Here is a 72,089-nt window from a genome sequence, read left to right as displayed (position 1 = left end):
TAGGAGTGTGCGGGTAACGTGGGGTAACACCAGAGGCCCTGCTGCCAATTGCTGGAACACAACAACACAAGCCTGAAAAATACAACAAAAAGCGCTTTTCTCGCATTTACAGCAGTACAGTACTGTATTTCTTCACAGCGTACATATGAGGCAGTTGTGGGAAACCACAAAACTGAAATTACTAAACTATTACATTAGGGTTACCTGGAAATTTATTTTCAACTTTCTAACTCAGTATTCCTCCCTGGAAACAGACAATTAACACAAGAAACATTTTCACATTAGCCCAACTGCTAACAGGAAGATTAGACGCTCTCAGTATTGACGGCTTGTTCCACTCTTGTCGAGAAGCCACCAGAATTTTTGACTCTTCAAAGCATCTTGAAAAAACCTGGACAGCCTAAGTCGTTTTTTTTTTCCAGAAAACACAATAGAACCGTTCAGTCAATTAAGAATTGAACCCGAAAAGCTCTGTAACGAAAACGCCTACAGATTGCAAGTCTTTGCTGAATACCATAGTCCCCTACAACTGTAGTGCAGAGCCACTCGGCTCAAAAACTGCATTTAATTTTGACTCCTTTTAACTACATTCTCAGTGTTCCAGATGTCAACCTAAGATGTCAAAATTTTAAATATTCTCTGATGTTCAAAGATGCTAAAATTTTAAATATTCTCTTTATAAAATCATAAATACTTTTGTATTTCAAAATTCTGTATTCAGCCTTTCAGGGTGAACGCCCCATGGACTTTGTAACTTTTGCTCATGAGGTCCGCTTCACACCTTAGAATGTAACTCACACTCTTTAGCCAATGGCTGTCACAAGGGTGTCTCCTCAACAGAGAAATAAATCGATAATAATAACTACCCATGTGTATTGTGTTTGTAAATTCCGTGTATTCTCTGTCCGATTTGCCTGCTTTGTTAGAGGAAAACCAGTTTTTCTCAGCGGAAAAATAAAACTTTGCTATCTATGCCTGATTGGAAAAAAGCCCATAAAAGTCCCTCCCGTCATCGACAAGATTCGATCCCGAACCTTTTCCACCCAGGGAGGGTAGGACGGCGTTGGTATTACTGTGCTAACCGCGCAGATGTGGGAAACCACAGGAGGAGCCAGACCTTTACACTATGTAAGCAGTTTAAGGAGACAGGAACCAGTACCAGAAGCGCTGGCTAAGATCGTCCGATTATTACGTCAACCGATCTGCGCGTGTAGCACAGTGGTATCGTCACTGTCCTCCCTACACCGGGTGGGTTCGAATTCCGTCGATGAGGCGAGGAATTCGAAGTGGGCTTTTTTTCACTCCTTGGCTGGGTTAGTCGGTCTCAGGCGTAGATAGCAAGGTTTTTTCCCCCAGAAACTGGGTTTATTTGTCCAGCAAACAGGCATATCGACCAGAGAACACATGAAATTTACAGGCAAACTAAATACATGCGTAGATGTAATCATTTACAGGGGACCCTAATATCATATTTATTTATTTTTTTATTTATTTTTTTTTTTTTTTGTTACGTCAACCGGAATAGAGCGCTATCTGACTCTAACAGCAAGACGAAACCCTACGATGGCTTGACATCAGTTATCTATTGAGGTTGCTGCGGAAACAGGTGTAAACATTTTCAAACAGACTGTGTTAAGAAAGTTCAATTCAAGTGGACTCCACGCAAGGAAGCCAGTGGTTTGTGTCCCATTAACCCGAAACCACCGCAGAGCTCATGGAAACTGGTGCGATGAATATGTGAATTGGAGCCGTCACAAATGGGGTCGGCCGAGTTCTGTTTTCTGTTGAGTTCGGTTTTAGATGTTCCCTGTTCTATGATGAGTCCTACAAATAGATTCTACCCTTCTTTCATGTGGAGACAACTAGGAGTATGGCACCATCCCTTCAACATCAGAGAAAGGACATTAACGGTGTTGCGGTGTTCTCGTGTGGGGAGGAATAATCATTAACTGCTGCACCCCTCTTCGTGTTATTGATAAGGGGTACCGAAGTACTGAGAACAGATCTTTGAATCCTGTGTGAGACTTTTTAGGCGTGCTATTTTCTTTTCACGAAAGACAACGCCACTGCACATAGAGCTCAAGTAGAGGAGGAATATCTTGGAACTAAAGAAATTAACCAGACTTAAATACAATCGAACATGCGAGGAACGGGAAAAGATTAAAAAAAAGCTATTATTTTTAGGCCACCCAAATAATTAAATTCATCTGCTGTTCATCGTGTGCTATGCCCTTAAATTGCGTGTGTTCTATGGTCGATTTGCTAGTTTTGCAGTAAGCTTATTTAGAATTCGCAAAAGGTAAACTGTCCCTGATGTTGCAAACAGTTTGAATGATGACTCGACTGGAAACATGACACGTTCTCAATCATCAAGTGTATAGTTTTTGATTATAAATTGAATATTATTGTGTAATGGATTTAGCACTACTAGTTCTACAAACTACAATTAATCGCATTAATCAGTTTACTTAATCGCCTTATGTCCAGCTTCTAAGGTGACACAGTTTGTGCCCTTACACCATTGCATCTTTTTCTAGCATCGCTATCACTAACGAGTGGTATGGCAATAGGGTTTCTGCCATAAATCACAGCTTTATGAACTCCTCGCCGAACTGATCCGCTTTTATCGTCTTTTCTTCACAGAACTACCAGAAAGAAAATAAAATTGATCACTGCATGTTCATATATCAAAGACACTTTACAAATTCTAGTACTGTACTTTCATATAAGTGATGTCCGTTATTTTATCCACCTAAACCATGACCTCCGGTTAATTACCTTTTGACATATTCGACTCTTGCATTCTACATATTTACTACCCTTTGCTTAATCATCTCTAATAATTACTTTGTAATAGTATGTATTATAGCGTAAATTTTAAAAAAATAACAATAATAAATTTGCATTTCTGTTCCATAGGGTTAGTGGAGTTATAATGAGTCGATCAAACGAAATAAATTCTTCAAAATCTTAAGGAGTTCTGAGGAATTTGAACGAACAAACTCTAGCACACCTAAGGGAACAGCTTTTGTGCGGTATTTTGAAGTACACATTTGTATTGAATCGTTAATATGAAAATAAATTATGCAGACAGAAAAATATTGTACTTGCGTGTTGGAGACCAAACCCTGCATTTTACTCGATAACGATTCACTTTGTTTGTATTAATGTTTTCCAGTTCAATGTTATTATTTCTCTCAGCTGAGATAATAATGTTTTCGTTTATCTAGGTGGTTACTGCTTTTGTCTTTCTCCTCCAGCGAACGGATAAAATGTAATTGGTTTGCAGCCTCGGTGCTTGGTTCCAACTCATAGGAAAGGGAGCAGTTGGTACCTTACTGTAAAATGGGCGTGCTAGCTCTGATTGTTTTGAACAGACATTTCTTGATCTTCTTTACTACTTGTGTTATCTTGTGAAAGCTTGTAAACATTATATCTGTAGTGTGCCTTCGCTGTGACAATATTAAAAATATATTTTGTAGTTAACATTCGGCGCTGCCGCAGAGTTCCATCATTTGTCCATCATCAGCACTAGGTTATGTTATGTTGATGTTATTAATATGACTCAGGCAAATAGAAAACGTGCCCGAGGCTTTCAATCAACAGCAGCACTACTAGTACAGACAGTGTAATATATAAAATCTTACAAGGCAAAATATATATATATATATATATATGAGAGATGAATTAAAAGTGAAACTTCTGGTATAGTGATATGGTGAGGTGAAACATTACAAATTACACATTTTGTTAAAGATAGTGGGTCACACCCTAGGGGATTAAATTAAGAGAAGGTTAAATTTAATGAAGCGACAGGTATAACGTGAGAATAAACTGTAGCAAAAGATAAAGTATCAGCGCCCATCAATATGAAAGAGCAAGCAAGGATAGCGGGACTACGCATTGGGGGTCATGCTGTAGAAAGACAGGAGAAGGGTTGCTCAGGAGCAAACAATAGGTCGGGTGACCGGATTAGTCACAGCGCCTCCCCTGATCTGCGACACCAAAAGTTCCGAACAGGAAGTGAGGGTACGTCAGGTGTTCGAATTTAAATTAAAACAAATGTCTGCTCGTCGGCGATGGGAACCTTCTTATACGCTTTTAACAAAGGGGAGAGTGGGAATAAGTGCAGGTGGCAGTGGTCGGTCAACATAAAAAAGGGATACGGAGAGAAGAAGTGGAAATTAAGTGGCCGATAAACATCAAAAGAGTTACGGTTTGGGAAAGAAAAGGGCAGATATTCAAAAAGCACGTTGGTTCGCGCGAGAAAGTGGATGGCCTTGGGAAATTAACACTAACGAATAACACGGGACGTAATTCCAAGGAGTGATAAGAGATTTTTTAAAGTCCCGAGCGAAGGTGGATCAGCAAAGAGGGTCGGTACGAAATTTCGGGGAACAAAAAAGGAGAGCGCACGACAAAGGGTCAAGTCAGTGAGTTGAGTATGTTTTGACAAAGGTTAAGATGGAATAGTCAGTTGAATAAGTTTAGATAAAGTTTTAAGATAGATGAATCAGTTAAGTAAAGTTCGATAAGTTTAAAGATGAAAGAAGAGAACAGTCGAGTAGTTGTTCTATAAGTTTACTAATTGAAGTAACGGTTGATTAGAGTGCAGATAAGTGAGGCAAGAAGAGAAATGAGGCCTGGTCCGGCATCGGAAGGCAGTAATCGGGTGATCGAAGTCCCTGGCAACATAATCGCAGTTTTGTCTTGTAAGAGACTACACTTGTGTCCAGGATCCGGCCAGTTATGAAGATATATGAGCCGAGAAAGTAAAGAATGCCAGTCCGACATGGAAAGAGAAAAGGCAGTGCCGACAGATTAGGTAGCAGCCCTTAGAGCCAACGGAGCCAAGCCGTCATGAAGAGTAGTAGCCCCTTGAAATGACAAAGCAGAGCCCAGTGCCGAGTTATGTTTTTTCCGAGGGAAAAAAAGCCCAGAAAATAGTCTCCAAGAGAAGCCTAACGGAGAACCAGGTATTCAAAGTATGATTAAGTTTTGAAAGTCTAAATAAAATATAGTGAGGTAGCAGTGAGGCGAACCTGCCCGAAATGAGACGAGGAAGTCCGAAAGTTTCCGAAGAGAAATATAGTTAGGAGGAAGACGGTGAGAAATAGTGCCAAAGTAAGAACACCGGACTGTTAGACAGTCTACGAAGATTAACAAAGTAAGGGAAGGCGACTCCTACAGATGATCAGGTACAACGTGAAGGGTATGACGCCCAGGAAACACCGGAGAAGCAAAAAGCACTCCGATAGAATTTTAGCAGTTCCGGAGCAGGAGGAGAGCGTATTTCAGACAGAGGGTAGCTGAGCAGAACTCATCGGCCAGGCAATAAATTCCGGGAAGACGTAGATGATGCCCGATATAGACGGGAATAGCAGACCAAGTGAAGAAGCGGAAAGCCCTAGCGGAGAGATCCAGTTCACCAATAGAAGTAAGTGGTCAGATAACGTACAAATATAATAGAAATATCTATTTAGCGAGAATAATTCCAGGAAGGACAATGGAAAGTAAGAATTAGCATTAATGCTAAAAGTATAAAGTTAAAGACAGTAAGATTTGATATTTAGTTTTAATGTAAATAAGGTTAAAAAAAGTTTGAAGAAACACTGAATTTGGTGATAAGAAAGTTAGAAAAGTATATGTTAAATAGCGGTTAAAGGGAAACAAGTAATTTCGAGTAATATAAGAGAGCTAGCAGGAACAGCAGTCAGCACTACGGAGGGGTTGTCATTTGCGAACCGGCGAGAAAGGATTGCTGAGGGCAAAAGGAAATCGAGCGTCTTTGAGTAATCAAATTTTTGATCAAAGAGAGCAGAAATGCTAAAGAATTCCATAAACGAATGACCAGAGTGTCCTGGAAGATATCACCCACTTACACTCCTGTTGCAAGATATCCGAGACAAAGATCAAATAAGATGGTAGTCAGTTGAAAATGATCCGAGGTCGGATCGGCCATTTGAAGCAATTTTTCTGAAACGACTGACATAGTTGAAGAAATAAATTTTATAAAACAGAAAAATTATTAAAGTGTCTGAATTTGATAGGTGCATGAAAAGTAGAGGAAAGTTTGGTCGACAGGTATTGCTTCTCCATGATAAAGCACCCATGCAAAAATCCCGAGTTGCACGGGCAAAATACACGAATGTGTGCTTAATAATTAAACAAATCCTCGGACAGGCCATAACAAGCGACTATTATTTGTCCAGAAACGCCATTCCTCATCTTCGCGAGGCTCATTTCTTAGCACAGTTGATAGAATCGCAGTCCTCCCAACACCATCTACAAAAGACCTGAGTTCAACTCCCATCGATGACGTGAGGAAATTTTATGGGCTTTCCACAACGTGGCCGAGTTATTATTACTATTAATGAAGCCATATAGTGCATAGAAGCCACAGACTTTACTTCAAAGGCCAAAAGAAAATCTAATGTAGTACATCACGCTATGTGATCAATCACACTCTTCACAACGCTTAAACATTTTAATAGTTCTATAGTAACGGCTGTCCCAATTATCAACACAACATATGTCCAGTGGCGCATTATAGCCATAGTAGCTTATGCGCCATTAAACTTCCATAACAACAACAACAATATGTCCAGTACTCGATGAATTGTGTCATCTTGTGTCATTCTATCACCCACCGTTCATAGCAAATATCGGGAATCCTTCATGAGAACAGTGCTGTCACTGGACAAATGGCCAACGAAAATATTGCTCGGAATGTTTCCACTTACGTTCGAAGACTCTTATCTGAATCAATGGTTGTGGCCATTCCACAGATAATTCAAACTAAAAATCCCTTAAGGAAGTTTGGCAAATGTATAGCATTCATTCTCTGTATTTCCGGCTTCGTCTATCAGACGTCGCTCTTCCTTGGCTTCTATTTGACTCGTCCAACATCGGTGGACATTCAGATGGGAAAAGCAGAAGACTTTGAATTACCTGCGATCACAATATGTAATGAAAATCCGTAAGTACTCAAAACATTTGTATAAAATTAATTTATAACTGTGTATATTCGATCATTGTTACTCCTAATATACACTAAATGGTCACATTACGTGGGACACCTAACAAAGAGCGAGTGATTACGCATTAAGTTACCAAGAATAGCCGAATTAACTTTGTAAATGACTCAGAGATGTTTCGACAGCTTACAGTGGGTACTACTCCATGTTGTCTCATCTTTTTCTCACAGTTGCTATTAATTGATGGTTGCTGATTTGTATTCCGATGTGCTCGTTCCACCTCAACCTGGAGGTGCTCCGATGTATCGACATGTTATAACTGCAGCTACTATAGTAAGCTGAATACACTTTATGTTCCTGGAACCAGTTCTGCCCCTGTAACATCACCCAAACCCACTGAAAGAACTAATTTCAGAAGGCCGTACTTCATCAATGAACAGATACTTCTGGTTAGAAACAACGTACAGATTACCTTCGGGATCCTAATGCTTCACCACTGGGGCCAAATGGGGAACCCAATGTGCAGAACAAAAATATTCCCCAAACATTGCCACCCACTGCCCTCTGCATTTCTGATACCTAATTGGAAGGGACTTTGGATTCATTCAGATTTCATAATATATTGCTCTTCCCTTTAACATAAAACAGTAGGAACTTGGATTTTTCAGGCTAGGCTACGTGTATCTAGTGCAGTGCTGGAGTTTCTGAGCCCACTGTAATCACGTATTATTTATATTTTGTTGATAATCCCTTTCGATACACAGGAGACGCCGTCAACAGTCTAATGGCAGTAGGTTTGCATTCCGAGATACTCTTATCGCTGTGTCTTGCGTCGACTGTTATGCCATTCAAATTCACTTCTGTGAAGGAGCACCCCAATTAATGAAAAGGCAATTTGCGTAAAATAAAATGGCCATTCGCTGTGCACGAATCAAAACACGTTCAGTGCTGCAACTCCAGGAACAAAACTCATAAATCTCCTTCACAATAGTCGTAACAGAAGTACGACATTTGCAGCGAAAGGAATTATACAGCGGTTAATTCGGACAATTGAGTTAAGTAGTAGAATCAACCAATAATAATAGGAATTCTGCCAGAAAGAGTACATGGAGTTTTCCAGACTTTAAATGGAAATGGGCATGATTGAGATTAGAACTGAGACACGTATATTTGTGAAATGAACGATGAAGGTATAAGTAGGTAAATGAACAATATATGCGAGGTGATTAGTAATTGCTAAAGCTTCAGCATCTCAACAAGCTGGGTCGGTGTGACTAGAAAATGGAAGCCAGCTGGAGTTGTGGACTTAACATCACCAAAGAAAATTACCTCACTGTTAGGAAAGTTGGACTGGAGAAAGTCAAATTTCAAATAGAGAAAGTGAAAGAGTTCCAAGTGAATAGAACGGGGTAAAGAGATTTTAAGCCAGAGAAGATCGATAAGAAGAGATTCGATTTCAAATTGCTAAGTCTCTGAGAGGGAATATCAGAATGGACATATGTACAAGTACCACCTTTGAAGCCAAAGGATTCATACAGCGAATAATTCAGACAACTTAGTTGAGCAGTTGTTTACTGACGAATAAATAGGAATAATGAATTTAGAAAATTTCACCGTGATTGGGGCAGCTTTCAATTGCAGATAAAAAAAAATTACTGTATTAGGAATACCGGTAAATGATTACATTAACCCGTATTCGTGTCTATAAATTGCGTATGTTCTCTGGTCGATTTGCCTGTTTTGCTGGACGAAAAAAACCTCAGTTTCTGATGGACAAAACCTTGCTATCTACGCCTGAGACCGACTAACTCAGCCACGGAGTGAAAAAAACCCATTAAAGTTCCTCGCGTCATCGACGGGATTCGAACCCGGGCCTTTTCCACCCGGTGTGGGGAGGACGGTTACGATACCACTGTGCTACCCACGCAGACTCAATTGGAGATAAGAAAATAAATAAAGTTCTCTCTCCAAAAGGGATTATTCCTGTTGTAGTTTAGGGTTCAATTCGAGGTCCAGTTGTGAGAGAGTCCGCCTATGTAGGGAAGATTTCCGCAGTGCACAACAGAGGCTGCTTTAGCAGCATATGGTTGGGGGGGGGGAGAAAAGTCTCAGTGTAAGGAGAAATAAAAACTATTGAAAAGAGTACAAAACATGGTACCTTTATTGTCCAGTTATTTCTTAAGCAGTAACAGTATTTGGAAACGTTTAACTTTTCGGTTGTCAGGCAGTTTCCTGTGCTAGAAATCGATTCGGAAGTTAAGTAACAGGCCAGTCAGATAGTGCTCCTGGCTTCGACTACTGCTGTGGTAATTTCCTTCACTGTTCCCAGAAAACTGTTCCGGAAACAAGACAGTACTCGAAGAGTTACCATGTAGCATGGTAGAGAGTGAAGTCTCTCTTCTTTCTTGATATCAATCATGTTGCATGGTTGACATGAAGAAAGAAGATCGGAACTTTGTCTCTTATGCCGACGATCTGAAGTTCTACGTGAGCTCAGATCATAGTCATCAGATTCAACATATCAACGAGCAAGCTTCTAGGCAGATATTAAGCTTGGAAAGTTATCTTGCCACAATTGGGCTGCATGTGAGCCCTTCCAAATCAGCGCAACTGACGATAACCAAGAAGAATGTCAAAAATGATATCCAAATCTTTGTTAGTGGGGAACCGGTGCAAAAGGTGATCTCTCATACTGATCTTGGCCTCACCTGGGATGTTGGACTCACTTTTCAGCCTCACTTTGGCAGGATGAGGCAGAAGACGTACGCTGCTCTTTGGGCAGTGCGTCAAGAACTCGTTGGTGTGCATCAGCCAGCGCTGCTTGTTCGGCACATCCTCAGGTGTATTTCGCCGATTCCTCTCTATGCTTCAGAAATTTGGTCATCTGCCCCTGCCTCATACCTTCAGAAGTATCTCAGTTTAGAGTACTGGTTGCTTAGATGGATGAACAGGGTGGTAGGCCACCCCCTAACTATCTCCAGATCTATCCCACAAGCAAATCTGGGCACCACTCCCTGGAGACATATCATCATGACAAAAAATGTCTTCACGCTCGCACGGCTTCTAACGAGGCGAATTTATGCTCCATCGGCATCCACATTAATCTCTGGCCCGAAGAGGGCAAGGGGGAGCACCCCAACTCCTGTCTCCCTCTACGTCTTATGCTGTCAAACATTGATTCCCTGAGGAACATGTTTCCAGCCAACTGTCTTCGGATCTTCAATAAATTTAGGATCCACCCTGATAGTTCTGTGAAGACAAGCTCCACAGGAAGGAAATCCTGAAGAACTGCTACCAGATTATGAAATTATAATACTCACCTGCTCCTGGATATGACAGACTGTTTTTTTTTTTTTTTTTTTATATTACTGTATATCTTGTACATTATTAGTATTAGTATTAGTAACGGCCGTATGGTGCAAGAAAGCCTATGGCTTATGCTGCACCAGCCAAAAAAAAAAAAAAAAAAAAAAAATCCGAACAAAACAATGATAAAAACAAAAATTAAATAAATAAATAAATAATAATAATTAATAAATAAATAAAAATAATAAAATGAAATTAAAAATTAAATAAAAAGGAAATTAATCCTATCATCCTATGCGCTTCCCTTACCCGAAAGTACTATCCAGATGACCTTTGAATTTCCCCAAACTGTCGGCCTCTACCTCCCATGAAGGCAACTTATTCCAGTAATTTATAACTCGCTGGCTAAAATAAAACTTCCTGCAGTCCAATCTAAACATTTCCCCGCGTAACTTGAATTTATGTCCCCTAGTTCTAGCATCATTTTTAATCTTGAAAATTTTGTCCTCATTCATTTTACTGATGCCTCTCAGAGCCTTAAACACCTCAATCAAATATCTCCTAAGGTGTCTAGTTTCCAAACTCTGCAACCCACATATTCGAAGTCTTTCTTCATACGGACGCCCTTTTGCCGATCTCACCAGGCGAGTTACCCTTCTTTGCACCCTTTCAAGAAGCTCCATGTCTTTCTTTAGGTGCGGTCTCCATACTTGAACACAGTATTCCAAGTGTGGTCTAACATAGGCCTTATATAATGGGATTATCACGTCCCTATCTCTACTTGCAAAAGTTCGATAGATCATCGATAGGACACCATGGGCCTTCCTTGCAACCTGTTTACAATGCTCAGAGAATTTCATGTCTGACCGTATCGTAACACCCAAGTCCCTTTCCTCCAGTACTGGGTTTAGTTGAACTCCACCAAGTGAATAAGTTATTTTGGGATTACTGTTTCCCAGGTGTAATACCTTACACTTTGTTGGAATAAAGCACAGCTGCCATTTTTCTGACCATTCTTGAAGTCTATCTAGATCTCTCTGAAGAAGCTCAGCTTGACAGTGATCATTAACTACTCTACCAATTTTAACATCATCTGCAAATTTAGACATCACGCCCTCTATCCCTTCATCAATGTCGTTTATGAAAATTAAAAACAACAGTGGTCCTAATACTGATCCTTGGGGAACCCCACTTCTTACATCAACCCAATCTGAGGAATAGCCATTTATCACAACCCTCTGCCTCCTGCCCTGAAGCCATCCTTCTATCCATCTAAGGATTTTTCCAGTGATTCCAACCTGTTCCAGCTTATAAAGCAACTCATGTGGGACTGAGTCAAAAGCTTTGCTGAAATCTAAATAAACAATGTCGAAATTATTCCCTAAATCCAGCTCCTGAGTGACCCTTTCGAAATAGCGAACCAGATTTGTTAAACATGATTTTCCCTTTACAAAACCATGCTGAGTATCCTTGAGAATTTCAATTCGATCCAAATGATCCTGAATTCCACCCTTGATCAATGCCTCCATGATTTTCCCTACTACTGAAGTCAGACTGACAGGTCGATAATTTCCCACTTCACTTTTAGAGCCACCCTTATGTATGGGAGATACATTTGCACTTTTCCAATCCAAGGGAATCTCCCCAGAGTCTAGTGATGCTCGCATAACCAGCCTCAGTGGTTCAATGCACTCGCTTGCCGCCTCTCTTAAGATTATAGGGTATGTTCCATCAACTCCAGGAGCCTTACTAGTCTGTAGGCTTGAAAGTTTTTTCATTAAATAATCTTGCGAAATTTCAATATCATTAATTACATATTTTTCAACTTCGCTCCCACAATTTCCCATTGCCACAAAAGGCTTTTCATTTGTAAATATCGATGCAAAATAACTGTTGAGTTCATCTGCAACGGCAGCTGGTGTATTTATTACTATCCCCTTTCCCTTACGTAAAGGTCCGATCTGGTTTGTCCTGCTCTTCTTGGCATTTATATATGTGAAGAATTCTTTATCCCCCCTCTTTGCTCTGTTTGCTAGTGATTTCTCATAAACTGCCTTTGCCTGTCGAACCTTTTCTGTGGCTTTATTACACATCACCTTGTAGCTGTTATAGGCTTCAATTCTATTATTGTATATTTAATCCTGTAAATGTCTCGGGTCGAGCACGCATGTACTCTTGTTTATTGTGCATGTGTTCCTCGCACCTTAGTCTGTAAATATTCACACCCTTCTGGCACAGAGCCGTCCCAGGGTGACCCAAGGTTTCTTGTGAAATAAACTGATTTAATAAATAAATAAATAAGAGAGACTTCACCGCACTCCGTGGACAGAATCCGCAGAAAGAAACCCCACCGTAAAACAGAAGGAACGCAAATCCTCTGAACTGTTCTGTATTGGAAAAGGTGCTTAGATAAAATTGTAGATTACTTTAAAGTAAGTTTGAAGATGAAGAAATTACGAGAAACGTAAGAAGATTTTAGAATTGAGTTGGTTTATTGGTTGAAATTATTATTATCTTTATTTCTCCTAGGAGACACTCCATTACAGCCATTGACTAGGGGAGGGGGTTTAGATACATATTCCGTCACGCAACAGAGAATAACATTATATACAATTTTACATTAAAGGTAACACTCGTTACTAACTTATACACTATATGTAGTACTTATTATCAGAATCATACGATACATTAATAAACTTGTAATGTGCTTAAGACTTACACTGCTTAATAAATATAAACGAGTAAAATTTTGTACTGCTGCAAAACATCACCATATTTACATTAGCACGGATATTCGCAGCAGAATGGTATATAGAATACAATACAATACAATACAGATAAAAGTGTATAATGTTCATTTTTTCGTTTTCAGCAGTCTGTTTGTTCTGTGGCAGTAGAGTGGAGTGGAGTGGAGTAGGAGAGGCATATCCAGGAGAGTGTTTCCAGATGAGGTCGGGGTTCCTGTCAGCTACTGTATGGAGATTCTTAGTGTTATTTATTAATTTTTTTCATCTGTATCTGCAGGTAGCAGTTTTCGAGAACTTCTTTTCTGTGTGTTTTGCTTGTGCAGAGTTTTTCAGGGTTGATTTTTAAGGTATTAAACAGCTTTGGAGTGTTTGCTAGAAATAATTCTCACAGACTATCCAACTGCGTAAATGCGGGCTTGAGTTGCTCTTCCTTATATGCAACTCGTCTTTATTTTTCTCCAGGTGTTACTATCCACTCTCGGGCTTTCGGTGAGTACAGTCGTCCCTTTAAGGTCTGAGCAAGTGTCATTATAGTGATCGTTTTTCTCCAGGGGTCGACCTCTAAATTGGAGTATAGTATAGCCTTTGAGATGCTAAAAGGTTTAGCTGAAATTCTGTTTAGCCATCTCAAAAGCCAGTATTCTATTCCTTGGAAAGTCTTGATAGTGCTTTCAGGAGCTAAAGACCAGATTTGTGACGCGTATAGAGAAATAAATTATGATCTTAGAGTCTCCTATAAATGATTACATCTACCCATATTTTTATTTTTTCTGTAAATTGCATGTGTTCCCTGGTCGATTTGCCAGTTTGCAGGACAAAATCAACCTCAGTTTCTGTGGGGAAAAACCTTGCTATCTGTACCTGAGACCGACTAACTCAGCCACGGAGTGAAAAAAGCCCACTATAGTTCCTCGCGTCATCGACAGGATTAGTATTGAGGAATAGGGCTGACACATCTATTAATATACTGCGTCATTAAATTGCGGCTTCTAATACCGGTGAGTCCTGCCTGGTTGTCCAGAGCGCCGCGTAATTGTAAAGAGAATTAATAGTGCAATTCTCTTCCCTGGTCCGGAAATAGACAAGATCCCACACCCACCAGTAGAAGTGCAATACTAATGAGTGCACGAAAATCAGTTTCACCTACACGACATTTGAAGAAAACCACTATAGTGAATAGCCCTTGCCAAGTACGATATCTACAAATATTACTCGGCGTGGATGGCCCAGGTTGGCTGGGACCACCCAATCATAATAAATAAAAAATAAAAAGGGATGCACCTTGTTTTTGTGTTCATCGCTGAAGCTCAGGAGCATTTGATAAAGTCGGCGTCTTTGTTGTTCTTTGTAAAATATGAAGAGTCAGTTGACAACTGCTTTGCTAGTGAAATTGAACAAGCCTCTGTGGCGTAGGGATTTTGGCATCCTAGTCCTCTTTCCTTTTTTTTAATTTTTTTATTTTCAGTCTGCTGTTTAAATTTAACTGATGAGCGCCGCTGTAATAGATAGGAAAGTCAGCTACTGTGGGGATTAAATGGTTGTTTTTGGACAGCTTATGTTTGAAACACTGGGGGTCTGCGTAGAAAATAGGAATATTGCGGGTCTTGGATACTATTGGTATGATAATGCTAGGAGTTCGGATGTATTAGACTAACCTTGGTTAGTATTATCGATAATTCGATATCTGAGTTTCAGCTGGCACGCATTCTTTCTTCCCTCTAGGTCGCTGAGTAGATATAATCATTGCTTCCTCCTCACCAGGTGTAAAAGCCTGGGTTCGAATTTTGTTGACTTAAATCCATGTACCCTCAGGGTTGCACGGTTTTATCTCACTTTATCTCGGCTTTTTTTCACTTAACGAACAGACAAGTTGAGCACAAAATAAAAGCAATTAATGGACTCAACATTATTATTATCCGTTTATTAACCACAACAAACTGTGGGTTAACCCTGGACGGCAGTGTGCCAGGAGGGTAAGAGATTTACAAACTGAGGTGCGAGGAACAACATGTACAATGTACAAAAGTGCATGCGTGCTCGACCCGAGATATTTACATAATTGAACTTACATACGCTTCAAATAAAACAACGTTTATATCAATAGACATCAGAATTTTAAAAATATATATAAAAATAAAAAATAGAAAAATAAATAAATAGAAAAAATAATAATAATAAATAAATAAAAAATGCAGCAGGAAAAAAGCCCAGGTGTAGGTGATCATCACAGGTTCAATAGTTGGTAAGAGTTCTTGAGGCATTACTTTCTGTAGAGCTTCTCCTCACAGAACTTATCAGGGTTGATGCCCACTTTATTGTAGATTTGGAGGAAGCTGGCCGGAAACATGCCCCTAAGAAGAATCAATGTTTGTAAGTAAACCGCAGAGGGTGGCAGGAGTCGCGGCGTTCACCTCTTGTCTTCTTTGGGCCAGAGATTAACGGGGATACGGATGGTGCATATATTCGGCATGTAATAAACCATGCTATTATGAGTGCATTTCTTGTCGTGATGAGAAGTCTCCAAGGAGTGGTCCCTTGATTAACCTGGATTAACCTATTGGTCAGTTACCCTTTTACTATCTGGAGATAGTAAAAGGGTAACTGACCACCAGGTTAATCCATCTGAGCAGCCAATATTCCAGTCTGAGGTACTTTTTTAGGGTGGGAGGCAGGAGCAGATGAACAAATTTCATACAGTCCCCTCAGAGCCTTACTTGCTTTGACACTTAACACACACACACATAGACGTACTGAAATAGGTGGCTATATGGGATGTGTTAGGGTAACTAGGAATAGGAGTAGGAGCATGTATGCTTGCATGTATACCAATGCTAGAAGTATAGTAAATATATTTGATGAATTTGAAGTGTTGGTCAAGACATCAAAGGCGGATATTGTTGGGATAGCAGAGACGTGGTGTCACACTGATATAAGGAATGCTGAACTGGAATTTGGGGAGTACAATGTGTACAGAAAGGATAGACAGCATAAAAAGGGAGGAGGTGTTATGCTGTTAATTAAGAAAATCATAAAACCAAAAGAAGTGCATCCAGTTAACGTGGGTAGATTCTGCAGTGTTGAATCAGCTTGATGTGAGATAAGCACTGCGAAAGGAAAAATGAGAGTAGGAGTGTGCTATAGGCCTAATGACTTGAATGAGTACAATGAACAATTGTACAGAGAAATAGAGTGGGCTAGTAAATCGGAATGTCTTATAATGGGGGATTTTAACTTCCCAGATATTGACTGGAACTTGTGGGTTGGGCACTCACACACTAGTCAGACTTTTGTGGATTTATTGGATGATTGTTTTCTGCAGCAGCATGTTCGAGAGGCAACCAGAGAAAGTAATACCCTTGATCTGGTTATCAACAGTGATCATTCGTGTATTAAGAATTTGCAGATAAAAGAACCACTAGGTGGCAGTGATCACAGTGTACTAACGAGGGATTTACTTAAAGATTTAATTACCATCAGGGGTAGGGAAGGGTTTTTGCTTCCGTAGGGAAGGGTAAAGGGAAGGGTTTTTGCTTCCGTAAAGGTGATTACAGTGGTCTCAGAGAGTTTTTAAATTCTGTACAGTGCGATCAATTGACGACGTTAACAACAGTTAATTCTAAGTGGGAAGCATTCAAGGAATTAATCGTGGAAGCTACTAAAAGGTTCATACCTATTAAGAAATATTGTTCAAGGTTTAGGCCTAAATGGTTATCAAATGAACTAATGAGACTCGTAACAGAGAACAAATAATGCATGGAATGCATATAAATTATCAAGCGACTCAGAAGCATATGACAGGTATAAGCTAGTCTGTAATCGGGTCACAAAGGAGGTTCGCCAGGCGAAGGCAAATTAGAGAAATCCTTGGCAAAAAATGCTAAGGAAAACAGCAAGGATTTCTTTACTTATATAAACTCTAAAAGGAAGGGGATGAATCAGATTGGTCCACTTGACATCGATGGTTCGACTGTTGATGATCCTGCTCAGATAGCAAACAAACTGAATGAGTATTTTGCATCTACATTCACACAAGAGGAGTTATTAAGGTTTGAAAATGGCAGAAGGTTATCAAATTGTAACAGGATACTTAATGATTTTCTAATAACTGAAAGCAAAGTGGAGGAGAAATAGTTGAAGTTAAACATAAGGAAGGCACCTGGGGTGGATGGGATCTATCCAGTTATATTAAAGGAGGCGGCAAAGCAACTAAGCAAACCCTTAGCCATAATTATGAGAGCATCCTTGGACTCAGGGGAGGTTCCCACGGACTGGAGATGTGCAAATGTATCCCCAATTCACAAAGGGGGATCGAAGGCTGACAGGAGTAATTACAGACCAGTTAGTTTAACTTCTGTTCCGGGTAAAATAATGGAGTCACTGGTTAAAGATGCATTGCAGGATCATCTAGACAAGACTGCAGCAATAATTTAGACACAGCATGGGTTTGTTAAGGGAAAGTCTTGTCTGACAAATTTGATGGGATATTATGATGTGGTTACAAAGGAATTGGATGCAAAAAATAATTTTGATATCATATATTTGGATTTCAGGAAAGCTTTTGACACTGTTGCGCATGGAAGACTATTGTATAAATTGGAGCAGAATGGTATTAAGGGTTAGTTGCTACAATGGATAAAAGGATGGTTAAGTGGGAGGAGACAGAGGGTGGTAATCAATGGGTGCTGTTTTTCTTGGACTAATGTTATTAGTGGAGTCCCACAGGGTTCGATGTTAGGTCCACTGTTGTTTTGAATATTTATCAATGATATTGATGAAGGTATATCAGGCTTAATGTTGAAGTTTGCAGGTGATACAAAGGTTGGCAGGGTTGTTAATGTCAGTAATGGCAATGTGCTACTGCAACAGGATCTAGATAATTTGGGTAGATGGGCTAAGAAGTGGCAACTGAAGTTTAACCTTGACAAATGCAAAGTACTGCATATTGGTAGAAGTAACCCCAGAGAAACGTACCAACTGTGTGGTACTACGCTTAAAGTGATAGAAAATGAAAAAGACCTGGGAGTAATTGTGCAGGCAGATATGGAGTTTTCTGAGCAATGCAGACAGGCTGCCAGGGTAGGTCATGGGATTTTGTCAATGATATATAGGAATTTTGTTAGCAGGGAGAAGGAGATGATTGTCCCTCTGTATAAGGCAATGGTCACGCCACGCCTTGAGTACTGCGTACAGGTCTGGAAGCCTCATTTTAGGAAGGATGTAAATTTGCTTGAGCGTGTACAGAGTAGGGCAACAAGATTGGTGAGGGGAATGAAGGGATCCTCTTACCCAGAGAGGCTTAAGTTCTGCAATTTGCAGTGGCTGGAAACTAGGCACCTGCGCGGTGATCTGATTGAGGTATATAAGGCCTTGAATGGGTTGAGCACGCTGAATTCTGATGGGATCCTTCCACTTGTTCAGATTACGAACCTAAGGGGCTATAAATTCAAATTAAGAAAATACAGATGTAGAATAGATGTGCGGAAATTTGCCTTTGGCCAGCGGGTGGTTAATTGCTGGAACAAACTTCCATCTGTCGTTGTGGAAGTTGATAGGTTGAATAAATTTAAGGAGGAACTGGAGAGGCATTTGGAGGGAATGGTGTGATTTTTTTTTTTTTTTTTTTTTTGGCCGATGCTGCATAAGCTCATTCTCTTGCTTTCTTGCATTACATGCCACTACTACTACTACTACTACTACTACACACACAATTTCTTGACTATTGATTTCATGGCATCGATAGTAGGGAATTAATTTGTTTGTTTTGGTTCTTTTAAACAGGATAGTAAGAAGCAAATTCTGTAGAGAACATCCCGAGGACTGTCACACACCAAAGAATTTTACTGAATTCTGTCATCTTTATCCGCATTATTGCGTTGAGAAACCAATTAATGAAACTTTTAAGGTAAGTATTGCAGTTTACTTACCGATTTAATGTTGCGAACAGATTGATTAATATTTATATTTATATACACGGAGTGATCACTGAATTATGACACTTACCTAATACTCCGTAGGTCCTCATTTTGCCCTCAGTACAGCAGCTATCCGACGTGGCATTGATTCAACAAGGTGTCGGAAGGTGTTCGAAAAATATGGCCAACCAAGCAGTGTGTAATGCGGTCAGCAATGCAAGTATGGAGGTGATTGGTGTATCCAAACATCGATAAACCTTTCCATAGTGTCCCTCAAGTGCTCTATAGGATTGATATCTGGGGAAGTTCGGAGGCCAATCGATATGCTGGAAGTCAGAACTGTGTTCCTCAAACCATTCCTGCACATCAAGTGCCGGATATCTCAGCGCATAATCTTATTTATTTATTATTTATTAGATCTGTTTATTGCTCAGCTCAACAGCTACCCCTCTTTACAGCAATAAGCTGGGGTGGGGGGGGTGATATTTACATACAGAGGTTAAGACAGGGACATGTGTCCGGCAGTAACATGGTGCACATGCATGCTTATCCAGAATGGTACAGACCTTACAGTGTTTATTATTTTACATACTTGAAAGTTGTGCAATACCGAAATGTCTCGAATTAGAGGATATTATTTTATTAAAGGTGCTATAAATTACAAAACCATGAGAAATATGTACAAAATATAGTGAATTGAGGCAGTCTTTCACTGGTTGCTGCACGTGGTATCTCTTCAATCTTGACTGTCTAAATGCTCACAGTCAAGCGTCTTTGGAGTAATAGATGTCAAGAGAGGAGACCAGTGACGGCTTCAATTTATTTTATTTTTCGTTCATCTTTCACGGGATGCATTGTCCTGACAATTTTCCTTCTGGTGGCCTCTCATAGGTGTAAGTTTTTATGTGTCCGTTAGCTTCTGACGTCTGTATGCATGCTGCTCGCAGAATTTCTCCAGGTCGATGGGTATATTGTTGATCAAATCCACCGTGTTTCCTGCGAACATGCGTCTCATGTCTTTCAAGTTGTTCAAACCGATTGTGAGTGGGAGCCTTGGGTCCACTTGATTTCTTCCGGCAATGCGGGGAGTTTTTATCAGATCAATGATATCAGGGGCGTCGAGTGGTACTGTGATTAGTCTGACAAGTGTAAGAAGATTTTGCTGCCACAAATTCTTGGAAAACACCATCGCCATTCAGAAAAAGTCTAACATAGCGGGATGTACACAGTCGGAAAGCAGTTGACGATAGCGGAGACCGCTGATACGTTGTTCCCCATGCACCAGGGTCCAAGTTCCTGCCAGTGAAACATGCTCCACACCATACAACCACTTCCACTGGCCTGCACTTTTGATACCAAGCATAATGGATCGAGAGCCTCATGTTGACGCCAAATCCGTACACGACCATCCACGGTGTGGAGGAAATAACGTGACTCACCCGAACAGCTCACCTTCCAGTCTTCTAACGTCTAACTTGCATGCTCTTTGCACCAGGCGAGTAATTTGCGCCGATGATCCTTGGTTAGGAGAGGATGCCGTAGGGGTCGTCTGCTGGTATAACCCATACATGCGACGTATAGTCATGCCAGATATTGTTCCGGGTTTGCTCATGTTGTAGTGGGTAGTCAACTCTTCAACAATGCTGCGTCTGTTCGCCTTTACTAGTCGTTGAACCCGGCGCACACCTCTAACATCAATCTTTCGCTGACCTTTTCAGTTTTTCCGTCGGGTGGTTGTTTGACCATTTTGATGCCAGTCCTGGTACACTTTTACTACTTTGAGCCTCAGTAGGGTTCCAGCGGCTAAATGGCCAGATGAACAACGATACACAACATTACACTTATACAAAATCCATAGGCGCCTCCGTAGCCAGGTTGGCGGGAGCAGCAGTGCGTAGCACGTGCTTCTTGATTAGACCGGGATTCGAGCACGTGAGCCACCAAATACGGAGGATGGAGAAAGGTCAGGGAATGACCACTGTATATCCCTGGAGCAATATGGCCTTAGTTGCAAATGCTCCTAAAAACCAAATAACAACAACAACAACAACAACAACAAAAAAACCATACACTTCTAAATATCTGGTCTTCCCAGTGAACTGGTACACCTACAATGAAAGAAACGCGGAGATAGGGGAAATCCCTGGTGCCGTTAGACTTCAATAAACTTTACACTTTACACTGTAACTACGGCGACTCTCGAAAACCCCACCAGTTCAACCGTTTGGGAAATCGAGGAACTAGCTCGTCGAACATCCACCCTTTATCAAAGTCCGATAATTCCTCCATTTTACCCATCACGCTCGGACCTTTACTACCTACTGAACCACTGACAACTAATCTATGCTACGTATGTGACTAACAGCACACTTTCGTATCTCACCTGGTCAATGGGTTGCATTATCATTTTTTTATAGGTGTGGTCATAATTCAGTGATCGCTCAGTGTATCTACACGGTGTCTCAAAAATACGCGGCATAATTTCAGGAATGAGTTCCTCATATGTAGACAATAAAAATATTTTATATCAACATTGTTCCGGAAATGCTTGGTTCCCGAGTTATTAACTGGAATGTCTTATCTCCAGTAGGTGATTTCCTTCATCACAAGGTACTGACAGAATCTGGTGGTTTTCCATTCCGACCATATACTCAAATCAGGAGCAAGAGGATATGCACTTTATGTACAGTTGGCGGATGGCAATTCTCTGGAGGCACGTCGTTTGTACCACGAAAGGTTCCCAGAACGAAGATATCCAGACAGAAAACGTTTGAAGGTATCTATCGCCGCCTTTGGAACATGGGACCTTTACACCTCGTGCTGCTGCCGACAGAGGATGACCAAGATCTACGACTCCTGAAGTAGAGGAGGAGATTTTGGATGTTGCGCATGCCACTCCTGGAATCAGCGCACGCAGAATAGCAATGCAACTGGCTGTTGAACGTTCGACTATTTGGAGAGTGTTGCGAGAAAACGAACTGTATCCTTTCCATCTACAAGGGATACATGCCTTGTCACCAGCAGTTACCCTGCGCGAGTAATGTTTTGCCAGTGGTTCTTGCAACAGTGCGGTACAACTCCTCACTTTCCTGCCTTACTGATATTCACAGATGAAGCACAGTTCGGACGAAACGGAATCCAAAACTTTCGCAACCAGCATGCATGGGCTGAGGAAAACCCATATGCAATTCTTCCATCACATCACCAACAGCGGTTCAGCCTCAACATCTGGACAGGCGTTTTCGGTGACAAGTTATTTGGGCCCCATGTACTTGCAAACAAACTCACAGGGCAGGCGTACAGAATCTTTCTGGAAGCCAAAATGCCTGATTTCTTGGACAAAACGCCATTGATCATTCGTCAACAAGCACACTTCATGCACGATGGCGCTCCCGCACATTTCAGCCCCCTAGCCCGCAGTTACCTGAATCGAAGTTTCCTGGGCGTTGGATAGGGTATATTCCATCAACTCTTGCAGTTGATGGAATATACCCTATAATCTTAAGGAAGGCGGCAAGTGAGTGCATTGAACCATTCAGGCTAATTATGCGAGCATCACAAGGCTCTGGGGAGATTCCCTTGGTTTGGAAAAGTGCCAATAAGGGTGGCTGCAAGAATGAAGTGGGAAATTATCGACCTGTCAGTCTGACTTCAGTGGTAAGGAAAATCATGGAGGCAATGATCAAGGGTGGAATTCAAGATCATTTGGATCGAATTGAAATTCTAAACGATACTCAGCATGGTTTTGTAAAGGAAAAATCATGTTTAACAAATCTGTTTCGCTATTTTGAAAGGGTCACTCACAAGCTGGATTTAGGGAATAATTTCGACATTGTTTATTTAGATTTCAGCAAAGCTTTTGACTCAGTCCCACAGAGCGGTGTCTTTATAACCTGGAACACGTTGGAATCACATAGGAAAATCCTTAGATGAACATAGCAGGATGGCTTCAGGGCAAGAGGCAGAGGGTTGTGATAAATGGCTATTCCTCTGATTGGGTTGATGTAAGAAGTGGGGTTCCCCAAGGATCAGTATTAGGACTACTGTTGTTTTTAATTTTCATAAACGACATCGATGAAGGGATAGAGGGCGTGATGTCTAAATTTGCAGATGATGTTAAAATTGGTAGAGTAGTTAATGGTCATTGTCAAGCTGAGCTTCTTCAGAAAGACCTAGGTAGACTTCAAGAATGGTCAGAAAAATGTCAGCTATGTTTTAATCCAACAAAGTGTAAGGTATTACACCGGGGAAACAGTAATCCCAAAATAACTTATTCACTTGGTGGAGTTCAACTAAACCCAGTACTGAAGGAAAGGGACTTGGGTGTTACGATACGGTCAGACATGAAATTCTCTGAGCATTGTAACCAGGTTGCAAGGAAAGCCCATGGTGTCCTATCGATGATCTATCGAACTTTTGCAAGTAGAGATAGGGACGTGATAATCCCATTATATAAGGCTTATGTTAGACCACACTTGGAATACTGTGTTCAAGTATGGAGACTGCACCTAAAGAAAGACATCGAGCTTCTTCAAAGGGTTCAAAGACGGTAACTCGCCTGGTGAGATCGGCAAAAGGGCGTCCTTATGAAGAAAGACTTCGAATATGTGGGTTGCAGAGTTTGGAAACCTTAGAGGAGATTTGATTGAGGTGTTTAAGGCTCTGAGAGGCATCAGTAAAATGAATGAGGACAAAATTTTCAAGATTATAAATGATGCTAGAACTAGGGGACATAAATTCAAGTTACGGTGTGGGGGAAATATTTTAGATTGGACTGCAGGAAGTTTTATTTTAACCAGCGAGTTATAAATGACTGGAATAAGTTGCCTACATGGGTAGTAGAGGCTGACAGTTTGGGGAAATTCGAAGGTCATCTGGATAGCTACCTTCGTATAAGGGAAACGCATAGGTTGATAGGTTTAATTCCTGTTATTTTATTAATTATTATTATTTATTTATTATTATTATTATTTTTTATTATTTTTTTTTTTTCATTGTTTTACTCGTTTTTTTTTCCTTTCTCTTTGGCTGGTGCAGCATAAGCCATAGGCTTTCTTGCACCATGCGGCCATTACTAATACTAATAATACTATTAATAATAATAAACAAAAAAATAAACAAAAAAATAAATAAATAAAAAATTCTATGTAAAACAAAAAGTATGTATATTTAATACCATTTTATACATACTACTGTATATTCTTACTAATTTAGGAACACAACATTTAGTTTCTAAGTTAACAGTTGTAAGGTAGAAATATAATTTCATGACTACATCAATCTACTGTCCACTTCTAGAATTAGAAAACAAGGTGCGTCTTCTTTTAAACACCTTGTCAGAAAATGATTGGAATGCTGCAATGTTATAGGCATCTTGAATCAAAATATCGAGGTTGACAGTCCTAATAGGTTGAGTTAAATAGTTCTTGTCTCATGTCGTCACAAGCCGTGCAATAAAGCAGAACATGCTTCAAATCTTCTACTGCCCCACAAAAACACAAAGGGCCAGGTTCAAGTCCAAATTTACTTAATTTATCCCGCAGTGAACCCTGTCCAGTTATTAAATATGGCGTTGTCATTGAAGGATAAAACCATCCCATAACTTTCTTATTTACAGAAGCGTTGCATCTTCAATGAACTCCCTGGTAGTGAGTCCTGTTTCACTGGATTTCCATCTGTATTTCCACTTCTCAGTGAAATTTGTTCAGAGATTAATTTACTCCTGTCGAATGTCCGTGGCCAGATTATTTACAATGTCAAGTTGCCATGTCGAGTGATTTGAGTTGCCAAACAGTTCTTTCAGTTAGAATTCATGCCTCCTTGGTATGCCACATAAAGGCCAATCGGAATACGACCTGAGATCACTTGTAATGCATTGGTTGATGTTTTTCTGCAGCATCTGTGTTTTGCCAATATCATCTTTCTTTGCAATGATAAAAGTTTGGCCTTCACTGTGACGTGAGTAACATTAGGAAACCATATGGCAGCCGCATATACTACAATTGCAAAAACTAGCCTTATAATATAATGCCAAAGTTTAGTGCTTTATATCCCTTCAGCTCTGGAGAGCCTAATCACATTGCAGTAAACCTCTTCATCTTTTCAGCTAAGTTCTTTTCGTGGGGGATAAAAGAAAATTTATCATCAATTAAGAGACCAAGATATTTATTTTGAGAAACATAAAGAATTTGGATATTGTTTATATGAAGTTTAGGAGGTCTGCTATAATCCAGTTTATTGTTGAAGATAATCATTTCAGTTTTTTCGTCTCAGAAAATTTTCTTTGTTTATTCTAGACCATTCCATTAAATCATCCAGGATTTCTTTCCCCTGTGATTCTAGCAAACGTCTTGACCTGCTTGGTATGCATAATACTAAATCGTCGGCATATGCTATTTTATTGCAAATTTGACTTTCTTTTAGTAACCATTGGGCTAAAACAGAATTTTAATTTTAATTTTTATAATAAAAGGAAAATGATTCTTTAATAAAGATACCTAAATTTTTGGCTGTACTGACTTTTTTGATTGCCTTGTTGTTGATACAATAAGAAAAATTAAGTTTGTTTTTCTTGTGTGCATTAGCAAAGCTCATCAGCTCACATTTATTTTCATTGTCTGCCATTTTGTTCTCCTTCAGCCACTGAATAACTCGTTGAAGAGCTTCGTTTAGAATGATGCAGTCATTGGTACTGCGAATTGCTTTATAGATTTTTATGTCGTCTGAAAATATATTGATTTTGATTTGGTAATCTCCAAGGGTGCTTGGCAGGTCGTTGATGTAGATAAGAAATAATAGTGGGCCTAAGGTTGAACCCTGTGGGACACCAATTTCAGGCTTGAAAGGATATGAGGTTTTACCTCTAAATGTCACGGACATTTCTCTACCTTCCAAGTAGTTTTCAATCCAGTTTAGTGCCTGTCCTCTGAGACCATAGTGATGCAGTTTGTCGATTAGTCTCTGATGGACTACCTTGTCGAAGGCTTTGCTTAAATCAAGGAAGATGGAGTCGACTTGTTCTCCTTCGTCAAGCGCCTGGGATATATTCGAAACAAACGAAATCATATCTGTGCAGGTGGAATGTTCTGCTGGAATACCCTGAGTCCAGTCATTCATGTGGCGGGCACACTAACGTCTGCCACCTATGTGAAATTCCGTGCGGATTGAATGAATTTATGTGAGTTTTTAGTTCTTATATATGATAGCGTTGTGCTTGTATGTAGTGCCTATGCTTAGCGCCCATATTGCTGTCAACCGCATCGGATACATTGTTCATCGCTCCCCGATTAAAGTTAATAACATGTAAATTTAGTGTATTTCCTTTGAGGCAAAGTACATTAAGGAATTTTTAAACTGCAGTGGATTCTCCAGGTGAGAAGCTTTTGTGTTTGTCTGGTCTTATTAGTTGAATACAAGCGTTTTTATCTGTTTCCTTTGTTTGCCAGACGGTAGTGGTCACCATGCTCCTGACAACAGGGAAATACAGAGTGCGTCCAATTATTTCTGGCCGCCATGCTTGGATCCAGATCTTTACTGGGGAGATGATCCAAAACAGTGTAATTTTCAGCAAAGACTGCTTCAAAAATTTCCAAAGATTCCGTGCGGATACAACAAAGGGAACATGACTTTTGTGTCCCCCCACCTCTCTTCCATAAACATTCTATTATGGAAGAAAAACTCCCCAAATACTGCTCCTACGGAAAACCAAATATTATCTTCATGCTTATTGCCCCTAGGAAAAATTTACTCCGGTCCTATAGGGAAGTTTTCTGAATAGCTGTTCCCTCCAACACATGTTTGTGGGGGACAGCCAAAATCCTCTTTAGTGCATAGAAATTCACCAAATTGGGCTGAAAACTTGTAGTGGGTGTCTTCCTGCACCAAAAATCAAGTCCTACTGAATTCACATCCTACCTACTCGGAAATCCGAACCTACTTCGATTATCCGAAATTATCTCAACGTGGAGGGAAAAACCAATAAAACCCAAACCACGTCGCAGCATACCAACAAGGATAACATTACAGTCATCGAGCATGACGAAGGGCCGGTGCACCTCTGCACCGAAGCCCCCTCTACTAAAAGGAAAACCGCTCAAAAACCGACACGACAGAATCGCAAGAGGTTCATACCTCCCAACGGGATTCTACCGAAGAGAAACAAGAGGAACCACCACTGGATCGAATCTTGCCGAATAGCACCACCCCTGAACGAAAACTGATCCTGCAAACCGCCCTTGAAAACTTATTCAAGAAGTAGAGCAGCAGAGTGACTACAGGACTAAGAGCTGAGAAATAATTTCCCTGAGGGCCAAACTAGAAACAATTTTGAACCAAACGCACCTGGAAAATGAAAAAAAAAATAAGTGCCAGGCTTGATGCCTACCTTGAAAGAGGGGCGAACAAAATGCAACAGCGCGGCCCCACTTTTTCTGAAGCGCTGAGGACACAGCAACCCAGAAACTAAGGAACCTACTACTAAACGCAAGACCCTCTTGCCAACCCCACACCTAGTCTTCGTAAGACCGACCTCCAAAGATGAAACCCACGCTAGCGAACAGGTAAAGAGCATAGTAGTAAACAACTTTACCGAAGACCTAAGAGCGGCAAAAATCAAATCGGCCGCAAAACCCGAAATGTGAATGTTATCATTGAAACACAGGCAAAGGAGGATGCAAACCTGATACTAAACAATCAACTTTGCTACCAGGAAGCAGCGATCACCAGAAACGCTGCTTCCCAGTACCCGTAAACGCCACGAGGAGGCGGGCCAAACTATACATGTACTGAACTAAATGTAATATTTCAAGCACCCATAGGAATAAGCTCAAGTCTTATGGGTGTAGCAGACTCCTTTAATCACATACGGTGGTGAATACCACAAAGAATCCCGCATCCACTGCAGAAAGTGTAATAGCAATGGATGCCAGCAGTTCCCGTACCCAGGAAGCCCAAATCTGGGTACAAGCAGTTTAAAATCCTGTCTCTAATAAACCGGAGACCAGCGAATCCTGCCCCCTATGGGGCTAGCAAAAAAAATAAAATAAAATAATTAATGGACAAATATTATTGTGTTTCAAAAAAAAATAAAAACAAAAATACAAAAAAAAAAAAAAAATAAAATAATAAATAAATAAAATAATGAAATAAAATAATAAATAAAGAAAAAAAATAAATAAAATATAATAATAATAAATTAATTAGATAAATGTTAAAATAATAATTATTATTTAATAAAAAAGTAGCTTTGTTGAGTATAGAAGACAGCTCAGCAATACACATCGTCTGTTGGAAACCTGTGTGGCAAATTCCTGTAGAGCTCAGAAGACATTTTGATTTGCAATAAGATATCTTTCATTTCTAGGAGAGAAATTATGCACTGTACTAGATAATGTTTGTCATAAATCTTGGTAAACTGGGCAGAAGAATAAGACGTGACTTTTTTTGGATGTGTGGTAAAAATGACAATTTTTCATCAAAAATTGTACCAAGGTACTTATGAGTGGTAACAAGTAGCAGAGGTACTCCTTTAAACTTGACAACCGGAGGTCTATTATGGTATAGTTTTCATGTGAAATATCATCATCTTGGTATTAGATGGTGACACTTTTAATTTATTTTTCAGAGTCCAATCCAGCAAGTTATCGAGTTACAGAGTTAGTCCGTTGTTCCAATTGGGAACTGGAGTTACCATGTACGAAGATGGTGAGATCGTCGACAAAGGCAATATTTTGCACATCTGCCGTGTTGGAGGGAGAAAACAGCTATTCATCAAGGACGAGGTTCCACACAAGAGGGCCAAGAACGGAACCCTGGGGACACCCTCGAGAAACAGCATTGGATATCGACTGATGTTTGGTTTGTATATAGATAGTACGTTCAGCAAAGTAACCTTTGAACAAAAGGAAGAGATATCTAAAACAACGAGCGATTCTAAGGCGCCGCAAGACAGTCTCCTGCCACATGGCCCATGAATGACATGGGAGCACTGGTTCCGACTGCTTCGTTGGACCCTTATTTTTTCCCCATCTTGAACAGCAGATTTGCTGCCAGTGTGCCAATTGGCGATCCGAGCTGAACAATCTTTCCTGGCTTGCTTTCCACTCCACTTACCTGGCAGGGGCAGGTGACAATTTTTCCCTCTGGTAGGGCACGGGCATGCCCCACTGACACCTATTGGGGTCGCTTTCCCTATTGACCCCATATTTCTGTCTCTCCCTCCAGTCTTTAGTCTGTTCCCTTACTCTATCTGTACACAAGCGTTTGCACGTCAAAATTTAATAATGTCCAACTTACAGTTCGCCAATAATTGCGGCCTTTCAAATACTAGCGCTATTATCCCCACGCAAAAGATCACCTTCTTTTTTAAGGTCCTAGCCAGTGAAATCTCAGGACATTAGGTGGCAGGATCTGTCACAGTAAATAATTATAATGCTGGTATAACTGGCCTGCCTCCACGGGGCTGAGTGCGGGCAACGTTGGGCCTCAGCATGGGTCCAGCTTCTAAATGGCCAGAAAAACAACGGTACATAACACTATACGTATACAATATCCATACACATTTAAATATTGTATACGTATACAATATCCATACACATTTAAATCTCTGGACTTTCTAGTGAATTGGCACGCCTACATTGAAAGCAACGTGGAGATGGGGGAAACCCCTGGTGCCGCTTGACACTAAATACACTCTGCACTCTGCACCCTACCGAAACATGTGCTCAGTGACATCTACGGACAGGATCCTACACCCGGACTCGACAAACTCGGATCGAACAAATGGGCCCAAGTCCAACAGATAATGACCATGATTCAAAACAGAGACATAAAGTAGCCACGGACTGGACGAAATACCCATAACTACGAATCTAACCACGGGACCTGTCCTGCTGCCAAGTGACAACCACAAACAGGAATCTACACCCAGATTGGACAAACTCAGACCCAACCAAGGACTTGACTCAAGCAGACATGCAGCTTCCAGGCCATACGGCGACCTGTGCCGGCCTTCCTGTAGGGCACACTTTCCTCCCTCTCCTGGCAGAGGGAGAGGTGGCAGCCCTCTTGTTGCTTTCCCCCAACCCACATCTTTCTCTCTGGAGGAGCATGGGCATGCTCCACTGATATATGCTGGGTTGTCTACTCTATTGATTCCAGTCCTTCGTAGCTGTTCCCCGAGTCTTCAGTCTCCTCCCCTCTCTATCTGTACACCAGCGCAAGACCCACACCAAAATTTTAACTTCGCTAAATTATTTCGCCCGCTCCTCAGCCATTAAATTCTCAAACGAATCCACTTTAAACTGAGAAACAGGTGTGTCATCAATATACAACGCACACAAATTATTTTATTTATTTTTTATTTTTTTTATTTATTTTTTATTTATTTTTTATTTATTTATTTATTATTTTTATTTTTTTTATTTATTTTATATATTTTTTCATTTTATTAATTTATTTAATTTTTATCATTGCTGACCAGGTGCACCCTTTCATGGCAACGGTCTTCCCCTCTGGCGGTGCCGACTTTCAGTAGAATAATGCACCATGCCAGACCGCCTGGATTGTTCAAGACTGGCTCGCGGGACACGAGGAAGACTTCCAGATATTGTCCTGGCCTCCACATTCCCCGGACATCAATCCCATTGAGCATCTGTGGTTTGTGTTGCAACAGCAACTCCGATCTGCGGCATCTCAACCACGGACCTTACAGGAGTTAAAGGATCTGCTGGTTACGTGTTGGTACCTGATACCACATGGACCATAATCTGCCACTCTGGTCCGATCTACCAACTCGCACTGGACCAGCGTTGCAGATTATGGTCCATTTCCCTCAGCATGAATTGTCGAGGAGGATTCCATCCTGCAGTGGGTTGATAATGGCTGAACTTTACCTTTACCTTTTAACTCATACCATAAGGTACATTTACAAATCTTGTAGCGTCCCTGCCTCGCAGGGTACGAGCTGTTTTGGCTAAACGAGGAGGACCAACATCATAATAGGCAGATGGTCATAATGTTTTGGCTCTTCGGTGTATACTCGAAAAATCTGAGTTTCCGGGAGAAAATAAAAAGAACAAAAAAACATGTCACTTTTGCCCGTGACCGACTAACTCAGACATTTTGTAAAAAAAATACCCATAAAAATTGCTCTCATTATTGACGGGACTCGGACTCGAGTCTTTTCCACGTGGTGTGGAGAGGATGGCAATTCTACAAACTATTCTACCAACGAGAGCCTATATTCAAGACTTCAAAATTTGAAATGTTCCAGCAATTATTTTAAAATGTAAGGAATGTATTATTTGTGAAATGAGACTGGTCGAAAGAGAATGAAAATACGATTAAGAAAATGATAAAGAATGGTTTTTATTTTAAATTATGATATGAGGGTCTCCTGTAAATGATTACATATGCCCGTTATGTACATGCATTATGTCTGTACATTGCGTGTGTTCTCTGGTCTATTTACCTGCTTTGGTGGAAGAAAATCCCCAGTTTCTGGGGTTTTTCGTCCAGCAAAGCCACAGAGTGAAAAAAAGCCCATTAAGGTTCTTCACGTCATCGATGGGTTTCGGAACCTGGCATTTTCCACCCGGTGTGGGAAGGACGATGATGGTACCACTGCGCAGACTGATAAGGAATGGTTGCAAAGTTATTTCTTTTGGAAAAATTATTTTAAATATATTTTCGCGATTGTCATCAAGGTCGAGAATATCACAACCAGACTGATCGCCATCGGAAGAAGAATCTTTCATAGAGATGCTTCGAGCCCACTGTATTTCTATTTAGCACTCAGTGCACTATACTCGACAACAACAATTACTGATATACCGTAAAAGAAGGGAGAAAGTACCTGTATTTCCTCTCTCATCTGATGTACATGAATGATATCAAACTCAATGTTGCGACTAAGGATCAATTCCAACTGCTACTCCCGATCACCACAGAGTTTATCACTGATACCAGAACCCAATTTAGCCTCAACAAATGCAAGAACCATGGATTGCATCAGGGAAATCCAGTAGGTCGGAAATGGCTGCTGAAGACCGTGAAGAAATTGAAACCATGACAGAGGGAGAGACCTACTAATATCTGGGGATGATGAAGGCTGATCAGCTGAAACAGAACGAGATTACGGACCGATTCAATGAGAAATACCATCAGCACTGAGAAGCCTGCTCGAATCAAAGCTGAATTGCGGTATCGTGGTCAGATCCATAAGCACCTACTTAGCGTCAATACTAACATACTCCTTCGAGAACACATATTGGAAAGACACCGAGCTACAACAGGTTATGAGCGCGATCCGGATAATGATGACCAAGAGCAGCCAAATCCACTCGAAGTTGGCTGTCGAGAGACTGACCATGGCCGGAAAATGAGAGTGGGGTCTGAGAGATTTCACTGAACACCAGAAGAAGGTGATTAAGAATCCGAGAGACTACTACCAGGAAAACTGAACGCCAATCTACCAAGCCATAAAGAAAATTGACAAACGTTACACACTGCTCAACCTCAATAAGGATACTCCAGTCACACAGAAAGAATTAACAAAGACAGAAAAATGAGGGAAGAAGCACTCCATGACAGTCAGTACAATGACCACCATCAGTAGTATATAGATAAGATGGCTTCGAACTCACGGCTCACGAGGCAGAGGCTGTACATATAGACTAAAGGGTTAATGCTTGCGATCTACATATGTCATCAGTCACTCCAGGGAGTGACTGATGACATATGTAGACTATGCCACCTGAGCCCAGACACAATCCAGCACTATACCAGGGGATGCACAGTTATTACCCACACTGAGTGCACTCATAGACTTCATCACGTTGGTAGGTTACTACACGAGAACCTAGCTGAAAAATACCAGTTACGTTGAAACGAAGTCGACAGTTACTGTTGTCATTTCTTCGTCTGTTTCTTTTTCCTTGGCCTATTAATTCCTCTGGAAAAAGACAACGCACAGTTATCTTTTACCAATCGGGATAAATTTAAATCTGAAATTACTCGAAAAGCACTGATATACTGAATGCGAAAATTGCACTTCGGTAAATCATGGAAAGAAGTTCCAAAACGATAAGTGATATCCGTTTGTCGCAGCAGAGAGAGAGAGAGAGAGAGAGAGAGAGAGAGAGAGAGAGAGATACAGTTAAACTGACGTTTCTTTTTCTTGCTGAAATGGAGACTGCTATAAGTATGTGGTCAAGATCCCATCTGGCCACGGCCTTCATGTAAGTTTTCTGGTGGTGGACTTTACTGTAAAACAACTACAGTGGCTTTTAAGTCATTGCATGTATGTATTAAAGTCACCTGGAAAGTTATTTCATCTACTCATATTGTGCAGTGTCTGTAAATTGCGTGCGTTCTCTGGTCGATTTGTCTGTTTTGCTGGATGAAGAAAACCCCGATTTTCCGTGAGGAAAACGTTGTTATTTACATCTAAGCCCGCCTAAATCAGCCACGGGGCGAAAAAAGCTCGTAAAAGTTCCTCACGTCATTCACCGAATTCGAACCCGGGTCTTTTTCCCCAAGTGAGAGGAAGACGGTGATGATACCACTGTGTTACCGCGCAGTCGTATGTGTATAATCTGTTTGCTCTTCTTTGTGGATAAAATACCGACTCGCCCTTCGTGGAAAGAGACATTGACTTTAATCAGTTATATTTGCTTTTGCCAATTCTGTCTACCTAGAGGACGAAACTGTGATTACTTCACACACTCTTCCAAAAGCACACACACCCTCTCTCTCTCTCTCTCTCTCTCTCTCTCTGGTGCATTCTTACTACTAGAAAATGGTGTGTGCCCAAATGTGTGCTAAATTTTTAAATCCGTTTGACGACCCTTTTCATTAGTATTTTTAATACTTTCAATAATAAAGATACTGATCATCAAATTTTCAAGCTGCTAGAAATTTAAAAGTAATTTTATTACACAGATTAAGTCGAATTCAGAAGTGGTGGGATTGTTGAAGTATATACCACAGATGACATTCAGAATGGATATTCGGCGTCATAGTTACGAAAATGGGTAAGTATGAGAACCTCCTTGTATAATAAGAGAATTCCAATGTTTTCAAAATTCTTCTTGTGTATTTAAAAAAAAATCTGATCGGGCATTATACCAATTCCAACAGTTATCGACATTAACCGGTGTACCAAATGGATTTCCACCGTTTTCCAACATTTTAGAATAGTTTTAAGCAGAGATTTCGCAAGATCGCAACTAATAACTTAGTTACATTGCATGAAATAATTTTTCAGTTCATTTTAATTTAAAAACTTCATCCCTGTATATGCTTAAGGATGTGTGGTAATTAGATAGTTTTATCTGCTAATTAGCGATTTAGCTCCTGCTAGCATAGTGATGCAAATTCATCTTTGATTGCGTATTATGATTACTACTTGTACATTTATAAATGTACGTTTTAAAAAAAAAAAACATTTATAAACTGTTAAACCACATATACGAATTTATGAAAACCACAACACGTAATCCTGAAGCGATGGTAACTGCGTTCTGCACAGAAGCAAATAATGGATGCGTACTACATGCAACTCCAGAATACGAAAAAAAAAATATATATATATATCTATCCTTCACACAAGGAATCAGAACGAAACGTTGCGAAAAATAAGAACTATCTGCTATCTGGAATCACGCAAGGGAAACTGCCACTGCGCCAACTCAATGGGGCAAATACACACTCTGAGAACTGATGTACGTGAATTTTCATATGGGTCTTGCTTATGAGTGAACTCATTTCCTATGGTACAGGCAATCAGAAATGTTCCCTTGGCATTCATGAGGCTCAAACGCAAAGATGTCTCTCCGAATTTAAAGTTGAAAACCTTGCTCTATTTCCGCCAAGTGATCCTCGAGTACCAACCCTTACCTTGGAATGTTCTCCAATATGTGTGGACAACCTCACGAACCTTGGAAATCCCATATAGGCAAGTAATCACTATTTCCTTATTCTTAACACGATGGCATGATGGGTTGTTCAATCTAGAAATACTCTCCCTTCCCTACCCGCTGTTTTATAAAGTATAAAATACACTGATGGATGTATTGTAAAGTATGAAATACTGTATACTGATGGACGGAAGACACTCCTGCGTGGGAAGTACATTGCTCGACAAAATTAACAGAACAATATTTTCTCATGGATATGTTACGATGAACAGTGTCCCCGAATGCGAATATTTGGTATAATAGGCATCCTGGCATGAAAATTCTGAGTACCCAATAAAAATCGATCTACAACCTTACAGAACCTTTTGTAGGCATATTATTCATGCCTACAAAATACGGGTTGTGACCATCCACTTCATTCCCGTTTTTTTGGCTTGCTCAGTGGGATAGCCACATCTCCAGTACTCAGGATGGCAAGTCATCATCGGATAGAATATTCTTTGAGATAGCGGGCCGTTAGAAGACTTGAAGTTGGGCAGTCGTAGGCAGAGGCGGTACGTTGGCTTAATGTTTTACGCAGTGTCGTCTCGGCACAATGGAAGCAGTTTCAGAAGATAGAAACCGTTACGAGAAGAGCTAGCCAAGGTCACCCGAGGGCTATAGCAAACAGAACAGACCACTGTTTGCCCCAAACAGCAAGAGCGAACCTTACGATGACCTGTCAACAACTGTCTCTTGAGGTTGCTCCGGCCACAGGTGAAAATATTCCCAACCGGGCTGTGATAAGAAAGCTGAATTCAAGCGCACTCTACGCAAGGAAGCCAGCGGTTTCCTTGTGTATCCCGTTAACCCAAAGTCATCACCGCAGAGCTGGTCGAACCTGGGGGCCATGAACATGTGACTTAAGAGCCGTAACAAATGGAGTACAGTTCTCTTCTTTTATGAGATCCGTTTTAACCTACGAACAGATTATAGACATTATTTCATCCGAAAACGAAGAATGCGGTGCCATCCCTCCAACATCAGAGAAAGGGATACTTAAGGTGGAAGCGGTGTTCTCGTTTGGGGCAGAATAATGATCAACGGCCGCACCTTTCTTCATGTTTTTGATAGGGTTACAGTAATTGCGCAGGGTTACCGAGAATATCCTCGAACCCTATATTCAACCTTTTAGGAGACAGGAATGTTTAGGGGTGCGTTTGGCCCAGATTTTCTTTTAGAGCGCGGCAACGCCACTGCACAATAAGTTCAAGTTGTGTAGGAACATCTTGAAACTGAAAATATCCAACGACTGCTGTGGCCAGCACGATCACAGATTTAAATCCGTTCGAACATGTGCATCGCATTGCATGCTGACAGCTAATTCCTGCGCTGGTGGAAGAATGGGACTTTTTTGCCACAAGACACTTACAGACACCCTTAAGTCGAGAATTGGGTTCAGCACTGTCTGACCTATTTAGCCCTTGGAGGGGAATATACGCTTTACTGATGTCATATGACCATCTTTTCGAAATTGTATCGACTTCTCTAATGTGACCTTATGGTAATTCTGATACAACATCTATAAATGTTCCTTATACCTTTCCGTAGTTTCTCGCTGTCTCCTTATTTCATCGTTGTGCCTCGTACATTACCATACCAAGTTTTGGACCGCTTCATCTCAAGTGGCACCAGGGGATCATACGCATTACTGATCTCCGATCATTATTTTGTTTTATAAGTGTTCTGTTAATTTTGGTGAGTAATATAAATGTTTGCGTCGTGGATTCAATGTTTGAAACGAAACGGATAAATATAACTTAAGCTGAATTATATAATCTTTACAATAGAGCTGAGGAAGGCGATCGTCACCCGATGTGACCCATCCCATTATTGGAACGTACAGGATTAGGTAAACGCTATCAATGAACACAATGGACAAGACGAACACCTGATCGACTCTGCCTCAGTTCAGGTGAAGATCCTTTCGAAGTGATAATATCTCAGAAAGGATCAAGATGGATAAGCCTGCCTGAGGCAAGGAAAATAGAACAAAATATTTCAATATATACCTTCAAGTCTAACGTCTACAAATATCTTCTTTCATCTTCTCAACCTCCAACCTATGCACTGTCCTAAGTACTGTAGGCTCTAATACTCCTCATGCTTGGGGTTTGGTTTTCATTAAAAATGTGAAATTTTAGCGGTTGGTTAAAGCCAGAAAGTCGAAATATTAACTATTATATTTAGGCCACCCGAAGAATGAAATTCATATGCCGTGCTGTGTGTCTTATGTCTGTTAATTGCGTGTGTTCTATGGTCGATCTGTCTGTTTTTCTGGACGAAAAACCCCATTTTCTGGGGGGAAACCTTGCTATCTACGCCTGAGACCGTCTAACTTATCCACGGAGTGAAAAAAGCCCATTACAGCTCCTTGCGTCATCGACGGGATTCGAACCCGGGCTTTTCCAACCGGTGTGGAGAGGACAGTGACGATACCACTGTGCTATCGGCGCAGAGAGAAAGTTCGGCATAGAGTGGCAAGACATTGAAGAGATTGATGCACGAGAAATGCCGCTCGCGTAAGGTAGATATGCTCCTGAAAATTTTGTGTCCGTCGCCTCTTGACTGCTCTTGGTCGGACATCCTACACAAAATTACGTGTTGCAATTTCGATGAGTTATTTTTGTTGTTTTATAGGGTTTTAGGAGCATCAGCGACTAAGTCCATATTGATTCTTGTTTACTGTGTGTGAAAATTGCGTGTGTTCTGTGGTCGATTTTCTGTTTGCTGGATGAAAGACCAGAGTTCCCGGGATAAAAATCCATGCTACTCTCGTCTGAGACTAATAACCTAGCCACTTTGTGAATAAAGGTCCAGAAAAGTTCCTCACGTTGAGACCCGAAATCTTTTCTACCCGGTGCTGTGAAGATGGTGATTCTACCAACCATTTTATCCACGAGGGCAGTTATTCTTTTAGGGACGAGCACTTCTAGTCTTAGGATTCGGTCCCACCTTTCTCAGTCCAGTTACTCTGGGTATGAATATTGAGTTTTAGAAATATTTACAAAGCAATCGACAATCAAAGATAATCTAATTGAACGCCTTTGGAGGGAAAAAAAAAATGATTGTTTGGCGTCTTTGCAGCTAAGAAAAAAAGTTTGACACAGCAGGTGCTGAAACTTTCGTCAGCCAGGAAACCTATAAAAGTGCCCAACCATCAAAAATGGAATGAGTCGTAGCGGTCTGAAGCTAGGTTATAGGATAAAGTATATACGTTTCAATTTTGTTTCAAACACCACATACCTTATAGCTAAGACATGAAGAACATTAGAAGGGGATAACATTATCTTTTCCATTTTCAAAGGACACTTATAACCGTTAATCTGAAATTTCGCATGCCTAAGTTTGATTAAGAATTATAAATGAGAAAAAATAGGAGAATAGGTTTTGGATAAAGGTACACTTGATTAAATGTTGAAATTTAAGAATGTTATCAGTAATATATTATGATGTTATAGTACATTAATTATTTTCTCAATAATTTTTAAGAAAAAATTTGAAGATAGAAATGCATTATGATTGGATTGTTCATTATTTATGTATTCATATAAATGTAATAATCTGCATGAGACATAAGCACCTTAGATTTTGATATAAGAGCCAATAAGAAAATTGCACAGAACTTAACTATCTAGGACTATCAGGAAAGGGTTTTGTTTTGCGCGTGGAAATTCATGAGATATAGTTCAACAGAGAATGTGTGTTGACTGAAGTACAGTTGTAAGAGAGAGTTACATGAATAACATGGAGTTATTTACTTAAGAGATCGCAAACTTTAACCAGTTCGGTGATTTTATAAGTACAGAACTGATGCACAAACTTGTATGTATATAATAATTTTCTTCGTTATCCTAATGTGGCTAGACCTTGGGGTTTCTGAGAAATAAGCAGAGAGAATTGTTTTGTGGCCATCTGTGGCCTCAATAAGAAGTTCTCTAAGACGGGAAATTTTGCTTTTTAATTTTTGAATAAATTTTAATGGTGAATGTAATTAAAAATAAATCTTGATAACAATGTTGTTGTTTATTTTCTTACAGTCTCTATTTTAATAAGACATCGTTGTCAGGCTGTGAAGAAACTTGTGGAACATACAAAATACCTTGGAAGTGTAAAGATTACTGTAACCCTTCCGGCCAATTCAGTGGGGATAAATATATTTTCAGTAAAACGGACGTATATTTGGATATGTACAATGTCTTTCATGTCTGCGTAATAATCAATTCTTACTGGGGAGAAAGGTTAAGAAGAGATGACACATTCATCGTTGGTGAGAATCCTTTTATCATTGCAATTTCAACGTGAATTTTCCAAATTCTTTCAGATTAAAGCAAAACTATAGTAGAATATGAAAATTTATTGTGAAAATTGAAAGTAATCATGGATTTAACAGCAGGGAAAGCGAAATAAGCTGTGGAGTATGGCTGTGGTCTTTGGATATTGGTTTTCGTGACTAATATTAAGAATGGGAAGTCAATTGCATTCTTTCAAAGTCGCTGAAAGACTACTCTGTTGAAACATAATAATAGTAAAATATTAATAGCACTGAGATTGTATTTCGTTTCTTAGTTTTGCATATTTAATTTGTTTTTGGCTAGCGCAACAAAACTCATCACTCTTAGGTATTTCCTCTTCATGTTGATGCCGATACCCTGGGGACAAACAAATTTATCCAAGCCGCAATCCTAAATTATTCATGGATGTAAATTAATCTAGTATATTAAAAACTGCCGCTAAAATATTCACTTCTTTAATTTGAACTAACACCCGAATTTTATTGTAATTTTACTACCACTTCTCACAGCATTGGTGGTGGGTTCTTTTGCTCTCCTGTATACATATACAGGTAATGGACAAAATTGGTAACAGTAAAGTAAAATCACTAATATGGTGTTTTACTGCCATGGTCACCCAGTACTACTGTGTTCGGTCCCCAAGACAGACTGTATCAGTCTCATGCTGTCAAACCAATGGGTGATCACCGATGCTCTGTAGATTGCAGCATGGTCAATCGGAAGAACAGTTCATTCTGGATGAAAGAAATGTTTGACTATTAGAAGAAGATGATCATTCAGGACTGTTAAATAGAGATAGGCTTTAAACTTGGTTGGAAACTTGTATCCAACTTAAGATCGCGACTTGAGATTTACAGAAAATCAGTGAATTTGCGGGACTTTTTCGGCCCCTAAATTTTGGCGCCTCGTCCGGCCGCACGGCCACATCGCTCGATCGCCTCTGAAGCCGACCCTGATGATGACGACTCCTTCTGATGTGATACGCAAAGAATTTAGCGGTGTCTCTCCACACGGTTCTGTTCGGGGCCCACAGATGTGGACCTGGACGATGGATGAGCTCATACAGTTAGGGGATTGTTCTGAACCATTGGCCCATGCCGATGACTTAGCAGTTATAGTGAAGGGGAACTCTAGAAAGGAAATTGAAAAGAAAGTAAACAGGCGTTGGCTAAAGTGTATAATTGAGTACATAAGAATAAACTAGAGATCTGTCCGGCTAAGTGAAAGATTATCCTCCTAAAAGGAAAACTGAGTGTGAATAGGAATCCTGTTGTTAGTATTCCACCTGGATTATTGAGGGTTAGATACCTGAAATAATGTTGGACGAGGGACTAACCTTTCTGTTCCATGTTAAATATCTAAGAGAGAAAATAACGGTATTATAATCTGAGATTCGAAGTATCGCTAGATGTGAATGTAATGTGAGAGGAAGGTCCCTCGACCTAATTCTGTCAACATCTCTAAATGACAGAGATCATAGCACATACACTCCCTTATTATTTTCTCCACACTTTCTTAACAATCGGCAAAAAATGCACTTATTATATAACTGCATTTTTTGCCGATTGTTACGTTTTCGGCAGGCGCCTGGGAGTATAGTGCCCAGATTGGGCTTATCAGGCCGCATTTGCTGGCTGCTGAGAGACCTCCCCTTTTGGATGTAACCTGTGGAATTACGTCCAATGAGGCTCTGATTGTACTTGCTGGAAATATGCCTGCGGTCTTGGTTGTGGTCGCTAAGTATCTTGAATATGCAACGGTGAAAAATATTCCAACTGAGATTGTTGGAGTAATTGCATGTTCGAATAGGAATCTGAAATATGATAAGCAGGTAAAGAAGATTGAGATCAAAAGGATAAATAGCGAGTTAGAGAGGAATTGGCAAGAACGGTGGGACAGTTCGGATGAAGACAGGGTTACATATGCCTATCTACCGAATGCCTTCAGGATTTGAGAGTGCAAAGGATGGCCGGGTTTACGAGTTCATGTGTCTATGATGTTGACTATGTATGGGTTGAAGGGGAGGCTCTTTCATCTCGGTGTAAAGGAATCAGCGCTTTGCCAGTGTGGTAAAGTGAAAGTGTGGAGAAAATAATAAGGGAGTGTATGTGCAATGATCTCTGTCATTTAGAGATGATAATAGAATTAAACTTGAATGAATGGAGCCCGGATGTAGTCTTTGCAACAACAGATAACTATGTTACTTTCTTGACTTTTTGTCAGGAGTATTTTTAGGATAAGATTGCGAAGATGAATAGGCTACACTTATAATTTATATTTTACTGTGAAAATTTTATAGATATACAAATTTTATACATTGAAAATATGTAAATAGGGTTTTATTATATTATGATGAATTTTACGTATACAATGATATAAAGTTAAGGTGAATGATGAAGTGGAGTAGTGACGCTGGTTGACTAAGACGCTGGTGGCGGGCTCATCATTGTCCTGTTCCTGGGAGTCAACAAAGAATAATGTAAATATTCGAATTTTTAAGAGGGGTCAGGGGCTGTAACCTGGTCAAAATATATAGAATACTTTCATAAGGTGACTGAGGCTAAATGCCAATCCAAGATTAGAGTGATTTTTAATTTTTTTTTTTTTTAAACTAAATGTGATTTAACAAAGTCCTCAACGTGGATGCACCAATGGCGCAGTAAACGTTGCACAAAAATTAAATAGCATGATGCTTTTTAATTTTTGTGCAACGTTTCTGGTGTAATTTATATTTGGGTTGGAGGCATATCAGTCATTAAGGCCTAACTATGCTGTCTAGCAGTTTAGTGTGCTAACAGATGTCGGTTCGCCTATTATATATATATATATATATATATATATATATATTTTGTATATATAAATATATATATATATATATATATAGATAGATATTGGCATTGGTATGGTTATTTCTGGCGCAATGACTACTCAGGCCATATTGCGCCTATATGTATATAGCGCAACCGTCTGTATAGGTAACATTTAGGGGCGATAACACTGCCGAGTTAAGAGTACATATTTTCATTTTAATTAGATCACAATAATACCTTTAGCAAGTGTAGTCGTTAATATACTTTCTATTATTTTTCTAATTCAAGTTGCTCTGGACCCTGTAGCCGAGGAATATTTGCATTCATCGATGCCTCCAAATTTCCAGTTAGCCTTCCATGATTCTAGAACACCTGTAAATCCATTTTTCAATGGCATAACGTTAACTCCAGGAAATCAGTACAGAATTATTATCAAACAGGTATGAATAATTGCACTTTGTATATATATAAACTGTACATATTTAATTAAAGAATACATATAAGGGGAACAATATAAGTAGCAGGCATGTGGTATTCAGTTGACTCAACAGAGGAATAAAACCTAAAAGCTAAAACAAAAGAGAGCAAAGTGCAAAGATCTCTCTAAAACCAACGCAAACTTAAATTAAATAAAACGATAAAATACGGAAAATTATGGGTAAAAGGCGAAGATATTGAGGAATTCAATTTGAAAAAAAAAACAAAAAACGAAAGTGTGCAGTTGATAAATATATACCAATATAGAAAAGAAAGTAAATAACAAACGAAGTAGGAAAAGAGTATTAATGCCTTGGGAAGGAGAAAAAATGTAATGTAGGAAGAAAACGGAGTTCTGAGAGCATGAATAACGAATTTTAAGTTATTAATGTGCAAAAAATATATAATAGGGTATAAACTTTCCACAGTGTAAGACACTGCAGTGATAGTCCTACGTTATTTAGAGAATGCATAAACCTAGAAAACGAGATGGAGTAGGGAAATTAACTGAATGACATGCGGAGATTGAAATGTAAAAGCTAATACCCAATGCGATAAAAGTAAATATATCTGGAAAAAGAAAACAAAATGACACATAATCTTGCTAAATATTTGACTTATATCAGAATAATCTGGTAATATGTATTTTTTTTTAAATTGGTAATATTAAGAACTTTATGAAAGTGATACTGCAGATAAATCAAGAGAAATCGGTTATAGAATTTTCTATTGTTAATAATAGTAATATTAAAATCACCACAAATGGTAGCAATCTTGATGCATTCAGTAAGAATGACATTGGAATGAACATTTTTTGAAATATTAGAAAGTTAACCATGCCAATATCAAACTCATCATACGTGCATATGTTATAATATAATTACCATTATCAATATTCATGTCCAAGTCTAAATAATTGGGTTTTTGGCTACTGAAATTAATTTTTTCCAAGGTGAACTCCTGTGGATATAGTTAACCAAAATCACCGAAAATATTTTGAAACTTTGTGCTCATATAAATCGTCGACATATCTAAATAAAAGAATGTCCTGTGGGAAAGAGACTCCAAAACCAGAAGAGAAATTACGTTATGAATGATAAAAGAGGCATTACTGCCCGTTTGTGTTCGTACTGGCATTAAAGACAAAGTTATTGAAAACACAGATTTACAACATTATTCCAACATGTGGCATTACATTTAGCGGAATGTTTATATTCTTCTTATATTTCTTGTAGAACTCTTTTTAAATTCCATGTCCTAATTGTGTTAAAAAGCTGCGAAAATCAAAGGTTATGTGTATCTGCTATGTGTTTGCAGGTAATTAAGGTATCGAAAACTGGTAGAATATTAAGTATTAATTTATTATTGGGCAAAATGTCCATGGTAGGTTTAAATAATTGCTCTAATGTTTTTGTAGAGCAATTATAAACTTGAAACTTGTAGTTCTTTTGGATGTTTTTGGAAATAAAACATAGAAAGGAAAAAATATAATTATTCATGGTCTGAATCTGCTTTTTTTTTTTAAAACATTAGTATAAGAACTTTACAGATGAAAATAGTAATAGATGCTTTGTTTATAGGGATAATAATAAAATATCCAATGTACTTCGTGCAACTTTATTTTAATTTTGGCAAAATTATAGTGTTTAAAATATTTATGAGGGAGACAGAGTATGCTTTTGTATAATTATCAGTTAATTTAGAGATTACCATATTTTTCCATATCTGGTAGTCTTGAACAGGTGCATTGTGCATACAATACACAATAGACAATATTCCAACAGATCCTGAAAGCACTGATATTAGCATTTGGAATTAGGCTGAACTTATAACCAAAGGAAATAATTTCTTCAAGTTCAGAATGTCCACAATACACAAATCTCCACAAATAACTTAGCAGAAATTGGAATCAATTTTGGTCATGTTATTTGTGGAGTTTTAATTTTTGAAGCTATTGCGCTCGCAAAATTGAATTATTTTACAAGCTATTAAACCAAGGCGTTAGGATATTTATAACATGCTTTAATAGGTGTATTTTAGCTATTGGTAGATTATTGTTTGGTTAATATATATATATTTTAAAATATTGGTAGGGTCCATGCATTTAAGGAAAACAATTGACTTCATGTTGAAGATTTCTTTGTACAGATTTTGTCTAAATTTATTCCTACCATTTACAAAAGGAGAAAGATATCTGCACTTAAAGTCAAAGGTGTGAATAAATGTATGGAAGGCTTTGACCAAACCGTGCTTAACACTAAAAAGTATACATATTATATATAAATTGTAAATTAGAATAATCATTGTTCCTTTAACTAAGTAATAGAGCAAAATTGCCCAATTTAATTTTCTTTTTATGTTTTTCTTTTAAATTTTATCTTTGGATTTCTTGTATGCAATTTTAGTTTGGGTTTTGATGAGAAATGTAAAGGTACGATATTTGTTACATACTGTGGGGGTGGGTTTGTTTTATTATATATATTTTTTCTTTGTCTTTATTTACTTATTATTATTTATATATTTACTATACCCCACTTTGCATCTGACTTGTTATCTTACAGAAGAATTCCGGTTCTGAGGGAGTTTCTATATTAGTGCACTCCTCCTTTGGGTTTTGCTGTGTTTCAGAAATGACCAAACTCCATTTTCATTAAGTTAAATACAATTAGTTTATTATACATATTCACAACTAAAAAAACTAGCAAATCATTATTCACTTGATATAAGTACATAGCATGGATTTGGGTTCTCCTATCCATCATCTTCTTCTCACTATTGGGTCACTAACACTCTCCTACGATCAGTTTAACTTAAATCTTTCTTAAATACAATTGACCTTTTATTTATTATTCATACTATCTAGCACAATCCTACATTCTTCTTCATGGTTAATACAATTCTTCTTCTGGAATTAAATGTCCACTTTACAAATTATTGTAGGCTAGTCTCACCCTAACACAACCAAATTACCCGTTAATGAAATATACATTGGTTTATTTATTTCTTCATTCTCTCAGGTGCACTTCAGCATTTAGCGACTAATTGAACCACTTCTCTACTTCAGTAATATTATATAAGTTAACATACAACTCTAACAGCTCTATTGATTAACCCTACCAAAAGGTTTTTATTCTACATTCATTAAGGTTAGGCAGATGAAACGTAACTATGAACTACTCTCTTATTAAACAATCCTTATGACATTTCTGCACTTATCTATAGAATAAGTATTGAATCAACTATATGCATCCCAAAAGAATTCCCTTTAACGATTATCTATCTTTAGCTACAGTCTTTTGTACTGCCAAATGCCGTATTAACAAATGCCGTTCAGCACTTACTTCTGGTGAGCTGAATTCATCAGCCAATACAACGATTTGTCTTTGACGTTCTGCTCTGCATCGGATTCCACCCTCAGTCTGAGATCGCTTTTCTTCAGCTTCGGAACTGCTAACATCTGTCAGGGGTACTATCCACCTATCATTCCTGGTATCATGTCTTTCTTCGCTATGCCAGATCATTCAGTAGGAGTCGCTTCCCTTTACTTTATTTCTCTCTCTCTCTCTCTCTCTCTCTCTCTCTCTCTGTAGGGTGCAGGACGGTCCGGTGTTCTTCCGTAAGCATTATCTCGCAGTTCTCCTAAATATATCTCTGGGTGGACGCTTTCGGACTTCTATGTCCCATCTCGAGAAAGTTCCCTTTACTGTAACTTATCTATTCTTTACTAAAGCTATCAGAACTTAGTCAACTCACCATAACTGGTTCTACTGGTGGATCACTTCCGGGGACTGTTTCCCGAGCCTACCTCTCCGAAAAACTTCCATCACTCCTCCGAAAAAAACTTTATCGCCCTCCAAAAAAACTTTATCACCCTCCAAAAAAACTTTATCACCCTCCAAAAAAACTTTATCACCCTCTTTCGCGCGCTCTTCCCCTTTTATTTCCCAAATTTTCGTAACGCCCCTCCTTTCCTCAACCAATCATTTCTATCTGACCATCATCATCTCCATTCTCATTTGCCTCGACCCATGACAGGAAGTTCGAGCTCCTTCCGGTGTAGAAAGGAGACTTCCGTTTTCCAGAAATTTCTCGAACTTTCTAGTAAGATGAACGGAAATTCCATCAGCTCGGAATCCTTCTAGAACCATCCAGAAAACACCTGCGTCCATTTACTTGGTTCATCTCGCCTTATTATGAAATGACCACGCCTGCTCTGTTAAGGGTAAACCAGGCTGCTCCCCACTGGTATCCCTATTGTAATCTCTGGAGCACTCCGTCCCTTGCCATACTATCGATTGACCCCCCACTGTTCCGTCTCGGTATCTTCACTTGCTGCTTCAGGTAGTCGGCGCTGATCGTATATCTCTTTCTAATGTTTATTTTCACGGTATATTTAGATTAACTCTAGCTCTTACATTAACTATAGCTTCCACTTAATTTAATTCCATTAACGTGAGACCCACTATCTTAAATATTTGTGACTTTAAGTGTTTTCTTGTAAGGTTTACAATATCACTCTATCTAGCGTCCTTTCTTTAATTATATTGATATTTAATTTAATTAAACTAATTTAATTTAATTTAATTTAATTAATTTTATTTAATTTAATTTAACTTGTAAGACTTTGTGTCTTACAATACACAAGGATCTGATATACGATTAGCAAAAAATTTATGATTAAATTTGCTAAGTCCATATGGATATAGAGTTTTAAATTTTAACATAAAAGTTCCTCCTAACTTTTCTTCGGGTCATTATTGAGAATTTCTGAAAGGATTCAAACATAAATATTAGTTAAACTATGTAAAGTTAATTTAATTCTAAAGTTAAATTTAGAGCGAACTATAGACTTCAAAAATATTATGGCTAATATAGTAAATGTGCCGAATAGTATAAATATGATTTTGGGGTCAATTGCTGTGGATTGTTCCCCTTCACATAATTTTAATAATTTACATTAAATCACACTTAAGATTTCATTAACGGATATCAATATATCGGTAAGAAACATGAATACTCTATCGGTATTTTAAAATACAATATTTATCAATATTGATATTTTAAATTCTTCACAAATTTATGTCAATGACTTGAGGATAAGTTAGGAGTACATTTTTATGCTAAAGTTTTAGAAATCTATATCCATACGGACTTAACAACAAATTTAATCATAAGTTTATCGCTAATCATATATCGATACTTGTATATATGTCAAATTCGTTATGGTTAAATATCATATCTAACCACACATTTAGAGATTCAACAATAAATCCAATGACAAAATTAAACACAAAACATAAATAAATCTAAATTGGTGAATTGGGATCTAGTAATTAGAGAATGGGACAAATATTATTCTATTTTTCAATCTATACATAATATACATTTTAGTATTAAGCACACAATTAAAGCAACACTTACATATATTTATTCATTGATTTGTCTTTAAGTCCACACATCTTTTTCAGCTTATAAATGATATGCGTAAATTTAAGTTCTACTATTTCTTTGAAATTTCAGTATAAATTTATGGACATATCAATATTAACCAAACTATTAATTCACACAATAATCTACTTCCTACCATAATCCAAAATACTCATACTAAAGCTAGATATGAATAGTCCAAACCATTTGGCTTAATAGCTTGTAATTATAAAACTACACAACTAATTTAGGTATTGACACCTATGATTTAGATAATTGTATTTGAAAACAAGGAACATTTCAATCTTATATTGATCGCAATTTTTATTATATTAATTCTGGAAATTTCGGTATTGCGGCACTAAAAGTAATACTTAAAACTTTAGCAGTTTTGGTTTCCTTAGATATCTGTAAATTTACAGATGTACAAACCATTGACTTTCATTGACAAGGATTGGTATATTTTTAAAAATTTCTGCCAGCATTAATCATGGAATTTAAAAAACAATTCTAGAGGATATACAACATGAATATAAACATGAAATTAAACAGAATGCCACATACTGGAATAAACTTGTTAAGTTGTGTTTTCAATAAGTTTCGGTTTGACGGTAATGTGGTTTACCAGCAAATTCAAGAAACACCAATGGGCGGTCCTGCCTTATCTATCATTATTAACCTATATCTGTATTAGTTTAAAGTCTGTTTTTCATAGGACATCTTACATTTAGATATGTTGACGAGTTATGCGTGTTCACTAGTCGAAATATTCTCGATGATTTTGGCCATCTATATCCCCAGAAGTTCACTATGCAAAATAACTAATTTTAGTAACCAAAAATCCAATTTTGTAGACTTGGAAATTGATATTGAAAATGGGAATTCTTTTATTATCCTTCATAATAAACGTGATGCCTTTAATTTTGTTTATATTGTTAACTTTACAGATTAGCTCTCTCACATTACAAAAAGTGTTCACTCTGATATTCTTTCTCAATGTTTCTGTATTGCTACTATTTTTAATGATTCCAATATTGCTATTATTAAAATTAGAAAATTCTATCTTAAACTCTTAACTGATTTCCCTTAATTTTTCTACAGTATCAGTAACTTTCATAAGGAGCTTAATGTTATCACTTTAAAAATATATTTTCCCTGAATATATTGATGTAAAGGAAATTTCTAATAGATTATATGACATTTTGTTTTTTTTTGTTCTAGTAGTTATAATTCCTTTTATATCATTTTATACACCACTTGTATTCCGCCCCTTATATACATTCTTTTCGGTCTCAACCTCAAAATTTCTTAATTCATCAAACGTATTCTTAATTCATTAAGTCACATTCATTAATTGTTCCTTACTCGTTGTCATGTACTTTCGTAAGAAACGGTGACTTTATATTGTAGTTTCTTCGTGCAGTCTTGCTAATTGACTCTTTATAACAACACCAGGCTAATGCCTTGTATGATATTATTCTTATCTATTTTATTCGGCGAAAACGGTATAATATATATTTCTATAAAGATGTGTTTTATTTTAATATCTCCTCGCGACTACAGCTTCTTAGCTTTAGTCCAAGTGCGGATTCCATGAGTTCTATGTATTCGCCATTTTTTCATAACCGTTCCATGTGCTACCCATACGTTTCTTCTTCTTTGTTTCCCCCTAGTCAAAAATATTTGTAGAAGGCTTTTACCACGGTTCTTTTCATTGAGGAAGGTGCACTGGTGACACATTGAACTAACACCGTAACTTTTCACCCTCCTGAACCCATAATTCTAAAGTTCGAGATAATTCCTATTTTACCAGTGCAGAGTTTAGTCCACAAAATGCATATATATAATATTTTTTTAATGTTGTGATAGGCTCACTGCATTGCTCCATTGATCTATGTGAAAATTCAAAATGGGTACTAACACAGATTGATTGGTACGCCTTGTAAGAATAAAAATGAAAGGCTTAAAAAATTCCCATATTTTTATACTGTAAGCTGGAGTCCGGTCTTTTCAATGATCAGAAGCTCAGAAGTTCGATGTGTTCTTTATTTCTCTGTGGCGCCAGCTTATTGTATCTCCACGTTCACATTCATTATTATTATGTTAAATGTAGTATATGCAAATCAGCTAAATGTAGAATTTGCACATTCAATCCAATTTTGACTATTTTGAAGACTGAACTAAGGATAGTAATTTATTCGTAGAGCAATTCACTCGATATATATCTTTGGTTTTCTTCTGTTAAAGTAGTTGTTCTTTGCAGAACACAGCAAAGCTTTTGCCTCCTCCATATCCCTCTAATTGCAGCCATTACACTCCTAGTTGCGAAGCTGGGAAAGGAAAAGAACCATGTTCAAAAGAGGTAATATTTTTAATTTAATAATCATTAAATTAAATCAATTATCAAATATTTTATATTATATAAATTTTGAATATATTAAATTGTATTGATTATTCAATTTATTATCATTATCTGAAGGCATCAAATATACTGAATGATCGTTCGGAGAAAATAATTTAACTTACCATTTTAACTGTGAGATGAACACAGAAAAGTTTAAGTTTAAATGCAGTCATCACTAAATGCTCATTGCTAAATCAATTCATGAAGAATTTCACACCCGCCGTAAGCCTGAAGGTTTTGCCTAAATTTACTTCCGTAGTTATTGATATATTTAATATTTGGCGAATATTATTCACTGGAGCTCAAATGTTAAGAAGCACTGGGGCAAAATGTTATTGAGAAATTATTTTCAATAATTAGAGGGCTGGAAAAATTTCTAACTAAAATTCAAAGAATGTGCCGTTATTTTTTGAGTAGCGAAAAATGTCGCATTTGTAATACAGTCACACGAACCACATATCTCGTTCACCATCCCCTCCAGAAAAAAAAATAGATGGAGAATCGATAAGACTCTAGATGTATTTCATCTCAGCAGTGAGGAGCCCAACGCCACGCTTCAAGTAAATTCAAAAGAGTGCCCCATTGTTCTTGGATTCAGTGTTATACTTTCGGAAATAGTTCTAACAAACGTTTTTCTTTATAGGAATCCAAGGCAAAGAGAGTTGGTGTTGTTCTTGCATAAATATCTCTCTCATGAAATGAAAGAGATATTTGAGAGGAACCTTAAACACTCTGTTGTTGGATATAGCACGAGTCGAGTTCCCGTTGGGAACTCAATAAAAAAAAAAACTGCAGCCATTATCAACCCCCCTGCAGGATGAAAGCCTCCTCAACAATTCATGTTGGGGGAAATGGACCATAATCTGCCATGCTGGTCCAGAGGGGGTTGCCAGACCGACCGCATCTTGCATTCAGGGGCTTAAACCCTGTGCTACTGCACTCCCACTCCTGACCACTCGGCTACGGAGGCCGTTGAATTCAATACGACGGCATGCAATTAGGAACAGATAATCGTCATGTTTGACCTAGGTCCACAGATCGGTTAGATTGCGCGAAACACATTTAGAAAACTGGCCACACCGGGTTAATTGTGCCCATTCTTCATTCTCTGCTACTCCAAACAACCTAACGGAATCATCCAAAGGGCGTATAATATAATCACATGCGGACATCTTGAAATCGTTAGTACATCGATAAACATAAATTCGTTAAATGGACGAAACAGATAATTTCTTATTTATAATGAAGATTATTTCGTCCTGGTCGTTTGTATTACAAAAAGCAAATATGCTTTATGTTTTGTTAGTCGTACACCAATAAAATGGTTGTTCATGAATTTTTGGATAGTGGACGGGTCGTGTTCGCTCAAAGGGAGGAAGAGTTTTCACTCAAGTCAAAGCTGAGCATTATGAAACTTAAGTTTTAGAGGGAACCACTGAATTCCACTGAATAAATCGTCATCTTCACAAGCTTTGTGTGTTTTTTTTTCAGATAAAAATTAAGTCTAATTGATTCGTCCGTCCTAGAATTCAATATGACCAACAAGGGCACTGCCATTCCCAATCGGAGTAGAATGCAATTTATTTCCATTCGCTCGACAAGAGCAGCTGTGCCTCCAACTGTATTATAAGCCTCGGCACATTGGATATTGCTTGGATTACTCGTGATATGGCTGATATATTCTATGTTGTGTTACATTCCTAGTTTCTGGTTGATTCATCTTTCCTGTTTTGCTTTTGCTTTTTTTGCCCCTATCAGCCAATATCTATCTTTCTGAAGGTAACCATTCAAGATTCGCATTGGTTTCACATTGTTGCACACGCAACATGAATTCTGGTCTTCTAGAATATCGTGACAGTATTCCATGCTACTATTTTTCAAAACTGATAAATTCGCACATGGTTCCAAAACTTTCCTTATAAGTACATTTTGTCTAAAAATTTATTTATGTTAAAATTTTCTAAGTTTAGAATTGTAATGTAATTGTAACGCGCAACTTACTGTGATTTCTATTTCAGGCTTGCATAGATCACTGCAACTTGCAATCCGTGTTTAGCTCAGTAAGCTGTGCTACTCCGATGGTACCTACTCCTCATCTTTTAGAGTACTGCGTAAATGGTAAATAATTTTTTTTTTCTATCGATAGTCGATGTAATAATATAGAAAGGTTGAGCGAAGTAAGGATAAAAATATTGATTACTTTCAGAAGGTCTAATTTAAAATCAAAATTTTCTAAGTCTGTCGTATCGAACGGCGACTTCTGTATACTATTTCTAGCCAGTATATTTAGATTTGGTTAACACTGCAGTTCGTGCAGCACCATCTCATTGACTTCTGTTGGAATTAACTCTTTAGTTCATATTATGACCTAAACGGTAAACAAGGAGGACTTTAAATCCAGCACGCGGAATTCTAATTCTGAATAAATATAAAAGCTATGAAGATTTGTATTCAGTATGCAGTGTTGTCGTGCAAGCGAATAAACTGATTCCTGCCCTCGTGGGTTGCACGTTGTTAGAATCGCCGGCCTCCTCGCAGCTGATGGAAAAGACCTGAAGAAATTTATGGGGGCTTTTCACAACGTGGCATAGTTAGTTGATCTCAGGCGAGGGTAGTATGGTCTTTTTCTCCCGGAAATTCGCGTTTTCCGTCCAGCAAACAGAAAATTGACCAAAAAACTAAACGCAGTTTACAGACAATATATACGCAGCAATATGGCTTTAGTTGCTGATGCTTCTTAAACCCAACAACAACAACAAATTGACACAGATTTCCGGTGCGGGGAAACTACTAAAGGAACTCGTTTGGAACGAGCAGTCACTGAATGACTGTGTGAATAATTTCCGAATAAAAGGTGCAGTAATTGGGTAATCAAGTCATTGGTAACCCATTCAGGAAACTTGTGACCAATGTACACCCCACGAAATACGAAATTATTATTATTCTTTCTGTAAAGTCAAAATTGAGTAACTTAAAGGGAACGTTGATACTTCGGCTTATTAGACAAGTGGAGGAAAACTTAATTCAACGAACAGTGGTTCTGATATTCATTAGATCGTAATGATTTGGACACTCCTCGCCCGATTAAATTGTAATAATTCCTGCACTAAGTATTCAAGATATTAATATGCAGTTTTATTTAATTATTAACCATAAATTAGAGTCGTTGATTTGGTTTCTTGACTATGAAAATAATTGATTGTTCTGAATTGTCCTATTTATTATTTAATTAATGTTTATTTTCATATATCATTTGATCTTTTATGTTTCGTATTGTAGTTTTATATGCATGGTCCAGATGTTTCCTTTTCTCTCGAATTAGCTCAATACATATAAATTCCTAAATTCTACTTTTTTTTTCTCTCAAAAAGCATCTCTAAGAGGACCGTTTAGAATTTTGTATTTCTATGGCTTATAAAAACAACATTCCTGTTGTTGTTGTAACCTGTGTAAATGAAAATGGAAGTTGAAGCTTTCCAAATGTGGATCATTATTGTCTCCTTGGATCGACTGGATAAATCCTTTATTCCCTACTACTCCATATCGTAAATCAGTGAAGCACTATAATTTTGAAGAATTAAAATCCAATTACAAGAATTAGAAAAACACTTTTTTATTGCACCTGTTGATAGATCTTCTAATAATTAATAATTTTTTTCCGTTTTCTGTAAGGCTTTTTATATAGATACATTAAAAAAAGAACCTCAATCTAATGGTACCTACAAACTCTTTTTGCATCTCTCAATGTCATTACCAAATACCTATAAATACCTATACCATTACGTATAAATAAGAAATTAAAATTAAATTTTAATAATTATAATTTCCATTTGTATATTTCATTCATAAATTTCACAAGACGCTTTTTAGTTTCAAGTTCATTAGCGCTTGTGAAAACAGTTATGCCAATTACCTAGAAAAACGTTATATATATAATTATTATAGTAAGAGTATAATATGTACTTAATATATATATAAAATGTATATAAACCTAACAGTATACTGTGGGCCATAGGCCAAAATAACTTATAAAGACTAAGATAGTCTGTGTAGGTCTACATTGCCATACCATAGAAATAAACATATAATTATATTTTTTTTTTTCTTGGTATTTATGGGGGATCGGCTTCTCTGCCCATAATACACCTCCCAAGGTTTCTGCAGTACCTTGATCGAAGCGGGATTTGAACCCACGACCTTTGAGTTGCTAGACAGGCACTTTACCTACTTGGCTAGCCCGGTCGGCATAGTTATTAATAATATAATATAAATATAAAGGGTCTCTCAAAAATATTGATACAAACGTTTAGGGGAGGTAGGTAACATCTAAAGGAATGGGAATCGCATAGGAACCCATAACCCGGAAACGTCACGGGAAAGTAGTAGCAGAGGCACAAGAAGCAGAAATGACACAAGACAGTAATTAGTGGCAAACATTTATTTGACATAATATTAACAATGGAGTACGAGATGGATGCATTTCACGATGTTACAACAGATGCTCGAAGGTTCCACCATGAGACGCGATGCATGCGTGACACCGACGCAGCGTGGATTGGCGGACACGTTCGAAAACACCTGGAGTTTCTTTGACAGTAGCAGCGGCGCAGACGACTCTCGCCACGAGATCCATTTCCGTCTCCACAGGCGATTCATACAGGATAGATTTGAGGGGCCCCCACAGAAAGAAATCAAGGCTCGATAAATCAGGTGAGCGTGAGGGCCAGGAAAGGGATCCATCGACGCCGAAAACGCCTGTTCAAATGGTCACGAACACACTTTCCATAATGGGCAGGCGGCCCGTCCTCATGAAACCAAATGTTGCGTCTCACATTTGCTGAAACATCGTCAGGTAACCCTGGTAAAACTTGTTCAAGAAAGATTCGATGTTTAGCGGAGTTCATGCGCGATGGTAACAGGTATGGGTCGATAAAACAGTCACCGACCATACCTGCCCACACATTTATTGCGAAGCGATGCTGTGCCGCCTGGGGGCGCACACCCTGTCTGTTGTCGTGAGCCCACACATGAGCATTGTGCTGATTGAATAAGCCTTCCCGAGAGAAATAAGGCTTATCCGTGAACAAAACATAGGCTGGAAAATTCAAGTCTTGAACACTTTCTTGGAGAAACCACTGCGCAAAAGCCATACGTGCATGATGATCTTGGCGGAGCAGTAACTGAACCCTTTGGAGATGAAAGGGGTGTAAGGAATCATCGTGCCCGACACGCTGTACACTGCAACGAGACACTCCTAAGGCAGAGGCAACGCCACGTGTGCTGTTAGTAGGATTATTGTGGACGGCATTCAAAACGCTTTCTTCCATGGCGGGAGTTCGCGTCGAACGTGGTCTGCCCGCACTACTCCTGTTACCTCTAAATGACCCATAATCGCACAAATTTTGATGCACACGCGCAAACAAACAGTGGTCCGGTACGTGTCTGTCGGGGAAGCGTTCTCCATAAGTTCGTTGAGCGGCTCGTCCATTGCCCTCTGCTAATCTATACTCTAGGTGCATGTCTGCCAGCTCACAGTTCATATATATATATATATATATATATATATATATATATATATCCGGTGGAGGCCGTTGAGTAAAAAGGGGGTTTTCCCGATGAAGCCTCCGATGAAGTAGCGGATTGACGGCCACGTGGTGTAATGCAGTACGTTATATAAATTTGTACAGTCTTTAAGATTTAGTATTATTATATAAATTTATACAGAAATTAAGATTTAATAATTATCTTGCTACAGATAAAATGTTTACATTAGTAAAATGTTATGAAAAATCATTATCATTTAGCATTATACGTTTTATCTTAAATCAAAATGTATAGGCCATATGGAATGAAGATAACCAAACTAGGATAACTTGATTACAAATTTGTATGAACACTAATACTTATATGAAAAACACCAATAATCGGTAACAATCTACAATTAAACGAATATATACTGGCGCGTATAATGTACAATTGGCCTATGGCAAAAATACAATGGCATTAACGCAGCACAGAAGAACTCGCAAATCTAAAAGAATACAAAGATATAAACGTAATAACCACATTATATATATATATATATATATATAGTCCATGGTTTCAAACAATTCCTGTACATACTTGAGCAGAACAGACATAGGAAGAAAGAAATATTTCCAGAATGCAAGTATAGTAATGAAGTTTTTTTACATACAGTACCTCATAAGTGTTCAATATGAGATCCTTTAGTGAAATCGCACTGAAATTGCCCAAAATCACTCTGTCCGAAAGTGGCGTTGCACAACGGTAACAGATTTACTTACATGAAACTCCAACACAGTAAAAGCTTTCTCATTACATTCCAAAGCCTTGTCGCAACAGAGCAGAACTGGCGTCACAGGCAAACGAACGACTGAATGGCGGTATGCGTCCAATGCCATCTGGTGGTTACTCGTGCACCATACCGAGCATCGCGAGCGTGGGGAACGAAACTTGAGATATTATGCGTTCTTTCGAGATGGCTGCAAATGATTATGACACACGAGCTTTCCAAAAATAAAATTCTGAAACCCCGGACTTCATTTTGAATAAACTTGTATATATATATTAGCCAATGGTTTCCAAAGCCTATGGGACGTTCATCTTAAAAGGTTGAATACAAAATTTTGACATAGATGTGTAATCCATTCGGCCCTGGAAAGATTGTGCAAGGTTCAAGAGGTAGAATTTTATTCAGCCTGGTCTGTACTTGTTAACAGGAGAGACTGCTTCTACAGGGATGGGATACACTTCAATAGAAAGGGTGCAAGAATATTTGCTGATGCCATCGAGGCAGCGTTAGGTGGGTCAGAAAACTGCTAACTTGGGGGGGGATACATGGACTAATAGATTAACAGTAGCCGCTGACAGAAGTGAAAGTAACGAATGAGCCTGGAGTACTGGGGTCCATAGTTTATAATATACGTAAGTTGTATAGTATATATTTGTATTAAACTGGATTATAACTAACTTTACGTATATTAGAAGTGAAAGTGATTCTTGCACTGCTTCTATTGGAATGAGCAGCAGCCTGGAAAACAAGATGCAGGGTATTTCAGAGACTGTTGAGAGTCATTGTGGTACAAGTAAATGTGTTATGGGTTATGCTAGAGTAGCAAGGAATAGGAAAAGGTAGACGTATACTTGCGTATACACCAATTCTAGCACATTGGTAAACAAATTTGATGAATTTGAGGTATTGCTCAGAACATCAAAGGCAGATATTGTTGCGATATCAAAGACGTTGTGTCACACGGATATAAGGAATGCAGAACTGTAATTTAGGGAGCACACAGTGTACACGAAAGATAGACGGCATAGGAAGGGAGGAGCGGTTAGACTATTAGTTAAGAAACACATAATCCAAGGAAGTGCAGCCAGTCGACATCGCTGGACAGAAGTGCAGCCAGTCGACATCGCTGGACAGTGCAGGGCAGTGCAGTGTCTAGTCAGTTTGATGTGGCATAAGCATAGGGAAATCGAAATTGAGAATAGGAGTGTGCTATAGGCCTAATGACTCTGATGAGTATAATAAGAAACTGTACAGGGAAATAGAGTGGGCCAGTAAATCAGAGAGTCTTATAATGCGGGATTTTAATTTCCCAGATATTGACTGGAATTTGGGGGCTGGTCACTCACACACTAGCAAGGTTTTGTGGATTTATTGGATGATTGTTTTATACATGAGCACGTTCGGGAAGCAACTAGAGGGAATAATACTCTTGATCTGATTATCAACAGTGATTATTCATGCATTAAGAATCTGCAGATACAGGAACCACTAGGTGGCAGTGATCACAGTGTGCTCAAGTGGGATTTAATCAAAGAGGTAACTACTATCAGGGATAAAAGGAAGGGATTTTGCTTTCGTAAAGGCGACTAGGGTGATTTGAGACAGTATTTAAATTCTATAAAGCGGGACGAACTGATGATGTTACCACCAGCAAATTCAAAATGGGAGGCATTCCAACAATTAAACTTGGAAGTTACTAGCCTTTTCATACCACTAACAAAAATAGACTGATGCAGCCTCACTGCCATGTAGCCAAATGGCGAACTCTACCAGCTCCCTTGGCTGGTACCTTTTTTTCCTATCCCTGGCAGGGGGGAGGAGGAGATGGTCTTCCTGTTTCCTCCCTCCCCTACCACCCCATGTATTTCGCCTGGTGAAGCATGGGCATGCCTTACTTACCATCTGGGGTTGCCTTCCCTATCGACCCTATACTTCTGTCTTTCCCCCCAGTCTTCAATCTCTCCCCCCTACTCTGACTAATACGCTAGCGTAAACCCCACATAACTAAACAAAATTAACGATTTCTAAACTGAAAACTGAACCATATCAACCTCTCTTGGCTTTTCTAAACTTAAGTGCCCCAGTTGTTTTTTTTTTTTTTTTTTTTAAGGTCCTAGCCACCGAAATCTCAGGAAATTAGGTGGCAGGACCTGCCAGAGTGCATATAAGCTACTGGATTCCTGGTCTGCCTCCACGGGGCGTAAGTGGGGCAACGTTGGGCCCCAATTGGGGTTTAGCGGCTAAACGACCAGAAGAACAACGGTACATGACATTAAACGATCCAAGACCCACACACTTTTAAATCTCTAGCATTTACAGCATACTGTAACACACCACAATGTAAACTACGCGGAGATGGGGGAAACCCCTGGTGCCGCTTGACCCTAAACACACTTACACTTACCACTAACAAATGCTTGGCACAGTGAATGACCAGACCGTGTGGGTGCAAAAAATGGTCAGCGCCTGGAGGATTACATCTCCAACAGTAATCTAGCAGTTCTGAACAGACCTAACCACCATCAACTTTCTCCAGCACACTATGGATGGCAAATATAGATGTAACTCTGGCCACTCGGTCGATTGTTGGGCATCTCTCCCCCTGGGTCGTAGAAGAATACTGGACTACCTCGGACCAAAGAGTCCTAACTTTTGACCTCCACCACTCGCTCGTAGCAGAGTATCCACCTAGATTCCACTCGCCAAGATACGCCATCCAAAAAGCAGACTGGAACTTATTCCAACAAACATTGATTGAAAAAGCCAGAAATGTCGACCCAAAATATCTCAATCCTGACCAACACCAACATCAAGTAACGCAGTTTATAACTGAAGCAGCAAACATGGCCATCAGGAAGAAGAAGCCCGTTCCCAAAGTGGTCCACTGGTGGCCACCAGAACTCTAGGCAATAAGACAGCGAGTGAATAATGCCCGAAAAAGGTTCCAAAGGGCACGCAGATCTTGGCCCCAAGCAGAGGTTGACATACTCAGACAGCAATACCGGGAGGTCAGGAACCAATATACGGCTCAAATTAAAACAAGAAAGAGACACACCTGGGAAGACTTTGTATCGACAGTGGGAAATGCAGACCCCTGGGTATTGGTATATAAAATCACCACCAGTAAATTCCCCAGGGGAGAAGTCGTTGCTGCCACCTTAACACCTCAAGTGACATACACCAGATCCTGGCACTCTTCCATTAATAATATATTGGACCATATCCTCCTACCTTCAATAATTCCACACATGCACGAACAGAGAACTCGCTGCAAGGGGAATGATAAATACTCCACCTAGACAGTGGAGCCCCCTTTCACGATAACGGAACCCAACATAGCTGCAGCCAAAATGCAAAACAGGAAATCTCCCGGCGAAGATCAAATAGAGCCGGAAATACTAAAAAAGGCAGTGGAAATTATGCCGGATACTATACTAAACTTAGCAAATCAATGCCTCAAGGAGGGTTTCTTTCCAACTTCGTGGAAGACAGTCCGAGTCAGACTTATCCTGAAAAACCCCACTAAACCCCAGAACATGCCAGGCTCATACAGGCCTATCGCTCTGCTTCCGATGCTGAGCAAGCTCGTTGAGCGACTCATCTACCACAGAATTGAAAACCGTTACCAGAATGCTGAATTGATGTCAAGAAGTTTCAGGAGGGGATGCTCCACCACTAATGCCTTCGAGAGGATCATCGATGCAGTCAGAAACTGTTACAGGAAATATTTCCTCCTCATCTCAATTGATTTCGCTGGAGCCTTTGACTCTCTCTGGTGGCCAGTGTTCTGACCAGGCTCCGACGGGCTGAAATCCAATCAAATCTATTTCGCTGCATGAAATCTTACCTGGAAAACCGAAGAATTACTGTCAGCACTCCCTTTACCTCTGTATCCAGACCGGTTTACAGGGGCTGCCCCCAGGTGTCGGTCCTGGGGCCGCTCCTGTGAAACCTGGTGCTTGATGAGTTTTTAAACCTGGATGTTCCAAATGTCATTACACAGGCATGCTCTGATGATCTGATTATGATGCTTCAAGCAGACAGCAGGGCTCAACTAGAGGCCATAGGCAATCATGCCACACATGCTACAGGATTGGGCCAAGAGGAATCTTCTATCGATCTCAACCGAAAAAACAAACTCAATACTCCTCAGGGGTGCTTTTGACCCTGGTAGACCTCCACTAATCAAAATAAATGGAGCCACCATCAAACTCAAACAGGAACTAAAATACTTAGGAACAATACTAGACCGAAACTTGAACTTCACATCTCATCTCTGTTATCTCAGAACGAAAACAAGGAGGCTCTCGGCCATGATAACCAAAATCACCAGGAGGGACTAAAGAAGAGGGCTCTCTCCCTTCTATACAAAGCTCTCTTCATCCCTATCCTTGCCTATGGTGCAGGCGCCTGGGTATCAGAAAGCAAACACTGCAGTCAACAAGAAAAAGCTGGAGTCGATCCATATTATTGACAACAGCTAGAGCCTGCTGCACGGTGAGCACCCATGCGCTCCAGGTCCTGGCGGGCTTCCTTCCCCTGAACCTGGAGATTGTGCGCTGTGGGCTGCTACACTAACATTCGAAAGGAAGAACCACAACTTATCTAGGCTACACAACAGATCCATAGAAAATAAGAGGTTAACGGAACACCTGCAATCTATCTGGCAAAATAGATGGAATCTTACTACAAAAGGGCAAGTCACCAAAACATTTATACCTGATATCAGCAGGGTATATCCTATTTCCCCGTCATGGTTTTTCCCTGGCTTGCACATCGCCTTTCTTCTTACGGGACATGGCTCCTTCAGAGGGAAACTCCACGAGCTGGGAATCTCCGACAACGCGAACTGTAACTGCGGTCAGGAGTAAACCTGGGAACACCTTATCCACGACTGTGACAACTATGAGGACCTCAGATGTAAGCTATATAACTCCTTGCTAAAAAACCGACAAGAAATAATATTGCAAGAAGAAGATAATTACCGGGCTTTCACCGTCTTTGCCCGCGAACTCTTTGAAAGACAAAGATCCCTGCCACATCGTCACTAACCTATGAAAACACAGACGTTACTACCTGAGATGACTGCAAAACTCTAAACTAGTGACCACCTGAAACAGATACAACACATGAATGTAACAAACTGGACCTGACTTCTGGACTTGGACCTCCACCGGACCAATGCAAAGACGAAGATTGCAACTTGGACTCGGACCTCAAAGATTGCATCTTATGATGCCATACATCCATATAGCGCCCTGGCTCTCTCTAGCCTGCTTTTTACTCCTCTTTCCCTAGCAGGGGGGAGGGGACGGCCTGCTGTCTCCTCCCCCTCCTGCCACCCTTCTTTCTCCTCTGGTGGGGCATGGGCATGCCCCACTATTTCAACAGGGGTCACCTTCCCTATAGACCAATTACTTCCAATTTCCAACCCCACAGTCTTCCACCTCCCCTCCCATCTCTTTCCTCTTGCCCCACACGTACAAATTTAAAACACGAAAATTCATCTCCGACTATTAGGAAATCTTTTCACCTGCGGCGCATATCCCTTATAGCCCCTCTAAGTAGCGTATAATGTACCATCTGTGCCCAAAAGAAAAGAAGAATTTTTATTTTAATTATTTTTTTATTTATTTATTATTTTTATTTTATTATTATTATTATTATTTTTTTTTTTAGGTCATAGCCACTGAAATCTCAGGAAAATAGGTGGTAGGACCTGCCAGAGCAAACTTTAAGGGAACACCTGGTTGGCCTCAACGTAGGTAGGTAAACGACAGCTCCCATCTGGGGCCTGGCGGCTAACAAGCCAGAGGAACAAGGGGCACAACATATTACACAACACATGACCCACACACTTTTAAACCTCTGGCCTTGACAGCGTACTGTCCTTAATACAAAGACCATACGCGGAAATGGGGTATCCCTGGTGCCGTTAGACCAAAAAAATACTCTGTACCACTGACAAATATTGTTCAAATTTTAGGCTTAAATGGATGTTAGATGAACTAATGAGACATGTGGCAGTGAAAAAAATGCATGTGATACGTAAGAATTAATGGGTGACATGGAAGCCCATGAAAATATAAGCTGATCTGTAACCAATTTACAAAGGAGATTAGGCAGGCAAAGGCAGATTATGAGAAATCTTTGGAAAAGGATGCAAAGAAAAACAGCAAAGAGTTCTTTACCTATGTAAACTCTAGAAGGAAAGGGATCAATCACATTGGTCCACTGGATATTGATGGTTAAACTGTTGATCCTGCTCAGGTGGCTAACAAACTAAATGAGTATTTTGCATCTACATTCACACATGAGGAGTTATTCAGCGAGGGGAATGCCAGAGGTGTATTCAACTCTGGCAGTGAGCTAGATGTTTTTTAATGACTGAGAGGAAAGTGGAGGAGAAATTGTTGAGGATAAACATAAAAAAGGCACCCGGGGTGGAAGGGATCTATCCAGTTAAATTAAAGGAGGCGGCAAAGGAAGTAAGCAAACCCTTAGCCATAATTATAAGAGCTTCCTTGGACTCAGGGGCGTACTGGAGATGTGCAAATGTGAACCCAATTCACGAAAGAGGATGAAAGCGCGACATGAGTAATTATAGACCTGTTAGTTTAACTTTCTTCCAGGGAAATTAATGGAGACACTGGTTAAAGAAGCACTGCAGGATCATCTAAACAAGACTGCAGTTATTGCTCGGACACAGCATGGTTTTGTTAAGGGGAAGTCTCGTCTCGCCAATTTGATTGGATACTATGATGTGGTCACAAAGGAACAGGATGCAGGGTATGACTTTTATATTATATATTTGGATCTTAGAAAGGCTTTTGATACTGTTGCACTTGGAAGACTGCTGCACAACTTGGAGCAGTGGAGCAGGGTGGCGTTGGAGGCAAATTACTGCTATGGATTAAGAGATGGTTTAATGGGAGAAGACAGAGAGTTGTAATCAATGGACACTGCTCTTCGTGGACTAATGTTATTAGTGGAGTCCCTCAGGGTTCAGTTTTGGGTATATTGTTGTTTTCTGTATTTATAAATGATATTGATGATGCTATATCATGCTTAATGTCCAAGTTTGAAGACGATACAGGGGTTGGCAGGGTTGTAATGGACACTATCAACAGGATCTAGAAAAGTTGAGCAGATGGGCTGAGAGGTGGCAAATGAAGTTTAACATGGACAAATGTAAAGTAGTACATATGGGAAGCAGTAATCCCAGAGTAACGTATCAACTCTGTGGTACTACACTGACAGTGGTAGAGATGAAAAGGGCCAGGAGGTAATTGTGCAGGCAGATATGAAGTTTTCTGAGCAGTGCAGACGGTCTGCAAATGTAGCTCATGGTGTCTTGTCAATGATATACAGGAACATTTATAGCAGGGTTAAGGAGGTGATTATCCCCTTGTATAAGGCAATGGTCAGGCCACACGATGACTACGGTATACAGGTTTGGAGGCCTTATTTAAATAGGATGTAGAGTTGTTGGTACGAGTATAGAGAAGGGCAACAAGATTAGTGAATGGAACAAAGGGGTGCTCTTACGAAGAAAGGCTTAAACTTTGCAGATTACAGTGTCCGGAGACTAGGCTCCGGCGAGGTGATCTGATACAGGTGTATAAAGCCTTGAATGGTTTGGGCATGCTCAATGCTGATGGGATTTTGTCTCTTGCTCAGAATAATCACCTGAGAAGGCATAAATTCAAATTGAGGAAAGGCATTTGTAGAATAGCTATGCGGAAATTTGCATTTAGCCAGCGGTTAGTTGATTGGTGGAATAGACTTAGGTATTTGAAACGAATGGAGGGGTGAAATGGGAGCGGTTTTTTTTTTTTTTTTTTTCTGATGCTGCATAAGCTTGCTTTCTTGCATCATATGCCTCTACTAATGCTAATTATGATCTTATATTAGAATATTTCAAATTTTGACTTCTGCGGGTGAAATTTAGAGTAATGAAAAGATGTGGTTAAGACAGATCAAACTTAAACGCAGTTTTGAGCCGAGTAACTGTGCACTAAAGTTGCACGAGACGATAGGAGTGGACAAAGACTTCAACCTGTAGGTTGAAGTCTTTGTCCACTGTGGTACTACACTGACAGTGGTACTACACTGGGCACTTCTGTGGGCACAGAAGAAATGAACGGGAGTTCTACACATTGGCCAGGCTTCGAAGTGATACAATTCATAGGGATGCTCTTAAGTTCTTCAAGTTGGCTCTTCAGAAAAGATATTTCTTATGGGATATCTTTGTTTTGAGCCCGTAGGAACTGGTTTTCACTGAAGAGGTCAGCGACGCATTCAAAAATTCTTTCCATCTTGCCTAACCTAATCCTTGTATTATCTGTTTGTAGGGCTGCAATAATTCTCGTGTGTTCAGTGATGATATCTGTAAAGCTTCTACTTATTAATTCGTTGGCGATTACTTAGTCAGTATTCACCATCGGGCTTCCAGGCATAATAGGTTTTGTGCTGGATCCATTATAAGCAATCTCTGTTCCGTTTTCATTACTAAAACAGTCGTGAGGAGGTTCCGCAGGCGGTAATGACGTCAGTTATGTGGATTTATCGAGGTCAGTGGCTAGGACGCTGCCGTCTACTTTCCGTGGTTTTACTGTTTCATGCACTCTGTTGATTTCGCTCTTTCTGTTGCAAAAATCACATGTCCACATCTTCCGCCGTTCTTTAACAGTTTCCATAAAATCCCATCTTGCACAAACGACAGCTCAGGAATACAGCTGATTTCACCACCTTAGTTGATTGAAGTGTTCGATTGTGTTTGCTGGAAAAAAGGAAAAAAGCGACTTCCGCTGTCCAGGTTTTTAAGTTTGTTTGAAGAGGATGTCTTGTTTCAGCAATCCCTGTGGGTTTCTCGTTGAGTGTGAAATACATCATCAATGCTGGGAGCATCTAGTCTTTCTGTTAGCAGCAGCGCTAATGCGAAAATGTTCATTGTGTTAATTACCTGTTTCCAGGGAGGAATACTAAAATTGAAAAGCTCTAAATGGGTGATTTCAGATCTTGTTCAGCCATCTCAACAGTCAGTATTGAATACCCGGAAAAGCTTTCAGGTTGCTCGAGAAGGTAGAGGACCAACTCTGTGAATCATATAGTGAAATGGAAGAATACATTTCAAGGTGTCCTTTTTGACGAAATCTGGGTTTCTAATGCCGATAACTGTTGTTTGACAGCGAACAGCGCTGCATGTTTTCGCTTTTATGTAATCAAATGTTTCAGAGAAAGTTAGTCCCTCGTCTCATTTTAGGCCATGGTCTACGTGCGATTTAACCTTTCGAACTTCGCTTCCGCTTACCATCATAAAGATATTGTTCCCATTCTTCTTTTTTCTTTGTAATTTTCATCTGGGCAAATTTGCTTGGATTTAATCGTAGTCCAATACAGTCGAGGTAATACCCCAGTTCATTTATTATGTTATTGGCATGCTGATTTGTTTGTTATATTGTTGTAGATCTTTAGATTTGTCAAAGAATTTCAGGTCATCAGCATACGTAATAAAGTTCACTTTATGGGATGCAGAAAATGGTTCCAGAGCTGCCACAAATAAAAGTGAAGAGAGATCGCCTCCCCGTGACACTACCTGCGAAATGGAGTAATGGGAATTGAAATCGTAATGAGAGATTATGAGGGGTCATTTCTGTAGAATGTAACGTAAAATCTTCAGGAGGTTGCCTTGTATTTTGAAGTAGTAAGATACAATTAGTTCCAGCGCTGTTATTAAGGTATTGTGAAAAAGTTCGGATATATCAAGGAAGATAATATCGAGCTGTTCCTTATTGTTGAGAGCTTTCTGCAACAGGAAAAGGGTCTCAATGAGATTTGTGACAGTTGATCTTTCAGATAAAACGGAGTGTAGGTACAGAGGACGATTGCCGAAGCAGTGTTGGGTGAAGGCTGAGAGAAGGGTCTTCTCAAAAATCTTCAAGAGGGTGCAACTTATGGCTATATGTTTTGGCGTTTTTTTGGTTTCTTTATTTTGGGAATGGGCCTGACTTTGTAGCTATTCGATATAGACGGGAGAGTACCTTGTTGAATGATATCATTGAAAGTGTGATGCAATACCTCAACCTTCTACGGTGGATGATGACGAGGAGGTAGCAGAAGTAAAAGGCAAAGGAATGGGTTTTAATTTCAGAAAAGGAAATTACGATGCCTTAAGGTACTACATGGCCTCTATTAACTGGGTAGATATCGCGCAGAGAATGAATACAATTGAACTGTGGTACGCTTTTAAAACATTAATCACAGATGCCTTGAATGCGTATATACCATTAAAAAAATACTCCACGAGAAGGGTTCCAAGTTGGATGACTAGTGAAGTTGCCGCATTACTTGAGCAGAAAAAGGTGGAATGGAAAGGTTACAGAACAATAAAAAGTACTGAAGCCTATAACAGCTACAAGGTGATGTGTAATAGAGCCACAGAAAAGGTTCGACAGGCAAAGGCAGTTTATGAGAAATCACTAGCAAACAGAGCAAAGAGGGGGGATAAAGAATTCTTCACATATATAAATGCCAAGAAGAGCAGGACAAACCAGATCGGACCTTTATGTAAGGGAAAGGGGATAGTAATAAATACACCAGCTGCCGTTGCAGATGAACTCAACAGTTATTTTGCATCAATATTTACAAATGAAAAGCCTTTTGTGGCAAAGGGAAATTGTGGGAGCGAAGTTAAAAAATATGTAATTAATGATATTGAAATTTCGCAAGATTATTTAATGAAAAAACTTTCGAGCCTACAGACCAGTAAGGCTCCTGGAGTTGATGGAATATACCCTATAATCTTAAGAGAGGCAGCACGCGAGTGCATTGAACCATTGAGGCTAATTATGCGAGCATCATTAGACTCTGGGGAGATTCCCTTGGATTGGAAAAGTGCAAATGTATCTCCCATGCATAAGGGTGGCTCTAAAAGTGAAGTTGGAAATTATCGACCTGTCAGTCTGATTTCAGTAGTAGGGAAAATCATGGAGGCAATGATCAAGGGTGGAATTCAGGATCATTTGGATCGAATTGAAATTCTCAAGGATACTCAGCATGGTTTCGTAAAGGGAAAATCATGTTTAACAAATCTGGTTCGCTATTTCGAAAGGGTCACTCACGAGCTGGATTTAGGGAATAATTTCGACATTGTTTATTTAGATTTCAGCAAAGCTTTTGACTCAGTCCCACATGAGCGGTTGCTTTATAAGCTGGAACAGGTTGGAATCACTGGGAAAATCCTTAGATGGATAGAAGGATGGCTTCAGGGCAGGAGGCAGAGGGTTGTGATAAATGGCTATTCCTCAGATTGGGTTGATGTAAGAAGTGGGGTTCCCCAAGGATCAGTATTAGGACCACTGTTGTTTTTAATTTTCATAAACGACATTGATGAAGGGATAGAGGGCGTGATGTCTAAATTTGCAGATGATGTTAAAATTGGGAGAGTAGTTAATGATCACTGTCAAGCTGAGCTTCTTCAGAGAGACCTAGAGAGACTTCAGGAATGGTCAGAAAAATGGCAGCTGTGCTTTAATCCAACAAAGTGTAAGGTATTACACCTGGGAAACAGTAATCCCAAAAAAACTTATTCACTTGGTGGAGTTCAACTAAAGCCAGTACTGGAGGAAAGGGACTTGGGTGTTACGATACGGTCAGACATGAAATTCTCTGAGCATTGTAAACAGGTTGCAAGGAAGGCCCATGGTGTCCTATCGATGATCTATCGAACTTTTGCAAGTAGAGATAGGGACGTGATAATCCCATTATATAAGGCTTATGTTAGACCACACTTGGAATACTGTGTTCAAGTATGGAGACCGCACCTGAAGAAAGACATCGAGCTTCTTGAAAGGGTGCAAAGAAGGGTAACTCGCCTGGTGAGATCGGCAAAAGGGCGTCCTTATGAAGAAAGACTTCGAATATGTGGGTTGCAGAGTTTGGAAACTAGACACCTTAGAGGAGATTTGATTGAGGTGTTTAAGGCTCTGAGAGGAATCAGTAAAATGAATGAGGACAAAATTTTCAAGATTATAAATGATGCTAGAACTAGGGGACATAAATTCAAGTTACGGGGGGAAATGTTTAGATTGGATTGCAGGAAGTTCTATTTTAGCCAGCGAGTTATAAATTACTGGAATAAGTTGCCTTCATGGGTGGTAGAGGCCGACAGTTTGGGGAAATTCAAAGGTCATCTGGATAGTACTTTCGGGTAAGGGAAGCACATAGGATGATAGGTTTAATTTCCTTTTTATTTTATATTTTTTATTTATTAATTATTATTATTTAGTTATTTATTTATTATTATTATTTTTTTTTTTTTTGTTTTTATCATTGTTTTGTTCGGATTTTTTTTTTTTTTTTGGCTGGTGCAGCATAAGCCATAGGCTTTCTTGCACCATGCGGCCGTTACTAATACTAATACTAATACTAATGTAAGAGCTGTGCTGATTTTTGATATATAATATATTAAAAAAGTAAGAACAGAAAACATCGAGCAGTGTGTGTCTGTGTGTGATTTGGTTTTTTTCATCCATTGTGAAAGTGAAATAATTAATAAATCTCAGTTTTTCTGTATTTCTAACCTTTTTAGGTGACAGGCCAAGTTCTAGGTATGTCACTAATTGTTTTAAAGAATGTCCAGAAGGATGCAAGTAAGTAAAGATATTGACTAAACGTAGGTTATTTAAATATGTTGCTTTATTATAATTCCATAATAATTGTTCCATTCATTATCTTTAAAATATAATGTTAATGTAACATTCTAGCAAAAGTTTTAAACTCCAAAAGCGAAAATCACAATTATAATTTCTTCGGGTTTCGGTACGATGCCGACGGAATTTGAAAATGTAAGAAAGTGTAAGAAGAAGTGCCAGTAGATATAATAATAATATTACCTATGTCTTACCAGCTATTAATTTCTGGTAATTTACTTACCCAATAGCTTCCAATCTTTGTGTTCAATGTGCACGTACACTGCATGAGCTTAGCGTTTGAACACCTATCGAATCCTTCGTGGGCCGTATTTTGCCCACGATGTAGCCCCTCCACTTCGTTGAGTATATCCCCGCGTGCTAAACGGCATCCTGTAGTAGTGTTACACATCGGTTGCACAATTTGTTCAGTAATGTGCACACACATTATCAGGTGGAAGGTTTTAACATCGAATGTTCTTTTCCATTAGGTCCCAAACATGCACAATTCGGCTGAGATTAGTGGTGCTGTGTAGCTATGGGCGGAAGGAAAAGTCATTGTCATGTTTCTGAAACAGGTTAGCACTTCCGAGCCTTGTGCCATGGCGCTTTGTCTTCTTGATAGACACCACAGCTGCCTGAATACACTGCCATTGTGAACGGGTGTGTGCTTGGTAGATAACTTTAGAAAGATTGATGTTTCCATTGAGCCACTGATTATTGGTGATCAGAGAACCCAGGGCATGCTAGCGAAAACATTCCCCAAACTATAACACCACCGCTCAGAACTTGCCGAACACCAACAGTTTATCAAGTTGTCATGGTGCATGTTTCTTTCTCCAAATGCGAATACGCCCACTAGCATGACAGATTTGGAAACGGAACTCATTACACCAGATGAGATATTTCCACATGCCGGTGATCCATTCTTGGTGCTGACTTGCCCACGCAAGGCGAACTGTGTTTTGTTCCGTGAGGCCCTTCTCCTAGCATAGCCTGGTCGAGCTAATTAGTCCATGTGGATATTGGTTTCGCTGTTCCTACCTTATAGTTAGTTGTAAATTGAGCCATTGTGCTACGTCGCTGCTGTGTTTTAAGACGAGACCCACAAAATTCACCACATGTGGTTGCCAGATGTATGACCTGTGGTTGGTGTTCAATATCTATTGAGCCATCACGGCATATTTCAGACACCACAGAATGGAAGCATTAACCATGTTGGCTGTTGTCTTGATATTGCTATCTGTACATCTTTCCTCCACACTCATTTGGCGTCCGAAGTCGGAAGCTTTATGCGTTGGCGCAATCGCCCTCCTCCCCACTCCGACTGGAAAAGTCCTGAGTTCGAATCCTGTCAACAAGGCGAAGAATTTTTATGAGTAATTTTACCAACGAGGCTGAGTTAGTCAGTCTCAGGCGAGGGTAGCATGGATTTTTCTCCTGGAAGCTCAAGTTTTCCAAACATAAACCACGCTATTTACAGTCGTATTTTAATTTAATTATGGTATTAGGGTCGCCAGTAAACGATTACATCTACCCATATATTTATTTTGTCTGTACATTTGGTTTGTTCTCATGTCCAATTGCCTGTTTTCTGCACGATAAAACCCTAGGTTCTGGGGAAAAAAAAACCTTGCTATTTACGCCTGAGACCGACTAACTCAGCCATTGAGCGAAAATATCCCACTAAAGGTCCTCGTGTCATCGACAGGATTCGAACCCGGGCGTTTTCCACCCGATGTGTAGAGGACAGTCACGATACCACTGTGCTACGTCGCAGATACCGTCGTATTATATAGGATGCGACATGGCCTTACTTGCGGATGCGCCTAAAATACTACCACACAATCAGAAAACCGAAGTCGAAATGATCTCGACGCCTAACCATTCTTTCTCGCAGAAATTCAAAAAAAAAAAAAAAAAAAAAACTGATCGCAAAGTGTGCTATCTGCGACCTTAGATTAGACTTTCCGGACTTTGGAACTTTACCATGATCACAATCCCGTCCTTTTCTATACAAGGACGTGTTGTTAGTGCCAAAGAATTCAATGTATTTTTAACATTTTGTTTAGTCTAAACCTACTTGATGTCAATAGTTTAGCGTTGGAGTTATAAAATTTCTTAATAATTTTCGTGCCACTCTTTCAGATCAATAACTTATGAAGCTGAGGTGAAAAGATATTACCATGCTAATAAAATGGTAAGTATTTCTTTATAAAATACCTTGGATCCTCAGTTTCCATATTACGAAAAGTATTGATATAATAAAATAGTTATTTTATCAACTGTTTGATCGAGTAGACCAGAAAAGCGAAGTGTGGTAGCCCCTAACAATAGATAAAGTTGCAAATCGAAGACCTGTCATTTATAAATCTTATGGTATGCGGAAAAGAGTGTGTTTATAATTCACAAGTCAAGATAGGGCAAAATATAAAGATAATCGAGCATTTAACGCAATTCTGGGCTTATCAATTTGGTAAACCGGATTGAAGAGAAAGTTGACTACGTTAGATTTTAACTCAGACATGGAAGAGTTTCAGAAGATATCTTTATAAATAAGTCGTGTGGTCCGTAATAAAAAAGCGCTTATAAATTTTCAAAGATATACTCAAGAGGTTATGGAATTCATCAGTTATCCAAATCTCTTTCATCAGAAACTGTTATTCACAGCGATATGTACAATGATGTCGGTCATGAAGGAAGTTGACTTCAGAGTGAGTAGAAAAGAATTATCTGGGAGAAGAATCCCTTTTATCAGCGAAAGTACTTCTAC

The sequence above is a fragment of the Mastigoproctus giganteus genome, chromosome 8 (assembly GCF_048544385.1).
Source record: "Mastigoproctus giganteus isolate SK-2022 chromosome 8, ASM4854438v1, whole genome shotgun sequence".
Lineage (NCBI taxonomy): Eukaryota > Metazoa > Arthropoda > Arachnida > Uropygi > Thelyphonidae > Mastigoproctus > Mastigoproctus giganteus.
The sequence above is the reverse complement of the archived record's forward strand: the minus strand, read 5'-3'. Positions refer to the sequence as shown.